This window comes from Cannabis sativa, chromosome X (assembly GCF_029168945.1).
Source record: "Cannabis sativa cultivar Pink pepper isolate KNU-18-1 chromosome X, ASM2916894v1, whole genome shotgun sequence".
Lineage (NCBI taxonomy): Eukaryota > Viridiplantae > Streptophyta > Magnoliopsida > Rosales > Cannabaceae > Cannabis > Cannabis sativa.
The window spans coordinates 17,520,438-17,592,526 of NC_083610.1; the positions used below are offsets into that span (position 1 = coordinate 17,520,438).

General features: G+C 34.4%; 4 protein-coding genes and 3 non-coding genes across 8 annotated transcripts in view; 6 read left to right on the top strand and 1 right to left on the bottom strand.

The window, feature by feature from the left end:
- The first annotated feature begins 16,350 nt into the window (after positions 1 to 16,350).
- On the top strand, positions 16,351 to 17,910 carry LOC115703311 (acetylserotonin O-methyltransferase). The gene is made up of 2 exons (XM_030630775.2): positions 16,351 to 17,304; positions 17,401 to 17,910. Exons 1-2 carry the CDS (start codon positions 16,495 to 16,497, stop codon positions 17,722 to 17,724), a joined length of 1,134 nt encoding a protein of 377 aa, XP_030486635.2. The 5' UTR covers positions 16,351 to 16,494; the 3' UTR covers positions 17,725 to 17,910.
- A 3,263-nt stretch (positions 17,911 to 21,173) lies between these two features.
- LOC115703361 (U4 spliceosomal RNA) lies at positions 21,174 to 21,324 on the top strand. Its single transcript, XR_004009133.2, has one exon. It is a non-coding gene; the product is annotated as a U4 spliceosomal RNA (small nuclear RNA).
- A 5,280-nt stretch (positions 21,325 to 26,604) lies between these two features.
- Positions 26,605 to 28,641, top strand: LOC115700239 (acetylserotonin O-methyltransferase). The gene is made up of 2 exons (XM_030627833.2): positions 26,605 to 27,576; positions 28,053 to 28,641. The coding sequence occupies exons 1-2, from the start codon at positions 26,767 to 26,769 to the stop codon at positions 28,374 to 28,376; spliced, it is 1,134 nt and encodes a 377-aa protein (XP_030483693.2). The 5' UTR covers positions 26,605 to 26,766; the 3' UTR covers positions 28,377 to 28,641.
- A 5,590-nt stretch (positions 28,642 to 34,231) lies between these two features.
- LOC115700182 (heterodimeric geranylgeranyl pyrophosphate synthase small subunit, chloroplastic) lies at positions 34,232 to 35,955 on the top strand. Its single transcript, XM_030627765.2, has 2 exons — positions 34,232 to 34,839; positions 35,149 to 35,955. The coding sequence occupies exons 1-2, from the start codon at positions 34,495 to 34,497 to the stop codon at positions 35,815 to 35,817; spliced, it is 1,014 nt and encodes a 337-aa protein (XP_030483625.2). The 5' UTR covers positions 34,232 to 34,494; the 3' UTR covers positions 35,818 to 35,955.
- Positions 35,956 to 56,714: 20,759 nt separating this feature from the next.
- Positions 56,715 to 56,821, top strand: LOC133032819 (small nucleolar RNA R71). The gene has a single exon (XR_009685406.1). It is a non-coding gene; the product is annotated as a small nucleolar RNA R71 (small nucleolar RNA).
- A 5,247-nt stretch (positions 56,822 to 62,068) lies between these two features.
- LOC133032848 (small nucleolar RNA R71) lies at positions 62,069 to 62,175 on the bottom strand. Its single transcript, XR_009685437.1, has one exon. It is a non-coding gene; the product is annotated as a small nucleolar RNA R71 (small nucleolar RNA).
- An 8,642-nt stretch (positions 62,176 to 70,817) lies between these two features.
- LOC115700096 (F-box/LRR-repeat protein 10) overlaps positions 70,818 to 72,089 on the top strand; it is a 3,052-nt gene continuing 1,780 nt past the window's right edge. The window contains exons 1-3 of one of the 2 annotated variants that reach the window (XM_030627671.2): positions 70,818 to 71,164; positions 71,293 to 71,498; positions 71,665 to 71,758. In XM_030627671.2, coding sequence (XP_030483531.2) covers positions 70,976 to 71,164; positions 71,293 to 71,498; positions 71,665 to 71,758 — 489 coding nt within the window. In that variant the 5' untranslated portion in view covers positions 70,818 to 70,975. Of the gene's footprint in view, positions 71,165 to 71,292; positions 71,499 to 71,664; positions 71,759 to 72,089 lie in introns of those variants that run through there. The other variant, XM_030627714.2, reaches the window with a different exon arrangement.

Consider the following 72,089-nt stretch of genomic DNA (forward strand, 5'->3'; position numbering starts at 1 on the left):
CAAGTAGTGGTTGTGATCGGGTGTTAGGTGGTCCTAAGGTGCAGTAGTAGTGGTTGAAGTGTACCCCTTATCGGGGTGTCGGGGTCAAGCGTGGCTCCTCCACTACTCGTACTCGGGTCATGCAGGCATCGTGGTTGTACCCTGACATGTACCTGCCCGCGTGCTTGCCTTGTGTTCTTGATTATTGTGGCCTAACGACTTTATCTTTAACACTAACGTGCTAAGCATTGATTGTTGAATGAGCATGCTTGATGCATACTGAGTGAAGAATCAAAACCGCTTCCTCATTCACACATACGTACCCTCTTTCTTGCTCACTTTCTTCCCGACCTTCTCTTTCTAAGTCGCCAACCTCTTCTCTTGGCCTTTCCATCCTGCCAACATCACCCACTAGGCTTCCCCATCTCGCCAACATCACCCTCATCTCCCTATCTCTCCAACAATACCACACTACAAAAAATTGTTACTTTTAGTGACAACTTTTTAGTCACAACAAAAAAAATTTGTGACTAAATGTGATTTTTAGTCACAATAAAATGTTACTTGTGACTAAAACATAGCATTTAGTTACAAGTTGTCACTAATTTAATTTTAATCACAACAAGTATTGTGACTAAAAACACATTTAGTCACAACAAATTATAATATTTGTGACTAATACCTTTAGCTATGGACTTTTTAGTCATAACATAAGAATGATAATAATTAATCACAATTTTTTTACTTTTAATCACAAATTTTGTTGTGACTAAAAGTAAGAATTTTTGTAGTGCCAACATCTCGCTAATTCCTCTTCTCGGCCTCCCCATCTCGCCTAACACTTCATTCGTGGGCAACCATGAGGCTGTTTTCCAATGTGCTTGGATAAGTTTCAAAAATTATAAGTGCTAATTTTTGGAGTTAACACTTGCCTCTCACTCTACAAGAATTCTTTTAAGTGTTTTTGTTGACGAATGGATTGGTTTTTTATCTTGTTGAAAAGCAAACCTTATCCCCTTCACGTTTTTTGAGAATGGGCTTATTATATAAAGAGAACCTCTTTATGTTTTCATTCACTTCATCAAATAACTTTTTCCTGGTTGTAAAGCTCATTCTACTTGCTTGAGAGGTCACGAGTTCGACTCTTCATAAGGTCATTTTTCACCTCTAATTTCTTTTCCCTTACTTTTATGACTTAAAAAGAGTTTTTTTTTTTTTTTTTGGAAAATGTGCGCCAACACTATCCCAATGTTCGGGGGAAACTTTGGGTGAGTAGTCTTAATGAGGGTCTTCTTTGGCAAGAAACTTCAATGAATGGCTACGTTTCCTAGAGAAGCTTGCCTCGGCATCTGTGATTGCATTTTGATACATGTCTTTTGATTTGTGTGGTAGGTGCCCTGCTCACTTTGGCGGAGTTCGTTATTTCTCAACAGCTTTTCTCAACATCTCAAGGTACTAAATTCCCCTCTTCTTTGCTTTTGGATTTCGCATTGTAGTGCTCCATGTGTTGTCTCCATTTCTCTCATTTTGTAAACTTCCATTTGTCATGCTTAGAAAATTTAGTACCTCTCTTTTACCTTTTAGGTCAGGGTGTCGAGACGTTGCGTCTCACTGACCTTGTCCACCTTAGTTTATTTTTTAGGGATATCTTGGAAAAATTCCATTTGTGGATTACATTATTGACATATTGTTTTTCTCTCTAAGGGTCCTTGAGAGAAATCCGATGAGATGCATGCTAGGCTAATGTTCGAGAGGAGAGGCCATCTAAGGGTCCAAGCGAAAATTTATTTAGTTTTGAGTGGGGAGCAGGATGGCATGACTGTCAATTCCAACTTGTACCTTTCTAGGCTTAGGACATCACTTGTTAAAATCCAAAGTCAACTGAGATACATTGAGAGCACCTTTCCATCAGATCCCACTCCCCCGCCTTCTCCCGAGGCTTATGCGCCCACCTTGGATGAGGAGCTTGAAGTCGCTTCCATTTTTCCCTCTCCTCTCTCGGGGTTGCCTAAGGTCAAGGCCCGGGCATGCAAGATTTCTTAGAAAAATATAAAATGTGAGGCTCGCTCTTACCATCAATTTTACATGTGTAATACCCCGATAAGCTTAATGGTAAATAATTAGAGTTTATATTTATGTTATGAGTTAATCAGATAATAAGTGGGATTATGATCCCACTGATCTACTCCAGTATAAAATTTAAATTGGCTATAAGTGAGTAAATAAGTGTAATTTATGAATTATGGAGATTGATATATAGCACGTGTGCATGTTATAGGAGCTATATGTTGAAAAAAAATATTTTCAGGTTCGACGACCCTGAAGACCCAATAAATGGATAAATAAGTGTAATTTGTTAATTACGGAGATTTATTTGAAATGCGTGGATATAATATGAGTTATTTGTGAAATAAAAATATTTTTAGGTTCGACAACCTTAGAGACCCGATTGGAGGCCAAAAATATCACAACGGTTTTAGTTAAAAATATTTATGAGATTATTAAGATAAATTAATTTTAGAAATACCGAGGTATTTTGAGATATTCAAAGTCGACCAAACACCCTAAAAATATAAATTTCTTAGTGGCTAAACAATAATAAGATAACTATTAATAATAAAGTTTTTATTAATATTATTAATATTAATATATTATTATTATAATATTATTTTATATATAAAATATTATTGTAAGTTACTATACATTATATAAGTTACGGTAAACATAAATGAAAATGAATGAACAAATCTTTGTTCTCTCTTTCGATAAAATCTTCTCCTTTTATACTTTTTTCTTTTTCGATTTTCAACCCGAAACCTAGCGATCTAAGCTCTGGTAGTAGCAGGATAGCAAATCCTTAAAGAGAGAAAGCTTAAGGTATGATTTAATTTTGTTTTAAGTTTAAAAACAATTAGTTTTGTATAGGAGTTTTGTGAATTAGAATAGTTATGAAGATTCTGACCTTATAGGATTGTCTCGGGTAGTCATGGGACTAGCTCCGATGTTTTCTTGCTGAAACTGAGGTGATTTTAGGTTAGAAATCGAGTTTGGAACTTTTTAAAGCTCAGTATGAACGTTAATGGCGTTTTTAATTTAAGAGCTCGATTTTAATTTCTGTTACGTAAGGATAGTAATACATTTATGGTATATATGTGCCCTGTGAAGTTGGAGTGATTTGGATAAGTTTTGGTAATGTTTCGGTGAGTGCGAAAATTGAGATTTTCGTTAGTTGTTAAAAATTCCTAAGAGATCAGAAATCGTATTTTTGTCATAATTTTTGACTCGGGTATCCGTTTTTAACGTTCTATATACCGTTTTAAAGCTTGCGATGAGCTCTATAATATGGTATATGTTTTAGAGCCAAAATATAAGTTTTATTTTACTGTATTTATACCACGGGATTTGATAAAAAATCTTAGACTGTCTTATGTGGATATTAAGCAGTGTTTTGAGATAAATACTTATTGGTTTACTGTTGTTGTGACATAGGGTCGAGATCATCGGGGATAGTTCCCCACTTGGGTTGGCAAACATGTATGAACCTGGATTAAAGGTAAGAAAAGTATATTGTACTACATAGTACGTTGTATGTAATACAATTAGCATTGATATGAATTGATTAATATTGAGATATAGTTAATATTGTTATATAATGAAAAGATTGATTGGTTGAGTATCGATAATGTGATGATATTATGCATGTGATATATCGGCTCACCTGATTAGGTGAGCCGATATACCTGGCGACGTACTGGGCGTAGGTACGAGAGATAGTAATGTATGATGAGTACTGAGCGTAGGTATGGGATCACCTGATTAGGTGACATGATTTTCCTGGCGACGTACCGGGCGTAGGTATGGGTGTCAGTGATATATGATGAGTACTGAGCGTAGGTACGGGTTCACCTGATTAGGTGATGCAATTTTCTTAGGGACGTATCGGGTGTAGGTACGGGTGTCAGTGGCATATGATAAGTACTAGGCGTAGGTACGATTTCGTTTGATTAGACAATGCGAACGGGTTCACCTAATTAGGTGATGCAATTATGTAATATATGAGTGCAGGTTTTTGGCACGGGCTCACCTGATTAGGTGATGCAGTTATGCAATATATGGGTGCCAGACTATGGCACAAGCTTGCCTATTTAGGCAATGCAATATAAGATTATCAAATTAAAGCATCGATTTGCCTGATTAGACAATGTGATGTAATGAAGATGGCTACTTTATGAGGTAACACATATATTCATAATTTATATGATTAAATGAATATGAATTCTGTTATTGGTATAACGGTTTTGTATTACCAAATATTTGCATATTGATGTTTATTCGTGGCAGATGCCAGTAGTGATTTGGATTTCATCTTATGAACAATGTGTGATGGTTTTTTTTCTGATTGTGTATAAATGATAGTATTCGAATAATAAACTATATGATTATTATTATTGCTTTTCTTGCTAAGTCCTTGTGACTCAGTCACGAGTGTTATGTGGTGCAAGTAAATAAAAGTTAGATCATCCATGAGGTGACAGTCTGTAATATCCAGATTAAAATAGTATTTAATTTTTTTTTTTTTTGGATATTAATTGAGCGAGGATAATTATCTTGTTTCTTTGTGTTGTTAGTGAGTTGATATTATTGCTTAGAGTAGTTGTACCAATTTTCTAGAGAGTTAAAGTTGTATTAACTACGAAAGTAAAATATTATGGTATTTTTACAGAGTAAGTAATCGTTTAATTAAAGCCCAATATGAAGGTCCATTAGGGTTTTATAATATATTTAGTGAGTTTAATTAATTAATGTTAAAAATTCGTAGGTTTGGATAAATTCGCAGGATTAAAAACTGTTTTACTAAAACGATCATATCTGGAGTTCTAGAGCTCGGATTGAGGTGATTTCAGTGGCGTTGGAAAGATAATTCAAAGATCTATCAATTATGTAGAAATAGATTTATCGTAATTTTAACTTTATTGGGGTCAAAATTAGGTTACAAAGTGACGACCTGTTAAGTTTAGTATAGAAACCCTAAGTTTTAAAATTTAAATTTAAAACTTATATCTAACAAATAAGATTTTTATTTAATTATTCTATTTAGAGTTAAATTAGCATCAGATTATAGGGGTTATTTTATTATTTTCTTTTATAGATTTAATTAGATTATAAAACCTAAATCTATCACATTCTTGATACGTAATATGCAGAGTCTCTAACCCTAAGAAAAATAAAACTCAATCTCAATCTCTTTCTTTCAGCCTGAATACAATTCTTAGAGAGGACACTCATAAAATCCTATATCCTACAAGTTATCCATCTCGCTACCTATCAAAGATTTATAATTTTCCTTCTTGTTTCATTCTCTTCGCCAAACAACACTCATGATTTTCATCAACATAACATTGAGATCATCATCACCATTCTAATAATTTGAGATTTCAAGATCTAGCACTGATTAAGAAGAGTCATCAAGAGGTAAGAGAGTTCTTCCACTTATTGTTGTGAACTTTTAGGTTAAACTATGAAATCTCGTTTTTATTTTTTTTCTGAAAATTATTGTCTTAGTAAAATGGTCATATCTCTCTCAATATTGATCCGTTTCCAGCGATTTTTATATCGTTAGAAAGCTTATTCGATGATCTAAAATTTTTATCAAGAAATTATTCACCAGTTCGGTGATATTCTATGTCGAAAATTATCATCTTTCTGATGTTGTTGTAAATCGTTTTTTTCATATTCCCAGAAAAAGTACTTTCACTTAAAATACCATAACTCTCTCAATTCTTGTCCATTTTTAATGATCTATATATGGTTTCAAAGCTTATTCAATTTTCCATAAGTTTCATGAAGAAACATTTCGTGAATTCGGAGTTATACTATGTCGAAAAGTCAGTTTCCTTCTGTATCATGTAATTCGTTTCTTGAATCTTGATCTTCCAAAACTGTTTTGGTAAAATTGTAATATCTCTTTGAATATAATTCCAATTTCAGAGATTTTGGTATCATTGAAAAGGGAATTTAATTTTCTAAAACTTTCATGAAGATGTTATCTTCTAGTTCTGAACCTTTCAATACAAAAGTTTGTATTTTTGCTAAGTCGTATAATTCGTTACTCCATATTCCTTCTCAGAAATAGTTTCAGTAAAACAATCATAGCTCTCTCAGTTTTAATTCATTTTTAATGATCTTTATATCGTTGGAAAGATAATGGAATTTCCTATAATTTTTATGAAGACAACTTTTACTGAATTAGTGTAGTTGTTGGTCAAAAATAGTAATCTTTCTGCTGTACTGTAAGAGTACGAATTTTAATATTAGGGCCTTGACCCATGTCTTATTATAGGTAGTAGTGACGAGATAACAACTCTTAAGCAGCGGGATTTGAGGTAAGGAAATTAGATAGTTTTGTATGTGTTTATTTGCATAAATTTAATCTTTATGTATTGAAATATGATTTATGATTTGTTATTATGAATATGTATATGGTACTGAGAATGTGTGGTATGGACACAATATGAGTTTGTGAATTGATACATAGATTATGGTTGTATGACTTGTATATGTTGTATGTTGTATTTGTATGTTTTAGGTTGTATGTTGTATGATGTATTTGTATCTTGCATGTTGTATGATGTATTTGTATCTTGCATGTTGTATGATGTATTTGTATCTTGCATGTTGTATGTTGTATGCTAACGTCTCAGGTAAAGTGGGGGACCATGGTGGGGTATGATACGGGATAAGGCCGTTGAATGTAGAGATACCCTACCCTGCATTTTACTGAGTCGTGTATGAGATTGTTATGGTGGGTATGATACAGTGATGTTACTGTTGAATATAGAGATACCCTATCCTATAACAATGGTAGGGCTGCATAGGCCCATGTTATTATATGGGCAGATTAGGCCCAGGATATTGTAGGGTCAGGCTAGGCCCGGGTTATGTAAGTAATGGCTATGATATGCCAATATTGTGATAATGTTATTATTATTTATAGTATTGATATGATTATGCTATGAGTATGATATTGGAGTTATGATCTCTGTATATGTGTACGGTGTGAACAAATAGTATAGACTTGTATGATAAAGGTTTCCATATGTACAGTTATTTGGTTATAGTTATAAAAGAGCATGTATGATATTGCTAAAACTTAATAAATACATTAATGGTATGTGTGATATTATATGGTATTGTTTGATAAGCATTTCCTTACTGAGCTTTTAGCTCACCCCCCTTACTTTCCCCCTACAGGTATTAGACAGGGAAGTATGTATAGTGAGCAGGGTCAGTTCTGGTACGTATACTGTGAGCGGCTACGGGCGGACAAACGATCTAGAACGCCGGTGGTGCCTTAGTTTTATTTTAAGCAGTTGATAAATCTAACACAGTGGAAATGCATTATTTAAAATTATTTACTTACTGTATCTTGTTTTACAAATGAAGGATCCTTCTCTGTTGCATTTTGATTTTTTTTTAAAATCCACTGTTGTATTTAAATTATTTTGTTTTTTTATCTTTTCAAATTATGCATGAAAATAGTATTTTTGTAAAATAAGGCAAAATACTGGGGCGTTACAGTTGGTATCAGAGCCAGGTTGTCCGTTAGCCCGAAGGATACTCACGGTATACATACAGAAGACTGAAAAAGATCCCTCTCACTATTATGTAAGTGTTAGTTTTAATTTTCTTGGTATTGCCATTAATAGTCTTATATGTGATACATATAATTAGAGCCTCATCTTAGGTGGTGCTTAGAGACATCAATAGTACCCTCTATCTCTTATGATTGATTACACTTTTTAGGAAGAAGATGTATAGGTTTATATTTCTTTATTGTCTTGAATTGAACTAGGAAGGACCGTGTTCCTTTCTTGAAAATTTAGAATAAATTATAATAGGAGTTCATAAGACTTTATTTGATAAGTAGAATATTACTAGTTAAGCTTGACAACATTAAGTTTAGATATGTACATAGAATCTTCTCTTCCAATAATTGAACTCTTTTGTTTCTTTTAAATCAACCTTTCTTGTAAACATGAAACTAGAAGATCAGTTAGAATCAATGTGAAAGGAACGACCAATAGAGGTGGGGGCTAAGGATGTGTGTTCCGCTGACCCACAAATGGTTGATGTTCCAGAGAACCCAATAATAGTTAAGGCTAACGATCTAATAGAGGTATTGGAAGGACTACGAGCATGACTAAGACAATTTGTTGAAGAGTTTTCACAGGCTCAGCAAAATATCACCAACACTAGTAGTGGAACTTGAAGCACATAATGAAATGTACCAATAGCCAACTAAGTACCGACGCATATATTTTCACCTATCTATGAATGGTTGAAGAAGCAGTCTCTACACCTAGCCATGAATGGAAGCCCAACATATAGGAAGTAGGGATGACTTAGAATAGTAGACGCTATACTGCATCGGGACAGTATAATTTACGAAACTTACTTATTAAGAAGGATGAAATAATAGATCTTTAAGGAGAAGGTATTATCTTGTTGGATATTCTATAAGTTACACACTCTTAAGTTAGATGGTAAGAAGTATGAGTACTGTATGCAAAGACATTGGAGATAAGTATGTTATAGAAATGAGTCAGGAGAGGACGATGCCATCATATAGAAAGGAGTGCGGTGTGCTGAATAGAATCCAAAATGAGAAGTTAGAAAGAGACATGATAAAATTACTAGAGGTAATAACTTATAAAGGTATCTTAAACACTAAGAGATAAGCAGAGCATCAACAAATATTAGATTACCGAAGGAAAGTTGTAAACTTTAAACTCAAGGTCATCTACTTGGTGGAGGAGATAACAGAGAAAAATGTGTATGGTTTCGATAGAGACATTTTCAAAGGAGAAAGACAAAAAAAAAGTCCAGGCACGACTAACAATTTGGGTACAACATGAATGAGAGACAACTAAGAGGGTGACTACTCGGAATTGATCACAACTACACAACTAAGAGATTGTGGATGCAGCTTTGTGGCGGGTGTACAACAAACAACTATAGAGAGTAGATCGCAAATTCAAAACTTGAGAAAGAGGAGGAATTAGCATTCAAGGGTGACATCCCTAGATTCCAAATACTCACTGATACAACAACAATGGTGTGGAGTATAGCTCAATGAGAAAATGTTAGGAAAGCCTCACTTAGAGACAGGAGAAAAGTGAGACACAATTAGGACCAAAGTAACATATATTGAAGAATGTCATGGCATGTCAAGGACTATACAAGTTTTTGATAAGTGTTGGGATTAGAAAATACACTCATGCAACATAAAGGAATTCAAGGCACAACGTAAGCAAAGGATACTACAATCCAATTACGACTTATATTATGGGCAATAGTATAAGTATGTTGGAGTGTCATCTAATGAGAAACTAAGAGGAAAACTCACAAAGTTCAGCCCTGCTGAAAAGAGATGGTGTTTCTAGGTCCTATAATGCCCGAGAAGAAAATGACTATGGATTTGTCAAAAGCTAAAATTGTTAAGAGCAAAAAAAAAAAAATATTAGATATTTTTCTCAATCTAAAAAGCCAGTAATAGAGATCTTTGGAAGGACTCTCTCAAGCTGACAATAACTAACTTATTGCACACTACTAAGTCTTGTCCAATTGAAAGTGCAAAAGTTAGAAGAAGAAAAAAAAACAAGATAGGTATTGATAATTTTGTGGCGTTTGGATGTAAAATGAGACGCTTGAACGAATTATTGACTTGTGCTTAAAGGTAGTATGGGAACTAAGAATAAAAAATTCCTGACTAAGGAATTATAAATAGTTAGTCTCCAGTAATAAATCAAATACAAGTAGGGGTATAGGAGGTATAATAGTGATGGACAGAGTAAGGTCTGTTCGGCATAGTTTGCAAATTATATATATATATAGTATCCTTACCCTGATAACTTGGATGATCAATACATTATGAGATTGGTATGGTTGACTTATTGTTAAAAGTCAACAAATAATAAATAGTTGGGCTACGATAAGCTATGGTAGGATTGAACTTATTTTAAAGGGGTTATTAGTGTGCTTTCTATGTTTTAATACATATATGTTATAGTCTTAAGTAAATAATCAGTACTGGAATGTATGTTTAAGAGATTTGGAAGATTTGGAGGTACAATTAAGAAGTTGAGATATATATATATATTTTTTTTTTTGGTGAATTAAAGAAGGCTACAATATACAGGGCATGAATATGGCTGGAATAATCAATGTTATGATAAGTATGAAATTATGTGATACCTTAGATGACTAGTATATTAGAAGAAGCAATCATTGAACATAACTATCAGAATCTATCGGCATTATAGATTCAAAGTTCACCACTATAGCAAGATAATACCAAAGTAGATAAAAGTTAGTATAGAAAACTAGCTAATCTCATAATCAAGTCAACTTGATTGAAGGGGATAATGGAGGACCAAGCACCATAGGAGAGATTAGCAAAGAAAATACAATATAGTGATACAAGAAAGAGACTACAAAAGGAACCGACAGTGGTTACCTAGGAAAATGGGAAGGCGTGACAAGTGCAATGAATACATGGATAAAGGATATCAAGAGGTGAATGTTAGACAAAAAGGTGGTCGAAATGGATCATTAAATATTTATATATAGAAGACCTTTTAAAGAGCTTAAATGTTTATTTCCAAGTGTCATGGAACAAGTGTCTATCGATGAGTGGGTGACACCTATGAAATTGAAAGAATGACATTGTAGCCTTATAGTAGAAAATCAAGTAGAGAAGTAAGATTTTTATAGGTAATAACATTCAACTAAAGAATGGGAATGATTAAAGACAAGTTTGCATAAGGTCTTCTACCCTACTCTTTGTGTTTGTTATTTTGTATTGTATAATGTGTTCTCAAGTGACATGTAAGGATGTTCATTTAGAGAATAATTAGTGTTACTTTAAATGGCATGTAAGGATGCTCATAGAAGAATAAATAGTTTCACTCTTAATGGCATGTAAGGATGATCATAAGAGAAAGAAAAACTTTTCATATATTACGAGCATGTGATTGCAAAACTTAATATTTAAAGCATGTATATCTAAGTTATTATGATGGAGTACATTTTGGTATTTAAGTAATGTATAGAGAAATAATAATACTTAATTAAGTTGTGTATATTTTATGTGTTATGGATTGACCGATAAGACATAGGTTAAATGCATGTTTATTGGGTCCATATATATGGTAGATAATGAGGTAATGCAGTAAGTGGTGAAAGACATGACGACTCAACACCCCGAGTGTTGATAAGTTAAATTTCGAGGACGAAATTTCTTTTAAGGAGGGTAGAATGTAATATCCAGATTAAAATAGTATTTAATTTTTTTTTTTTTTGGATATTAATTGAGCGAGGATAATTATCTTGTTTCTTTGTGTTGTTAGTGAGTTGATATTATTGCTTAGAGTAGTTGTACCAATTTTCTAGAGAGTTAAAGTTGTATTAACTACGAAAGTAAAATATTATGGTATTTTTACAGAGTAAGTAATCGTTTAATTAAAGCCCAATATGAAGGTCCATTAGGGTTTTATAATATATTTAGTGAGTTTAATTAATTAATGTTAAAAATTCGTAGGTTTGGATAAATTCGCAGGATTAAAAACTGTTTTACTAAAACGATCATATCTGGAGTTCTAGAGCTCGGATTGAGGTGATTTCAGTGGCGTTGGAAAGATAATTCAAAGATCTATCAATTATGTAGAAATAGATTTATCGTAATTTTAACTTTATTGGGGTCAAAATTAGGTTACAAAGTGACGACCTGTTAAGTTTAGTATAGAAACCCTAAGTTTTAAAATTTAAATTTAAAACTTATATCTAACAAATAAGATTTTTATTTAATTATTCTATTTAGAGTTAAATTAGCATCAGATTATAGGGGTTATTTTATTATTTTCTTTTATAGATTTAATTAGATTATAAAACCTAAATCTATCACATTCTTGATACGTAATATGCAGAGTCTCTAACCCTAAGAAAAATAAAACTCAATCTCAATCTCTTTCTTTCAGCCTGAATACAATTCTTAGAGAGGACACTCATAAAATCCTATATCCTACAAGTTATCCATCTCGCTACCTATCAAAGATTTATAATTTTCCTTCTTGTTTCATTCTCTTCGCCAAACAACACTCATGATTTTCATCAACATAACATTGAGATCATCATCACCATTCTAATAATTTGAGATTTCAAGATCTAGCACTGATTAAGAAGAGTCATCAAGAGGTAAGAGAGTTCTTCCACTTATTGTTGTGAACTTTTAGGTTAAACTATGAAATCTCGTTTTTATTTTTTTCTGAAAATTATTGTCTTAGTAAAATGGTCATATCTCTCTCAATATTGATCCGTTTCCAGCGATTTTTATATCGTTAGAAAGCTTATTCGATGATCTAAAATTTTTATCAAGAAATTATTCACCAGTTCGGTGATATTCTATGTCGAAAATTATCATCTTTCTGATGTTGTTGTAAATCGTTTTTTTCATATTCCCAGAAAAAGTACTTTCACTTAAAATACCATAACTCTCTCAATTCTTGTCCATTTTTAATGATCTATATATGGTTTCAAAGCTTATTCAATTTTCCATAAGTTTCATGAAGAAACATTTCGTGAATTCGGAGTTATACTATGTCGAAAAGTCAGTTTCCTTCTGTATCATGTAATTCGTTTCTTGAATCTTGTTCTTCCAAAACTGTTTTGGTAAAATTGTAATATCTCTTTGAATATAATTCCAATTTCAGAGATTTTGGTATCATTGAAAAGGGAATTTAATTTTCTAAAACTTTCATGAAGATGTTATCTTCTAGTTCTGAACCTTTCAATACAAAAGTTTGTATTTTTGCTAAGTCGTATAATTCGTTACTCCATATTCCTTCTCAGAAATAGTTTCAGTAAAACAATCATAGCTCTCTCAGTTTTAATTCATTTTTAATGATCTTTATATCGTTGGAAAGATAATGGAATTTCCTATAATTTTTATGAAGACAACTTTTACTGAATTAGTGTAGTTGTTGGTCAAAAATAGTAATCTTTCTGCTGTACTGTAAGAGTACGAATTTTAATATTAGGGCCTTGACCCATGTCTTATTATAGGTAGTAGTGACGAGATAACAACTCTTAAGCAGCGGGATTTGAGGTAAGGAAATTAGATAGTTTTGTATGTGTTTATTTGCATAAATTTAATCTTTATGTATTGAAATATGATTTATGATTTGTTATTATGAATATGTATATGGTACTGAGAATGTGTGGTATGGACACAATATGAGTTTGTGAATTGATACATAGATTATGGTTGTATGACTTGTATATGTTGTATGTTGTATTTGTATGTTTTAGGTTGTATGTTGTATGATGTATTTGTATCTTGCATGTTGTATGATGTATTTGTATCTTGCATGTTGTATGATGTATTTGTATCTTGCATGTTGTATGTTGTATGCTAACGTCTCAGGTAAAGTGGGGGGGGACCATGGTGGGGTATGATACGGGATAAGGCCGTTGAATGTAGAGATACCCTACCCTGCATTTTACTGAGTCGTGTATGAGATTGTTATGGTGGGTATGATACAGTGATGTTACTGTTGAATATAGAGATACCCTATCCTATAACAATGGTAGGGCTGCATAGGCCCATGTTATTATATGGGCAGATTAGGCCCAGGATATTGTAGGGTCAGGCTAGGCCCGGGTTATGTAAGTAATGGCTATGATATGCCAATATTGTGATAATGTTATTATTATTTATAGTATTGATATGATTATGCTATGAGTATGATATTGGAGTTATGATCTCTGTATATGTGTACGGTGTGAACAAATAGTATAGACTTGTATGATAAAGGTTTCCATATGTACAGTTATTTGGTTATAGTTATAAAAGAGCATGTATGATATTGCTAAAACTTAATAAATACATTAATGGTATGTGTGATATTATATGGTATTGTTTGATAAGCATTTCCTCGAGCTTTTAGCTCACCCCCTTACTTTCCCCTACGGGTATTAGACAGGGAAGTATGTATAGTGAGCGAGGTGGTCGGTTCTGGTACGTATACTGTGAGCGGCTACGGGCGGACAAACGATCTAGAACGCCGGTGGTGCCTTAGTTTTATTTTAAGCAGTTGATAAATCTAACACAGTGGAAATGCATTATTTAAAATTATTTACTTACTGTATCTTGTTTTACAAATGAAGGATCCTTCTCTGTTGCATTTTGATTTTTTTTTAAAATCCACTGTTGTATTTAAATTATTTTGTTTTTTTATCTTTTCAAATTATGCATGAAAATAGTATTTTTGTAAAATAAGGCAAAATACTGGGGCGTTACACAGTCTTCTCCAGCAATGTACATATTAACCTCGCTGGCCTGCGTGCTGGGTTGCCAAGAGTTGTTTTGGACTATATCTATTGTGTATTTTGGTTTTATATTCAAACCATAATTTCAATCCCAAAAACAGCTGACATAGTTTATAAGCATTACACATCCTACCTAGAGCTCAAACACAAAATATTTATTAATTATAACCTCAAATTATCAACATGCATGAACACTTACAAAACATCAAAAACACCTTAAGAAACATCACAAATACAGAAAATGTAAGATGAGAATGGATAAAGAGATTACCTCAAGCTCCAAATACAAAAACCCACAGAAAGACACACCACAATTCTAAGCTTTTCTTCAAGATTCAATGAAATTACAATCGAGGGGGTAGAGAAAGGGAGGGTCGGCCAAAGAGGGGTTCAAAACTTAGAAATTTAAATTTTCTCATTTAGCAAAAATCTGATTTTTCATTTTGTTGAAAATACAAAATATGGTCAAATGACCAAAATACCTTTATAGTCAAACATAATCATATACACATAACAAAGTTATCATGCATATTACACACATATATATATAGTTCAATAAATTTTAGATTTCTCATTTAATACATCAATACTACAAATAAATCCCGAAAATATATTTTGGACCCCGAACTCAATTTGGCTCAAAATATCTTGTTATGACTATATCGCATTGACTTGTCAGAAAATACTTGTAAAAAGACAGAGTATACATACTATATAATAATATAGTCCATAAGCACTATATATCATAAAAATTACAATTTTACTCTTCTCGAATCAAAATTACGAAAATGCCCCTAAGACACTAACATAGTCTTAACATGCAATTTATCGGTATAGTTTTACATATTAAATTATATAATAATATAATTCCAAATTAATACATAATTAAACTAGTTATGGTTGCTAATCCGGTATCATAAACCTTAGGATATTACATTATTATTTTTTATTTGGTAAGGAGAAAATATATATATAAAAAAAAAAAAAAAAAGGTTACCATTAGAAAAGAAAAAAATGATGGAATCTTATTTATCTTTTCTCTAAGTAAAAAAGAATAACCTGAATCTTATATAATTTTTTTAAAATATTAAAAATACTGTCAAAAAAAAAAAATAATACATAAAAAAAATTGAGAGGATATATATATGTCAACATGTACTAAACTCCACATTTATTATCATGCTCTTCCCCCTTAATTATCATTTAATCAAGATATAATAAAATGTTTCATAGGAGCAAAACAAGCTTCCCTACCATAAAAATATCCCAAATCATAAGTAGTGCTATTGGTCAAATAATTGAACACCATAGTGAGTGGAATATATGATCTAATTTACAACTTCTTTCGACCATGTGATGCATGTAATTTTTCATAATGGCTAAATGTCACTAACCCCGGCCAATAAAATAACATATCTGTTTATCCAATTTAATATCTATATTCACAATATTTAAGTTAATAATTAATATAAAAATGATCGATTATTGTTATTAGGTAGTATAGTGCTTTGGGTAATATTCTATAAATTATTAGCAGTTTTTTTTTAAAAAAAAATTATTATTAAAAAAAATGAACCTAATACTAAATTACTAATGCTACATTTTATAAAAGTGCTAAGTACTGTAGTACTCTTTTTTTTTTATATAATCCTATAAATGGTGCTCTTTATTTTTTGCACTAATTATGATGACAAATATGCTTGTATTCTTTCTCTACTATAAATATAGTAATAAATTCATCAAATATTAACTATAGGGCATTTGATATGAGATTTAAATTTGATAGAAATATGAATGTAAAAATTTAATTAAATTTTAATGATCAAAGAATTTAGCTTAATTTTTAAAATTAAAATAGTAGTAATATAAATCCCCTCCAATACATGTGTTTTCATATTACCTTTATATGAAAATACGATTAAAATAAGAATGATATTCCAATATTTTAAAATAAAAATAAATAAATAAATAGTATAAAAATTGTTTCACTGACCTAATAAACATTTATTTTCTTGTCTAAAAAAATATTATTTATTAAAAGCAACCACTTTCATTATGCCTGCAAGTTTTGTAATTTATAAAATAAGAATGTTGTTAGACTGGAAAACTACAATACCACAGAGATAGACCATGGCTGCAGAAACACACAAAGATGAGCTAATATGGATACCAAAAGAGGATGAAGAAGAGCGAGCAAGAGTTGATATCTACAAATACATATTCGGGTTTGTAGAAATGGCTGTAGTGAAATGTGCCATTGAGCTCGGAATAGCTGACGCCATAGAAAGCCATGGACGCCCCATGTCTCTCCTGGAATTATCATCAGCCTTAGGCTGTGCTGCTCCAGCCCTTCTTCGCATCATGAGGTTTTTAACAAACCGAAAACTATTCAAAGAGATCAGAATAAACGAAAATATTCAAGACTCTGAACAGCCTAGTTTATACGCGCAAACTGCTCTTTCTCGCCTTATCCTGAGGTCTGGCGAGAAAAGCATGGCGACGTTCGTGTTGATGGAGAGCAGCCCTCCCATGCTGGCTCCATGGCACGGCCTAAGTGCCCGCGTCAAGACTGAAGTTGATGATTCTTCGGCGCCTTCACCATTCGAAGTGGCCAACGGCAAAGATGTGTGGAGCTACGCGGCAGCGAATCCCGGCCACAGCCAGCTCATTAACGAAGCGATGGCATGCAATGCTAGGGTGACGGTGGCAGCAATATTGGACGGGTGTTTGGACGTGTTTGATGGGATTGGTACCATCGTCGACGTTGGCGGCGGTAATGGGACAGCTTTGCGAATGTTGGTTAGCGCTTGTCCTTGGATTCGAGGCATCAACTTTGATCTTCCTCATGTTGTGTCTGTTGCGCTAAAATCTGAGGGTGTTGAGCATGTTGGTGGTGACATGTTTAAGTTTGTTCCTAAAGCTGATGCTGCTTTCCTCATGGTATATAATAATTACTATAATAGAACTGGTAAATTATAAAGTCTTTAATTAGTTGGTCTTACTTTCTTTTTTTTTTTTTTGAACATAATATTACAGTCGGTTCTTCATGATTGGGAGGACGATGAGTGTATCCAAATACTGAAGAAGTGCAGGGAGGCTATTCCTGAGAATAAGGGGAAGGTGATAATGGTAGAATGTGTTATTGAAGAAAATAATAATAATGTAGAAGAAAAGCATGAAGAGCTGGAGCTTAAAGATGTGGGTTTGTTCCTTGACATGGTCATGATTGCTCATACTAACAAAGGCAAAGAGAGGACCTTAGAGGACTGGGCCTATGTTCTCGCCCAGGCTGGTTTTAATCGATACAATATTAGAGCCATCAACGCTATCTACTCTATAATTGAAGCTTTTCCAAATTAATTTGCAAGATCGTAAAAATTAGAATAAAAAAATGCGAACCCACCGTAACTTTATATATATGCATACAATAATGGTGGGATTGCATATATAGTTTGTGTTTTATTATATCAGTATTTTAATTTTCAATAATAATAACATCTGGTTCAATTCTTAATTTAAATTAAAGAAAAAAAATACTGTTTTAATAACTTTGAGAATTTAATGCTATATATGTAATTGAATAAATTTATATAAAATAAAAATAAATAAATATACATATTATTTTGGACTCTGTATTTTGTAAATATTTTATTGAGATACAAAATGACTCTAATTTTGAAAACTAAGTTAGTAAATATTTATTTTTTAAAAAAATTAAGAAAATGACCAAATATAACAAATTAGCTAATAAAAATTATAAAAATATGTTTGTTACATATATTTTTTTTAAAAACGTAATAATTAAATGAAGTTATTTAAATTTTTTTAGTATTGCATATTATTATATTGTAACAAAAACGAATAAATATATTAAATCATTAAATATATACAACAATATTTGATATATCAAAACACTGAAAATTAATATACTGTAGTAATAAAATTATATATCAAGTTATTGTCTACAACAATAGTTGCAACAAGAAAGACAGTGGTTAGATTGGCTATACGAGATCCTGCTCGAGGTGGCCAAGACAATGCTGCCATTGCCGATAAGGACAAATTCCCCCAAGCAACTACTCAGGTGGATGTCACGGGGGACGGGGAAACAGCTGAAGTGGGCACTCTTCATAATATAGAAAAAAAAAGCATCGTGGGGATCAACCCGTCGATGAGGTAGAGTTTTACGAACTAGATCCTGAAGTAGTACCCCAACAAAAAATAGAAGACAACTAGAGGAGACTAGCTAAAAAGGAGGAGGTTTCACGTCAAATGTAAGAGGTTGTCGCGTGCTTGCAAGCTCAAGCTAACCACTCTGATGAGAATTCCCCTGCTAAAAAGATCAACAACACTGCGATATTGGACTGTCCATTCTAGTAAACAATAAAGGAAAAAGTGTCATGGGTGAGCCCTGAAAAAATCTATGAACAATGTTCCACAGAACAACAGAACCACAACCGACCAACCTAGACAGAAAGAAAGGAACACTTATGTTGGGTTTTCTGTCCAAATAAAACTTATTTCAATATAATCAGATTTACTAATTAATAAAAGATCAGAAATCATTTTATGTTGCATGATTCACATGATTTATTTCATGATTATGTTTAATGTATAAATTTTATTAAGTCCAGAACATATATATTTATTCATGAATCATTTTATGTTGCATGATTCACATGATTTATTTCATGATTATGTTTTATGTATAAATTCTATTAAGTTTAGAACATATATATTTATTCATGATTATATTGTCGTCAGCATAGTGGAATATAATCATGATTATATGTTCAAAAGTTTAAGTCTTATGATTTTTCAGTTCACTGAATTTAGATTGACATGATAATCGGTGACAAGGCATACTTACACATTGCATAAGTGTTATGTACTTTCCAGGGTATTGGCAAAGTATACCAGTATCAGATATGTATGGATTATACATTAGATTGGATCGATATTGATCTTGGATAAGATATCATAAACTTACCGTTATATCTTTCTAAGTCGACATCACTGGTTGATCTTAGGTCTATGGATCTTAATTCTGATATGGTTAGGTTCAGCTCAACTGTATTATTTATGTTCTTTAAATTGTTTGTGAAAGCTAATTACTAATGGTTCTGGCAGATACTTACATTTTGGGAACATGGTAGTTCAATTGAGTGGGAGTGCTAATCATAGATATGGAATCTATAGTTTCTACAAGTATTTAGAAGTGAAACGATGATTTCCTTCGAGTTTGGCTTGATAGAGATAAATAATTGAGATCTCATTTCAGTAATTATATTAGTTTACTGAAATATCATTTATAGGTACGCTTCTGCTATTTGAGTTCATCTCTTTAAATCAACAAATGTATTCTTTAGATTAATAGTTATGCACTTATATTAAAATATAATATATTTGTTTATAAAATTAAATCTTGATATTACATATTTTATGAGTGATAGAGAACTCTAACATTGGTGTTTTTTTTTTGGCTCTACTTTTTTTTCGATCGACTTTTTTTTTGTATGGATCAGATAGTGGTTAGAAGTTTTTGTTTATGTTTTAGCTCTGATACAATGTTATAATTGTAAGATGCATGATGTTCTATCTCAAAACTAATTAGCTATAAAAGAAGTAAGTGCATATCTTATATATATATATGATATTATATTTGCACACATTAATTAGCAATGCGAGACTATTTCTAATGCAACCTTCTCAAGTTTGAGCTTGGAAAATGTAAGTATAATAAACGACATTTAAGAGACTACAAAATTGAACGTGATTTTTAAAAAATCTCATAAGTGAAAATTGAGAAATTTGTGAGTGTACGTGTCGAAAAATTTGTAGATTTTTTTAAACAAGTTACAGACTCAAAACACTTAAAAACGCTCACACATTGGTCAAAAGATCCCAAATAAAAGTCAAAGGCGAATAGAGCGGAAGCTATTTAATTACTATGATAGCATATTAGAATTTAAAATAAGTTGAATAAAATTCCAACTTAAAATTAATTGACTACGAGTAAAGTAGCTCATAAATCTTATACATTTTATTATCTTTATACAAATTAATAATTGTAGACTTTCTAACAATAGCCACTTTTGCTTTCCACTGTTCTTACCGACAAAAGATTATATATTTAACTAGTTTTTGCCTTATTTCTCAAGTAGTTGTTGAAGATTTAGATTTAAAAAGAATCTTCTTTTATCTCAAAATAAATAAACTTTTTGAGAATCCAAAAAAAAAAAAAAATTCACTGAAAATTCGAAATATTTTTTTTTTTTTAAAAAAAGCAAAGAAATACCGATGACATATGAGTGATAGAGTGATTATTGGAACCATTAATTATATTGATGTCACCATGATATTATCTCAATTCTTAGCTTTATTGCTTTATATTATTTCATAAACATGTTAACACTCCATTAGTGTCTTGTCTCACCAAATCCACACTTCAATGGAAGATCAATTATTTCTAATGGAATTAGGTCATATATATATTATAATATATTTTTTTTGATTTGTTTTAAAATATGGTAAAAGAAATGTATGTTGTGATTCATGTTTATTTCATTTCATTAGCTTTTAATGCGTACTACAGATACTATTGTCAGCAATAATTTTGTTTGAAATCTGGTGTGGTATTAAAATAATTAAGCCTTTTATTCTCGTGCGTAGTAGTTGATGATAAGGTTGGGACCTGGGATTAAATCAATAGATATTGGCGGTACTCTAATTTGTCCCACATCGGAAAGCGATATTATATCACTAATATTATTGCATGATAAAATGACAGCTAAAATGACGTATGGAGTATCTTTGCGCTTGGGGCAATGACGCAGCTAGTGAGGTTCTAACCGAGGCGCGTCTATTGCTGGTTGAAAACTATTTCCAAACCCCCTCTTAGGCCTGAGTTATGCTTAGGCCTTCGAGAATTTCTGGAAGGGCTCCCTTTGGGGTAAAGCCCTACAATTTTAGTTCAAAATTTTATAGGTTATAATTTTATTTCTTTTTTTTTTTTTTTTTTTTTTTTTTTTGCATTTAATAGATATAAGGTGGCGTTTAAAGTATTAGAATGATATTTCAATGAAATGCTCTTTCCATCATTTTGGTGGAATGGTTATTCCAATGGAATGCTCTTTCCACCATTTTGGTGGAATGACTATTCCATTTTAAAAAGAAAGGAATGACCATTCCAATGTAACAAGAAAAAAAAATTTAATTACTTTTTTATCAATTTTTTTTATGCATTTTAAATTTTTATTCCATTTCTATTCCCATTCCTATTCCTATATTTTCATTCCTCCCAACCAAACGCCTCTTAAATGTTCAGTTTCTGTTCATTTCGTGAAGAAATCTGACTTCTACGTTTACATATTTTGCGCCACCTCAACTTATGACTAAAGACCCAATTAAGTTGATTTTTCATATTGCGAATAGGTATGGCGAGATCATCATTCTCAGTTCAGTGGGTGATACTCGGGGTATATGCGATGCGAGAACCGTTACTACTTGTCACACCGTTTAACAAATTCATGCTTGTCTTAGTTGATAGTTGGCCAATAATAATCTTGACGGATTATTTTTTTAGATAAGCTTTGCCAACTTGTATGATCTCCAGAAAAACCTTCATGAATTTCTCTAATAATTTCGTTAGCTTTTGTTGGTAATACACATCGCAGTAGAGGTATAGAAGATCCTCTTCTGTATAATTTTTCATCGACTATTGTATATCGAGGAATTGTGTATAGAAGCTTTCGTGCCTCAGTTTTGTCTGTGGGAAGTTCTCCATCTAACAAATATTTGACAATAGGGGTCATCGATGTAGGACTCAGATCTATCATGTCAATTTTCTCTTTCTCACATATACTTGGCTCGTCCAGTACTTCCATAGGGACCAAGTTTAATTTATCGAGGTCAAATTAAGATGCCACTTTTGCTAAGGCATCTACATTAGAGTTTTGTTCTCTTAGAATTTGTTCTATTTTAAAGTAATCAAACTTTTTCAAGTTCTTCTGAGCTTTCGAGCTTAATTTTTGACAACTTTTTTTTTTCTTTCTAATATAATCAACTTGAAGACAATTCCTAACACGAACAGATACAGAAAATGTAAATAGTTTTGTCATAACACCTTTAGATTAGATTATTAATAAATTTTATTTTGACAAAAAATCAGTTCAAGGTCCTATTTGTACCATTTTGAAAAATATAGGATCTATTTTGTCATTTAACAACATAGAAGGTCCAATTGGTAACTTTTACAAAACACAAGGTCCAAAACGATATTTACCCTTTTTTATAATTTAGTATCTAATAAAGTAATATTAAAAAATGTATATAATAAAAGAATAATAGGTTAATTAGGATTTTTATCCTCAAATTTGACATGGATCAAATCGTGTCTCTCGGATTTTTTCAGTCCGTTAAAAGATTTCCTAGACTATATTGAGATTGTTGAATTTAAGAATTTGTGTCAAATTTTGTTAAATTTTACTAGCGTGATAATTGTCTATGTACCAAATTGTGCTCCTAAACTTTTATTAATTTTAAGTTTCTGTTAATAAAATTGGACGAAACTCTTTAAATTTAACAATCTAAATAATTGGAGAATTTTTAACAATCTAAAAAGTTTAGAGAAAAAAAAAATTATAATTTGGGTTATTGTTTAATTAAAAATAAAAAAGAATATGATAATATTTATTACCTTAAAATACATCGGCGGACCTACATGGGGCAAGGGCAGCTGACCCCCTGACATTTTTGTGTTATAATATATTACGTAAGTTGTTCTCACTCTATGCAATACTTCACAAGTTCAAAACTGAGCATATTCTATGCATATTGATCTATATATATATATATAGGGACATGATTTTGTCTCGTGATTGTACTTTCACGGAATGTATTCTGTAATGTACGACAGCCGTTAGATGAGAGAGTTATTTAATCTGAGGGCTGAGATTGATCTAGGGGTAATTAAGGTTAAAAAATAATAACGTACCCTGACACTCATTTAATGTACCCTGAGACCCATCTAATGTACCACGGAATACATTCCGTGAAAGTACATCACGAGAGAAAATCGTATCCCTATATATAATGATTTATATTTAATATAAAATATTGTATTTATTGAATTATCTTGTTTAAATGAAGATGCCAAAAAGTGAAAAAGCACTTATTGAATTTAATAACTATATATGACTATTAAATGTTACATTTTTATTGTAACTATTATGATTACATTTTTTTACCTGTAATAGCAAGTTACGAATATGTAAAGATTCTATTTTTAAAATTAATTAATTATAATTAACTATTTTTTAAATAATTAAATAAATATTTAAGAAGACATTTCTTAGCAATTACAATTTATAAATATTTTTTTATTTATATATAAATCCCTACTATAATTATTTTAACAATTAAGTCTTCTAATTATAATATTTATAATTATTTTAACAATTAAACTATTTAATTATAATTATTTAATACTAATCAATTGATTCAAGTTAATCCCACAAAATCAAGCATTTAATTAGAAAAGAGAATTTGACACCGAGAAAAGTTAATTAATAGTCGAGCAAAAGATTTATCAGTCACATAGGTTAGTAATGTAGAAAGAAGAAAAGAAACATTGAAAGAAACCAATACAGTTGAAAGTTCCAAATAGATTAAGCAAAAGTAAAAGAGAAAAAACAATTAAAGGTCCGAGTAATAAATAAACTATAATATTCGTGGAAGGCATGAAGGTATACTCAAATTTCAAATCATGGAAAAAAAAAAATAATGTACCCAATAAAGGGTTATCCAAAAATCAAGGCAAAACATATATTTAAGTCACCAAATCCCTCGTTCAACATTGACACATTTACAAAGAAAACTCTTGGAGGGAAGTAGGAATTAAAACACTTTCTCCATATTGTAGGCCTAATACAAATGCTGCATGACATTAAGTCTCTTTCTTCTTTTTCACCGCATTGGTTCTCACCGTATTTTATTTTATTTTTTACTTTTAAATTTTCAAATCAAAAAAATTTAATAATTAAGAGTAATAATTTTAAGTTAAAATTATAAATATAATAAAATTTTAATTATGAAATTATATGTGTATAATTTTAAATTATAAATATAAAAATTTAATAATTAAGAGTAATAATTTTAAGTTAAAATTATAAATATAATAAAATTTTAATTATGAAATTATATGTGTATAATTTTAAATTATAAAGAGTTTTGTTATAAAAATTTAAATACTTTAAGTGTAAAAAAAATATATTGCTAAAAGATCCTTATTTAATAATAAATTACAAAAAATTAATTAATAATTATACTTAATTCAATTTTAAAATATAATTAGTTTGAATTAAAGTTTTATAAGGAAATATATTAACATGTTAATATCAGTTTATTAATTTTTATTTAATTTTCAAATTAATCACAATTATTTAATAGTGATTCAATGACTAAAAAAATTGTAACCATCTTTACAATAAAAATATAACCATTAAAACTTTCTCCAAATATATCTTTATATATTAAAAGTGCCTATCTAACGGCAATTCTTGGTTTAACAGAATATACCTTCACAATAAAAAGAATATTCTGTTAAATTTAACGATGTTAATAGGTTTATCTCCCGTTAACAAATAAACCCAATAATTAAATCCAAAAAATTAAACAATCTTTTTTTTAAATTAAAAAAAATTATCTTAACCACAAATCTCTCTAACAAACCGTATATCTCCAAATTATCAAATTATCTTAACCCAATAATTCTCTCGCTCTAATTTATAACGATCAACAACCGCAATTATAGCTTTGCACTCCGGTATAGGTTTTTAGGGTATAAAAGATTCGAAGTTGGTGTTGGGAAACAGTAGAGAGGAATTCAACGCGTGGATGAGTGTTGATTGTGAAGCCAGAGCCAATATAAAGCCAATTGTAAAATATAAGATTACTCGTGGAAGATGATGGTGTGCTCCCAATACATAATTAATTACCCAATTTTTAATTTCTGTTTTTGTTTTTTGTTTTTATTCTTTTCGATCATTGAAATCATCCTTCTTTTGGCTACAAATATTTATTTTGAAATTATATTAATATATACATGTAACAATGTTATATATGTATAACTAAAAGAATATATGTAATATATGTTATATATGTATAACTAAAAGATTCACGGGTTCGTAATCGTTTATATAAAGATATATAATTATGTACATATATCGTTGTTAGTTGAATTACTTCACATTCCTTCACGTCAAATGCATCCTAACCTCCACCTCTCATCGTTGTTATCAATTCTCTCTTTTAATTTTCTTGTTATTATTCTTAATTTCAAATTTAGCTTTGTATGTTGTTAAATTATTGAAGCTTCCGTGTTTGTTAATCTACTTTATTCTTATTATTGTTGCTGTTATTTATTGTCGGTTTAGATTATTGTCGGTTTAAATTATTCGTGTCGTACTCTCCATTTGTATATATTTTTTTTTATGTATATATATTATATAATTATATTATATATATATATGTCTTTTTTTTTTAAATTATGAATTTGTGAGTGTGAGTTTCACATTAGCATATAAGATGAATTAGGTCGACAAATATATAGTTTCTGCGAAAATTTAAGCCACCATAGACTTGATAATTTTTTTAGTTTATTTATGTATTTATGTGATTTTTTTTTTTTTATGAATAACTCTTTTTAAAAATAAATATATTTATATAAATTTAAATTTAAACTCTATATAAAATTAATACTTTTTTTTTTCTAGAAACATAAAGCTACAGACTAATTTTATTAACAATCATCAATATAAAATTTAAACTCTATATTAAAAAATACTTTTTTTTTTTCTAGAAACATAAAGCTACAGACTAATTTCATTAACAATCATCAATATAAATATTCAAGTATGAATAAATCAGAACAATTCAAAATCAGAACAAATAAATATTCAAGTATTTCAATAAATTCATAAACAAATAAATCAGAACAATTCAAAATCTCAAATCAAAAAAATTAAAAGTTTAGATTTATAATCTTTACAAATATGAAAAACTTAAATAGATCTATCTACCATTGTTGTTGTTGTTGCTTAGATATTGAATTCTTAAACAAAAACTACTAGAACTTATATAAAACTAATATTTACGTGGCTCGCCACGTAACTCTGATCTAGTATATATATATATATATATTATTAATTTACTTTAATATATATATTTATATCCCACCATTCCACTATCATATTTTGTAACTCTATCACCTCTAGATCCACAATTAAGGTATAAAAAAATATGGGAACATGCCAATAATGTGCTATATATTACAAACATGTCCTATATATATAACTATACCTTGAATGCAAAACTCCACACAAGTCATACAAAGTACTTATCATGGATGGAATACAAGAAGGAGATCATCATGATGAACTGACATTGAGACTAAATGAGAAAGAAGAAGAAGAGCGAGCAAGAATAGATATCTATAAATATGTATTCGGGTTCGTAGAAATGGCTGTAGTGAAATGTGCCATTGAGTTGGGAATAGCTGACACCATCGAAAGCCATGGACGCCCCATCTCTCTCTTGGACTTATCATCAGCCTTAAGCTGCAATCCCCATAACCTTCACCGCATCATGAGATTTTTGGTCAACCGAAGAATATTCAAAGAGATCAAAAACGACACCGTTAATGACAAAGGATGTCTATACGTACAAACATCCCTCTCAAGACTCCTAATCAAGTCCGGAGAAAGAAGCATGGCTTCGTTTGTGTTGATGGAGAGCAGCAACCCTATGTTGGCGCCATGGCACGGCCTTAGCGCTCGTGTCAAGGCGGAAGCAACTGATGCTTTGACACCATTTGAGGCGGCGAATGGCGTGGATGTATGGAGCTACGCGGCAGCCAATCCTGACCACAGCCAGCTCATCAATGAAGCCATGGCCTGCAATGCTAGGGTCACTGTAGCTGCTATACTAAACGGTTGTTTGGATGTGTTTGATGGTGTCGGTAGCATAGTTGATGTTGGCGGTGGGAATGGAACCACTCTGCAGCTGTTGGTTAAGGGTTGTCCTTGGATTAATCAAGGAATTAACTTTGATCTTCCCCATGTTGTGTCTGTTGCGCTAAAATCTGACGGTGTTGTCCATGTTGGTGGTGACATGTTTGATTCTGTTCCTAAAGCCGATGCTGCTTTTCTTATGGTACGTATACGTGTTAGTGTAAGAATCATACACACACATACATATATATATATATAAGGTTATAATTAGAATTTGACATATACTAAATCATACTCCTGAACTTTTTTAGTCGTTAAAAATTCACTTTAAACTATTGAGATTGTTAGATTTAAAGACTTTTGTCTAATTTCATTCAATTTTATTATTTCAGTGATTATTTATGTATTAAACTATGCTCCTCAGACTTTGATATCTACCAAATCATGTCCCTCGAATTTTGACATGTACTAAACCATACCCCTAAAATTTCATCAATGTTAGATTTTTTTTATTAAAATTGGAAAAAATTCCTTAAATTCAACAATCTCAATAGTTCAGTGGCATTTTTAACGATCTTAAAAGTTCAGAGAACGTGATTTAGTACATATCAAAATTTAGGAGTTAAAAATCCTAATTAGCATATATATAAATAATTATTAACATATATTTTTATGCAGTGGGTTCTTCATGATTGGGGAGACCAAGAGTGTATTCAAATACTAAAGAAGTGTAAGGAAGCTATTCCGGAGAAAGGGAAGGTGATAATTGTGGAATCTGTGATTGAAAACAATAAATTAGAGGAAAATGTTATGAAAAAAGAGCTGGAGCTAAAAGATGTGGGTTTGTTTCTTGATATGACAATGATGGCTCATACGAACAAAGGGAAAGAGAGGAGCTTGGATGAATGGGTTTACGTTCTTCACCAAGCAGGTTTCACACGATACAACGTTAGATCTATTGATGGTGCTGTGTCTTCTGTTATTGAGGCTTTTCCAGCCTAATATGATTCCCTTCTTTAAATAATAAATTAAGAATAAGAGTATTCTGGACATTGTTCCAGTGGAATAAATGTAAAAGTATTAGTATTGAGTCATGAATAAGAACATGAGTTATCCACTCACCATCAATTGATTTTGAGAGGAAAATTCATGATTCTCAATAAAATTGGTGAGTAAAAAAACATGGAATACATGTAAAAGTATTATCACCAATTGGTAATTGTATTATCACCTAAAAGTATAATATTTTATTCTATCTTTTCTTTTATATTGTTTTGGCTTTTTTTTTTTTTTTAAATATTTTAATAGTAAACACCTCTAAAAATTTATTAAAATAATATTATATTATTATTTATTAAGCTAATTAGCAATTTTTCCCTCGAACTTTGACATGTACTAAATCATGTCCTCTGAACTTTTTTGGCCGTTAAAAATTCCCCCTGAACTATTAAGATTGTTAGATTTAAGGACTTTTTCTAATTTTAGTAAAAAAATTCTAACATGGATGAAAGTTCAGGGGACATGATTTAGTACATATCAAAGTTTGACGGACATGATTTGGTAGATATTAAAGTCTGGGGAGCATGGTTTAGTACATAAATAATCACTGAAACAGTAAAATTGAATGAAATTAACCAAAAGTCCTTAAATCTAACAATCTTAATAGTTTAGGGAGAATTTTTGACGGCCAAAAAAGTTCAGGAGGCATAATTTAGTACATGTCAAAGTTCATGGGAGGGAAATTACTAATTAGCCTATTTATTATTATTAAATAATTAATTTTTCTTATTTTATGTCAAAATAATAAAATATTGAGAAATTTAAGATATTAACCATGCCATCAACATTTTTTTTCATATTCTTTTTCTTTTTCACTCCAATAGTGTAAGGATTAGGGTTAGATATTCAATCCACTCTAATATTTTTCTTCTAATTCTATCCAATCTGGCTAATTATAGTAATTGGATATAAAAAATTATTATCCGATCCAATCAAATTAAACCTCAAAATCTAATCTAATCTCATCTAACTACTAAAGCAACAAGACATATATTTATCAAAAATAAAATTCAAAATATAATCAATTGCACTTACATTTAATTAGAATCTATACTACATTAATACATATATTTTTTTTTTTCTATTTTCTTAAGAAAATTTATTTAATACTTTAACGTTTATTTAATTTATATTTATGTTATGTTCAAATTTTTAGTATTAATTTAGACTAGGAAGACTATAATGCTTTTAATCTTAAAATATATATAGTATACTTTTATTTTTTTTTAATCTAATTATTTCAACACCAAACATTAACAACAATAATAATAAAGATTAGTATGGATTGGTTGTACCTGACCAAACTGAAAAAATTATTAGATAGGTTATTAGCTTTTATTATTTTTTAAGTGAACGTGTTATAATTGAATATTTGTAACTTAATATTTATATTATATTGGTAAAAATATATATACTACCACTGGTCGACTAAACCAACCAATGCATATATATATTCGTAAATAGCATTTTAATTAGCTTGGTATAAAAAAAAAAATATGAGTTTGTACTTGAGACAAGGAAAATATAAGTTTGAGTAAGACATGAAAATATGAGGTTAACTATTTTTTTTAATGGCACTCTTTTACTTTTTTTCTTACAAAATATATAACACAAAAATATAAATATAATAGCAGGAAAGTACACACAATCACATGTATAAAAAAATATTACTATTATATAATGCGTTGTATTGTAATTGATTAATTATTTTTTATATTATTTATTAAATTAAATTATGTGAGACTCGATATTAATTTATACTATTAATATATCATCTCTTGAATTACATAATATCATAGAGTGCCCCTCAGCATTTTTTGATATAAAATCACCAATCAAATCTACATAAATGTAAATATAATTCTAAAGATAAAATAATTAATTAATTAAGCCTCAACAATAACGTGAATGGAATATATATAATCGCCCCAATGGGACGTATTCAGTACTTTTGTATGATCCATACAAAGATATATTAATAAAATTCTTAATATAAAGTTTAGCTCCACTATATAAGTAAGAAGATTTCTTCTAGATACTCACTCAAAAAAATATTTATTTATATATTTCTTCTACATACTGCAACCACATGTATAATATGCCTATTTTGTGACAATTATGGGTGATGAATTTTAAATTGGAACTTTCTCTTTATGAAAAGATAGTATAAAATAAATAGATATAAAAATTAATTAGAATTAGGATAAAATATAGAATAATATAAATAATTATAGATAAAGACTTATTTATAGAAAATAAGTAATTATGAGGTTAGCAATTAATTATAGAAAATTTGTTATATGTGTGCAATATGAATGTGTTATAATATTAACAGTGATAAATATCCACAACAGTAGTAATTCGGCAGATTGACTAGAAAAATCATAGCAGTATAATTTTAGTGGTCTAACAGTACTGTTGAAAAAAGTTATACTTAAATCAACAAGATTACAACTCAATAACAAAAAATAAAGGACGATAACATTAATAAAATAACATTATAACTCTATAACATAGATAAACATAAATTAGAGAATAGTAGAAATAAAAAAAAATTACAAACTCAATGCAATAAGCAACAAGCAAATAGCATATATATATTCCATATATATATATATAAACAAAATGTGAAAACAATTTCAAGATCACAATCACAAGTGATAAGAAGGGAAATTACCAAAATTTGAACAATGTTTTATACCTTTGTTCAAAAGTTTATTTTTCCCTACCACAAGCACTTCTGGATGAAGAAATAAAAATAGTTTTTTGAATTTATCAAGCTTGTATTGTTTCTAGCAAGATGCTCTATTTGATAGAAACTCATTGGTCATCAAAGTGAACTCAAAGACCTACATTTATAGTGTAAGTGAAACACAGTCTTAAGATTCAAATTTCCAATACCCCATGGTTGTTATAATGTAATGACCGCATAGTTAAATCATAAGAGTTCGAAGATAATTAAGGATTTAATTATTAATTTATGGTTATCTGCTTCTTAGTAGGAAATTATAGATTATTGTCAGAAATAAGTCTTAAAAAAATAATTTCTCAATTATGGAGATATATTTGAATTCTAGGTGTATTATATGCATTGTATATGAATTTTTTTTAATTCTTCATATTTTAGGCCCGATAACAATAAAATGCAACGATTTGGTCATTAGAGTTACTTAGATACAGTTGAGTATCTTAGAATTAGCGGGGCAAGATAATTAGACATTTAGAATGTCGAGATTATTCAGAGCTATAGTTTTGGTCCATTTTACCCTTAAGTGGTTATATTTTTCAAATAACTAACGTCCAAGTCAAAATCCTTTGCTGCTATGAATTATTTCTTAAGCATTACCTGTAGATCCTTCCATTTACAAACAAGTAACGTTAAATGTACTTCTTAAGGCTTTTTCTAGGTTTTTGCTTGATATTTGTCAAACAACTAACGTCCAAGTCGAAATCCTTTGCTGCTATGAATTGTTTCTTAAGAATAACCTGTAGATCCTTCCATTTACAAACAGATTCAGGAGATAATCTTTCCCACTAGTCTTCTGCGGACTTGGACAAAGTTAAAGAGAAACAAAGGCACTTTGCATCATTACTTGCTTTTGCCACTTGCATCATTCTAGTATATTTTGATAGATGGTCCTTGGGGTCCATTCTTCCTTCATAAAACTCCATTTGTGGCATTTTAAAGTGTTCCGACAACTGTGCATCTATGATTCTCTTCACACATGGTTATGCGTCCTCGTCTTCCAAGTCAAAACAGTTCCATTTTACTTTCGGGAGATGCACACCGTGATCCAAGTTTATTCCTCAATCTTACGTTCTAGATGTTGAGTGGTTGCATATTGAGACTCTCTTCCTCATATTTGATCATTGATGTGAATTCTCAAGTCATTCTACGAGGTCTGGCTTTCTCATTTCTAGCCTTCTTCTTTTTGGCATTCAATTGTGCCCAATAATCATTTATTAAGAGACTTCACTTCTATCATCTGATACCGGATGAACTTCATTAACATCATCACTTCAACTCGTGGAATTCTCAATATCATTTTTATCTTTCTTAGTGGAAGACTTTCATGCTTATACATGAGAGTTTTCTTTTTGCGCAGATCTGCCTCTAGAATCAGTCTGGTGACCTTGCCTTGAAGTATTGGTTCCTTTCTTTTTCTTAGGAGGTTGTTTGGCAGGATTCACTCACTTTTGTCGATCACTGGGAGCAGCTTTTTTGGAGGTTTATCCTGTTTTCCCCTTCCCTCTATCCTTAGGAGGATTATGAGGGTCAGGATCTTTATGATTTGTTTTCTTAGAAGTGTTCCCCTGAGGATTAGTATCATTAGGTATATTTTTGTCATGACTCTGGTTTTCTCCTCCAAATATCTCTTCCAACATCGCAAATTTCTCCAACATCAGTCGAGAAAACTCTTCTTGTTCTGCTAATTTTTTTTCAGTTGCTTCTGTTTTTTTAGCCATCCTAACAACTTTAGGACTTAGTTCAGGGTGCTCATCTCCCTTATTGACATCATCGTCTTCTGGGCCTATGGGATCCAAATCTTAAGATACTTCTTCTTCTCCTTTATCGATGGGTTCATCATGAAGGTTGGTTTTATCACACTGATCTTTCCCTTTTTGGTGACTAGTCACCTCAGTGGGATCTTTGTCGACCCCGGTCTTTGGATCATCATCATCTTGGTAATGAAGACTAGATTTTGTTTGGGTGAGTACCATAATTATTGAACATAAACTTAGATGGTATCACTGCTTTCTTCAGCTCTTAAATGAAAGAACCAAATATTTACCGAGTTTTTCAGAAAATCAATTATTAAATATAAAAGCTAAAGAAAATATAATTCAAAGAGAAATATATGAAGAAGACACTCAGAGTTTTTACATGATTGGGGCGTTAGCAAGCCTTAGTCCACGAGTCAATATTATTAAGTATTTTGCTAGAAAAGCTTAAGAGATTACAATAAGTATAAGCATTCTATTCTTTGCTTGAGGAAGTATGCCAAGATTTTTTAACCCTTTGCATGAATGATTCAATTAGTGTTTATAGTGTGATAGAGGTCATACTAGTTACCCATTTTCCTCTAAGGGGGAGTTTACAAATAATGCATTGACTTTGAACTTATTTGGTAAGCCCAAAGCATGATGTGCCTTATGTATGCTGACGTGGTGGTGGCCTTATCACGAAGTTAGCTGTTTATACCACGTGTTGTATTCATGGATAATCATTGACATATTAATTACCAGATTTCGAGTTATTTAGTTTTCTTATTTAGTGAGATTTCATCTTCCAAAATTCTTTGAAAGTAATTTCTGATTTTTTGCGATTTAGATAAAACAAAAAACTAGTATTGGGCTTCTAGATACACGCTAAGGACCTCATTCACATACATAGAGATAGTCTTTCTAGATGCTAACTAACCTTGGCGAAACCTCGTTTGGGTGAGTTGTATTGGTATTCTTTCGAGAGACAAAATAGATCTTGGACTTGATCCAATTTATTGAAAGTATATAAGAACCATATAAAATATATAAAAAAATACAAAAAGTTATTAATTATATTAGTAAGGGGCACATGTGTAAATAAGAAAGAGATATTTATTATAATGTAAAATTTGATTATATTATATTTTGTGTTAAATTTGATATATTTTTTTAGCATGTGTCAAATTTAAACTACATTATACAATTTATACTATTACTGGAGTTTGATTTTATGAATATGAACTGAAAAATAAAAAAAAAAAAGTGTATATACATAATATTTATAACACTCAATTAGAAATAGTCTAAGAGGACACCTCAATAAAATAAGACATTTTTTCAGCTAACTTAATGGTATCTAGCTAATAAAAGTGGGAAAGGGGGATTAGTCTAGTGGTAACTGCTAAGGTTGACTACTGAGTGAATACCCGCATGTTACCAATCTACTCTGATCGCGAAACACCTAATCATATCTCATCTGCTTCTCTCCGAGGAGTAGCAGCAGCACCACTACCAGAGGAAGCGTGATCCAATTCCAATTTGCCATCTTCATTAACCTTAACCAAAACGCTCAGAAATGGCGTTTTCAGTACTATCATCCTCTTCCCTTCTTTACCTCCCATTGAAGCCCAGAAAGTTTATCTTACCAATTCGATGTTCTTCACCACAGTCGATTTCAACCCAATCAAAGTCGACCCAATTCGATTTGAAGACGTATTGGACGACCCTCATAGCCGAGATTGACCAAAAGCTCGACGAAGCGATTCCGGTTAAGTACCCTGAACAGATCTACCATGCCATGCGCTACTCCGTCCTCGCTAAGGGAGCCAAACGATCTCCGCCTGTCATGTGCGTCGCCTCCTGTGAACTCTTCGGCGCCGACCGCCTCGCCGCTTTCCCCACTGCTTGTGCCCTCGAAATGGTTCGTTCTTATCTTGATTAAAAAACCTTACTTTATTAATTTCAAGTTAGCATTGATTTTTCTCACTTTTCTTTGTTTGTTCATTTTTTTATTAATCGGTTTTGGTTCTTTCTTTTTTTTATTACTGACCAGAAGCAACTTCGAGAACATTAAATTCTGGGTTTTATCCTTTCAAAAAGGAGAATCTGTGTTTAATCTAAGAATCTGTTCCCCCAATCCAACACAAAAAATTGAACAAAACAATACTATATAATCTTTTTGTAAAGAAAAAGTACCCTCAAAATTGACAAAATTAGAGTTAATTCACAGGTACATGCAGCTTCATTGATACATGATGATCTTCCTTGTATGGATGATGACCCCTCACGCCGAGGCCAGCCCTCCAACCACACAATCTACGGCGTAGACATGGCGATTCTTGCTGGGGATGCTCTCTTCCCGTTGGGATTTCGCCACATTGTCTCTAACACACCTTCCAACCTGGTACCCGAGCCCCGGGTCCTCCGCGTGATCACTGAGATTGCGCGAGCTGTTGGGTCTACAGGCATGGCAGCTGGGCAGTTCCTTGACCTGGAGGGCGGGCCAAACTTCGTTGAATTCGCGCAAGAAAAGAAATTCGGTGAGATGGGTGAGTGCTCGGCTGTATGCGGGGCATTACTAGCTGGTGCAGAGGAGGATGAGATAGAGAGACTGAGGAGGTATGGTAGAGCTGTGGGGGTTTTGTATCAGTTGGTTGATGATATTCTGGAAGAGAAATTAAAATCCAAGAATGGTGGGGTAGTGGAGAAGAAGAAAGGTAAGAGCTATGTGGAAGTTTTTGGTGTTGAGAAGGCAATGGAAGTAGCCGAAGAGCTTAGAGCTAAGGCCAAACTAGAGTTGGATGGTTTTGAGAAATATGGTGAGTCTACTTTACCACTTTACAGCTTCGTGGATTATGCTGCTGATAGAGGTTTTAAGATTGGAGATTCAAGTTCATAGACACATAAATTTAATAATAATTATTATTATAATTAGTCTTACGAATCATTTGAGATTAAAGACTCAGTATAAGAAGCTAGCCAATATCTCATTTCTTCCTAAGAAAACAAATATACCGCTCGATGTGAATTTTCTTTAGTCGTGTTGGGTTTAAATACGTTGTTCCTAACTTAATACTTCTTAGCGCTAATGAAGATTGTAGAGAACAAATAATATTATATATATATATATAGGTTAATTAGTAATTTTTCCTTAAACTTTGACATGTAGTAAATTGTGACCCTGAACTTTTTTAGCCGTTAAAAATTCTCCCCGAACTATTGAAATAGTTAAATTTAAGGACTTTTGTCTAATTTCATTCAATTTTACTGATTCAATGATTGTTTATGTACTAAACCATGCTCCTCAGACTTTGATATCTACCAAATCATGCCCCTCAAACTTTGATATGTACTAAATCATGTCCCTTGAATTTTCATTCATGTTAGAATTTTTTACTAAAATTAGACAAAAGTCCTTAAATTTAACAATCTCAATAGTTTGGGGAATTTTTTACGGTTAAAAAAGTTCAGGGGCACGATTTAGTACATGTCAAAGTTAAGGGGGAAAAATTATTAATTAGCCTATATATTAAACCCCATTACTGCTAATGAAGATTGTAGAGCTTAGCAGCTCCTTTTGGCTGTTTTACTAGGTGTCTAAAGCTGAACAAAATCATCTTCGTAAATGGAATTTTAAGGTATAATTTCAGCTAGGGTCATCTGGTTCTTTAATGGCCAAAATGGCAAATACTTGCTGGATTTAAAGAAAGTTTTATCTTTTTTACTTTTAATGACCAAAAATAGAAGTCATAATGGCAGCAATTTGGGACTTTGGCCATTTTCTTACATTTAAAATCACTGCTGTAATTTTTTAGAACTATTAAATGTTTGGGATGTTTTTATTGTCACTCCTTTAAGCCTTTTTCTTTACCTTTTTCCTTTTTCTTACCCTTTCCTAAATAAATTTCTCAAAGTCAATTTCAGTCAAAACACAAAAAGATAATTGTTGGATTAAAAATCATTTGTGGGCACATATGTATAATGTATATGCTATTATAAAGTGTGATACAAAATTAAGTGACCAATTATGTTATGGGTATCAAAAGGGTATTAAAGTGTCATGGAATTAATGTGTAGATACCATAAGTTAATTTATAATTTGTTGAGGGGCCAAATTATAAATACCCAAGAGTTATTCTAAGATGACTCTATAAATAGGTAGTGGTCCCCAAGAAACACTAGGGTTCTGTATTCTCTCCTTCCCCATCAGAGAAAATACTCTAGAAAATAGTGTATTCTTGGAAGATCAAAACCTTCTCTACAATCTCCAACAATGGCTTCAGGTTAGTGCTTCCGCTCATATTTTATCATCTTCTTCTTCTTTAATTTAGCAAAGGCTTTATAGATTTATGATTTAGGGTTTTCTATATTAAAGCACTTTTAGGAATATGTTTGGATCTGTGATTTATATATTTCTTTGAGTGTTTTATAAATCCTATCAAGTGGTATCAGAGCCACCTTTGTTAAATTGATTGAAGATCTGATGATTTTGTTTATGAAATTTGAGATTTTTTAAATTAAGGTTTCTTGATCATAAATTTTCTATTCTTCCGTATGGTGTAAATATTTTGGGTGATTAATTTTGTGTTGGGTGGTGTTATATACAATTGAAAGTGAATATATATATTTTGTTGATTGTCGTTGACTGTTATGCTTTATCGGTTTCGGATCATTGAGTCATATTATATATATGTGTGTACTATTTTGGCTTGGATATATGTGTATGTAACTTCCCCATATATGTATGTTCGGCTACATGTATATCAGGTTTATATAATATATATTCAGTTTTTTGAATTGCATCTTCCTGATGTTATTTTATTTATTTATTATTTTTTTTTTCTTCCTGCGGTTAAATGGCTTCAGTAAGATATGTACATATATAATGTTAATGTGGCCTTTCTTGCAATTGAAAGCAAGATCATAAGTTTGTATATATAAATATATAATCTTTTTTTTAGCTTACCTATTTTATATACATATACAGTTTTATTTTTATTATTATATATTACAGTATATATGCTAAGGTACAATTTATTTTAATTAAGATATTTTGGAAACAATTAAATTTAAATTTTGGTGTTGGTTTAGGACTAATATTTTGAATAAATTAATTAAAACAATACGTCGCCAAAGTGACCTCTTTTGTGTAGATTAATTTATTTAAATATTAGGTTGGTTGTGTGTTTGTAATTGATGCTTATATTGACTAGCCCAAAGGTAAGTGAATATTTTGCTAGATTTCAAACATACCTGTGGCGATAAATGTGTGACAATTATAAGGTATTTTGTGTGAGCAATACGTTAGTCCAAAGATTAATCTATTGTTTGACACAGTTTTATTGTCAATATTTGATTGCTACACCGAGAGTACCGCTTACAGTTAATATTACTGTCCAAAGACTTGATATTAATGTGTGTTTGGTATCTTGAGATGGGATTAACCAAATTTTGAATTTATTGTTTAATTATGCATATTAATGTGAGCTTGTTTTATTTGTTCTATATTCAGCTAGTTCATCTTCTGCTGCTTCAATATCTGCTAACATTAATTCTATTCCTATGCTTAATGGGACCAATTTCAAGGATTGGAAAAGGAACCTACTTATAGTTCTGGGATGTATGGATTTAGACCATGCACTAAGGAATGAACAACCTGCACCTCTCACTAAGGAAAGTTCCCATGATGATAAAAGGGAATTTGAGAGGTGGGATCGTTCAAATCGCATGAGTCTAATGATTATGAAACACAGCATTCCAGAAGCCTTTTGGGGCACAGAATCCGAAGGGGTTACTATGGCTAAAAATTTCCTTGAACAAATTGAGGAACGTTTTGCTAAAAACGATAAGGTTGAAATGACAACACTTCTTGGTTCTTTAATGAACATGAAGTATAAGGGTCAAGGAAATGTAAGGGAGTACATTATGGAAATGCATCATATTGTCTCAAGATTAAGGACACTTAAGATTGAGCTTTCAGATGATGTACTTGTACTCATGGTTTTGTTAACGCTTCCTCCACAGTTTAACCAATTTAAAATTAGTTACAACTGTCAAAAGGAGAAATGGACTCTCAACGAGCTTATTTCTCATTGTGTGCAAGAGGAAGAAAGGTTGAAAAAGGACAAAACCGAAAGTGCTCATTTGGCCACTACTCCTAAGGATAAGGGCAAGAAAAGGAAATTTGAGAATGAAGCTGCTAAGGGTCCAGTTCAAAAGAAACAACAACAGGATTCTAAGGGTTGTTTCTTTTGTGACCAACCTGGACATGTGAAGAAAGATTGTGCCAAATATCACGCATGGCGTGTAAAGAAAGGTATTAATCTTGCTTTGGTCTGTTCTGAGGTTAATTTAGTTTCAGTACCTAGAAACACTTGGTGGATAGATTCTGGTGCTACTACTCACATAAGTGTTTCTATGCAGGGTTGCCTGAGCTACCGAAAGCCAAGTGATGGTGAAAGATACATCTTTGTGGGCGATGGTCAATCGGTGGAAGTGGAAGCAATTGGGCATTTCAGATTGTTATTAGGAACTGGTTTCTTATTTGGATTTGAAAGACACTTTTGTTGTGCCGTCTTTTAGGCGGAATTTAGTTTCTGTTTCTTTGTTGGACAAATTTGGATATTGTTGTTCATTTGGAAACAATCAGTTTACTTTGTCTTTAAATTCAAATATTATTGGAACTGGTTATTTGAATACTTATGACAATCTTTATTTGTTAGAAACAATTGCATCCTATAATGAAACCTTGCATGTGGAATCACGAGGTACTAAACGCAAATTAAATAAAGAAAATTCAGCGTCATTATGGCATAAACGCTTAGGTCATATCTCAAGAGGTAGAATTGAGCGTCTTGTGTCTGATGACATTTTAGAGTCTCTTGACTTCACAGATTTCAATGTCTGTGTAGATTGTATCAAGGGAAAACAGACCAAAACTAAGAGATTAGGTGCCAATAGAGCTTCAGAAGTCTTAGAATTGATTCACACAGATATTTGTGGGCCATTCCCTACGGCATCTTGGAATGGTCAACAATATTTTATATCATTCATAGACGATTACTCACGTTATGGGTACCTATATCTCATTCATGAAAAAACTCAGTCTGTGGACGTGTTCAAAGCTTACAAAGCTGAAGTTGAGAATCAACTCAACAAAAGGATTAAGAACGTCAAATCTGATCGTGGTGGTGAGTACTACGGTAGATATGATGGCTCAGGTGAACAACGTCCAGGACCATTTGCTAAATTCCTAGAGGAATGTGGTATTGTCCCACAGTACACCATGCCAGGATCACCTAGCATGAATGGTGTTGCTGAGAGACGAAATAGGACTCTTAAGGATATGGTAAGGAGCATGATCGCTCATTCTACCTTACCTGAGTCCCTCTGGGGAGAAGCATTAAAGACAGCAGCTTACATTCTGAATAGAGTACCAAGTAAAGCAGTTGCAAAAACACCTTATGAGCTTTGGACAGGTCGAAAGCCTAGTCTAAAGCATTTTCACATTTGGGGATGTCCAGCTGAGGCAAGGCCTTATAGGCCACATGAAAATAAATTGGACTCCAAAACAGTTAGCAGCTACTTTATTGGTTATTCTGAGCGATCTAGGGGCTATAAGTTTTATGATCCTATTGTCAGAAATATTTTTGAGAGGGGAACTGCAACATTTTTTGAGGATGTTGAATTTGGGGGAGAAATAAGGTTAGAGACATTGTTTTTGAGGAGGAATTGAATTCAAACTCAGTTCCTACTATCATTTTAGACAATGTTCAAAGCTTCCACACCTGTCATTGATCAAGAAATGAATCCGGAACCTCAACAAGATAATGTTGAACAACTCCCAAATCAAAATGAGGCTATTGTTCCAGAAGAACAAATTCAACACCCTCAAGAACAAGAGCCATTAAGGAGGTCCACAAGAGAGAGAAGAAATGCTATTTCAGATGACTATTTTGTATTTCTTCAAGAACATGAGGATGAAATTGGAATGATGGAAGATGATCCAATCAACTTGCATCAGGCCATGAAAAGTTCTAACTCTCAAAAGTGGATTGATGCCATGGATGAAGAGAATAAGTCTATGCAAGACAATAAAGTTTGGGAAGTTGTCCCATTACCAGAAGGTGTAAAACCAATTGGTTGTAAGTGGTTACTTAAAACCAAGAAGGATGAATATGGTAATGTGGTGAGATTTAAGGCACGTCTTGTAGCAAAAGGCTATACTCAGAAACAAGGCATTGATTATACAGAGACTTTCTCTCCGGTTTCATCGAAAGACTCTTTTAGGATAATATTGGCACTTGTTGCTCATTTTGACCTTGAGTTACATCAGATGGATGTTAAAACAGCGTTTCTCAATGGCGACATTGATGAGAAAATTTATATGGAGCAACCAGAAAATTTTGTGGTTGGTGACCCAAAGAATATGGTTTGCAAATTAAAGAAATCCATCTATGGACTCAAGCAAGCTTCTCGTCAGTGGTATCACAAGTTTCATCAAGTAATTATCTCATTTGGTTTTGAGATGAATATTATTGATGATTGTGTATATCACAAGTTCAGTGGGAGTAAATACATATTTCTGGTTCTATATGTCGATGACATATTGCTTGCTACTAATGATATAGGCTTATTGCACGAAACCAAGAGATTTTTATCTAAGCAATTTGAGATGAAAGATCTTGGTGACGCCTCTTTTGTATTAGGAATTCAAATACGTCGAGATCGTTCTCGGGGTATTCTTGGATTATCACAAAAGAGCTATATCGATAAAGTACTCAAAAGATTTGGCATGCAAGATTGTAGACCAGGTGATACCCCTGTTGCTAAAGGAGACAAATTCAGTCTTAGACAATGCCCTAAAAGCAGCCTTGAAATTCGAAATGAAAAGATTCCCTATGCATCGGTTGTAGGGAGTCTAATGTATCTTCGGTATGTACGCGTCCGTATATTGCGTACATTGTTGGGATGTTAGGCGGATATTTAAGCAACCTTGGTATGGACCATTGGATACAGCCCAAGAGGGTTATGAGGTATCTTCGAGAACAAAAGATTACATGCTCACATACGGAAATCGATCATTTGGAGGTCGTAGGGTATTCGATTCGATTTATTTGGATGCCAAGATAGCGAAGGTCTACATCGGGCTACATTTTCTTGTTAGTGGAGGAGCTATATCTGGAAAAGTGTCAAACGGACACTTGTAGCTTCTTCCACCATGGCGGCAGGGTCGTAGCGTGTTATGAGGCATCAAATCAGGGAATATGGCTGAGAAACTTTGTCACTAGGCTGCGTGTTTTGGAGAATATTGAAAGACCACTTAAGATATTCTGTGACAATAAATCAGCAGTGCTGTATTCCAATAACAATAGGAGCTCATCCAAGTCAAAGCATATTGACATAAAGTTCCTAGTTGTGAAAGAAAGAGTGCAGAGTGGACAGATTTCCATAGAGCATATTGGGACAAACTCCATGATAGCGGATCCGCTCACAAAAGGATTACCACCCAAGGTCTTTCATGAGCACACTGCTCATATGGGTGTCGTATTACTTGAGGATATCATGATTTAGTGGGAGTTTGTATTTTCTTTGCTTTATGTTTGTTTAAGACATTTATGTATTTGGTTATTTTCTGATCAGAAATAAAGTTTTCAGTTTATTCACTCTGTTTTGTTATGTTTAAGTTTGACCTCACTTTGGTTTAAGGAGGACCAGTTGGAAATAGGCATGTTCGGTTCACATTGCATGAAATTTCCATGCTACACATCCATGATTGATCTATATCATTTGGCTATATTTGTATATGTGACCATTGATGGGTTTAGTCATGATTGATATGACGAAAATCGCTTTGATCCTATATGGGTATAGTTGATGGACGAGATTGTTGTGAATACCTTTACATAATAGCAAATTTTGAGCTCATAAGGTTATACATTTATCAGGTAACATATGTTGCCCAAGTGGGAGATTGTTGGATTAAAAATCATTTGTGGGCACATATGTATAATGTATATGCTATTATAAAGTGTGATACAAAATTAAGTGACCAATTATGTTATGGGTATCAAAAGGGTATTAAAGTGTCATGGAATTAATGTGTAGATACCATAAGTTAATTTATAATTTGTTGAGGGGCCAAATTATAAATACCCAAGAGTTATTCTAAGATGACTCTATAAATAGGTAGTGGTCCCCAAGAAACACTAGGGTTCTGTATTCTCTCCTTCCCCATCAGAGAAAATACTCTAGAAAATAGTGTATTCTTGGAAGATCAAAACCTTCTCTACAATCTCCAACAATGGCTTCAGGTTAGTGCTTCCGCTCATATTTTATCATCTTCTTCTTCTTTAATTTAGCAAAGGCTTTATAGATTTATGATTTAGGGTTTTCTATATTAAAGCACTTTTAGGAATATGTTTGGATCTGTGATTTATATATTTCTTTGAGTGTTTTATAAATCCTATCAATAATTTGTACCATTCAAAAAGTAGATGAAAATGTTATCAAAAAACCAAAAAAAAAAATTACAAATTGCATAACTTTTTTTTTAAAAAAAAAACAGTCGCTAACGATTAATATTTTCTGTATGAACTTAACTAGTGATAATATGTGATAAAATGTGATGTGTTATATATTAATGTGTGACTAATTTGTATATTTATTATATGAGAAATAATACACAATTTGTAATACAAATCTAAATATATTTTTATAACTTATGGACCAAGCTTGATTGTATATAATTAAAAGAATAATTATATTTGGGAGTTATGAAATTATGTGAAGGTTATAAAATCATGTGAATGAGTCAGAAATTGATGAAATACTTATTAACAGTTTGTTTGGTACGACGTATTGTGTTGTATTTATATTATTTATACAATATTATGTTTGGTATTGACTTGTATTAATAGAATGTGTAAAGTTATAATATATTTTCAATACACTCAACCTTAACACCAACTACGGGTTGCGGGTCTCGAGTCCGGGTCCCTAGTTTGGGTTTAGGTCCAGATGCGGGCCCCGAGTCTGGGGTTTCAGGTTCGGAATCCTGAGTTTTGGTCCTAGTCCGAGTCCCGGGTCTGGGTCCGAGTCCAAGTGTCGGGTCGCGGGTCTCAGGTTCGGGTCACGGGTCCGAGTAGGGATGAGCATCAGTCGATTTAGTCGGTTTTGTTTCTATATAAAAATCCAGAATTCGGTTTTCTGTCTTGATTGGTGCAATCTAAAAACTGACCGACTAATCCAGAACCTATCTTAAAACCGACCGTTTTGAACCTCAGTTTGGTCGGTTTAAACCGCCCAAACTGAACTTCTTTTTTTTCTTTAAAATATGATCTAATTTATTCTATAAGCACATTTTTCTACATTCTACAACTACAACCATACAAGTTAATTGTCTTATTATTTTAACTTTAATACTAATAAAATAATAATATATTATGTGTAAATACAATACATAAAGAAAAAAAACTTAATAAATTAATATATATGTATAACGCTCAGTTTTAGTTTTTTCGATCGATTTATTACCCAAAAAAAATTGACTGCTCAATGACGGTTTTAACCGTTAGCAGTTTTTTCGGTTTTCTGTTCGGAAATTTCGGTTCTAATGGTGTTCAGTAGGTCTGTTTGAACGGTTTTTTCAATTTTTTGAATTTCGTGCTCAGTCCTAGGTCTGGGTCTGGATTCGGGTCCGTGTCTGGGTCCGGGTCCGGGTTAGAGATTGGTGTTGACCCTAAATCTTTTGTAAATATTATATTACAAGCTAATACGAACTATTTGTTATGTATTAAATAATACATCATACATTGTATTAAAAAATTCGATCGTAATAATTAATATAATACATTACTTTTTCCAAACATAGTATTATTTATTATTTAATACAATATAACTCTTATACGGCGTACCAAACGAGCCTTAAATGTGTATAGGACGTTGGGAAGTAAGACTAGACATAAAGCTCTAATTTAGAACTGAAAATTCGTTCGAAGTGACATGTTGCTTCTTACAGGGTGACATGTCACTTATAGTATGCATGTGAGTGTTTTTGAAGTTTTTCAACGTATTTCAATGGTTCAAAATATTTGCTCCAAGGGAGTCATTTTTGAGATAAACATTGTAAAACGTTGGGCATTCAATGGGGGACGTTCTTAGTTTCTTGCCAACATTTTTTACCTCCATTAATCCCTCTTACACACCTGGTAACAACCATAGAGAGTGTGAGATTTGAATTTTAAAGTTTGGTTCATCTACACTATAAATAGTGACATAAGGGATTCATATGCATACACTAGTGAATTTCTATAAAAAAGAGCATTTTGTTAAAAACTATACGCTTCATACATTCGAAAAACTATTTTTACTTTTTTTCTTTCCTAAGTGCTTGTGGTACGAGGAATTAAATTTTTGGATAAAGGTATAAAATCTTTTTTTTATTTAAGCGTTTATATATTACATTGCATAATGTTACGTGCAGTCTATGATGGCACGTTACAAGCTAAGTGATGCCCACAAGTTGGCCAAGTGGTGGCGCATGTTGTGGTGCATGCAGGTGGCATGCTGATGCTTAGTTTGTATGCAGTGGCATTTTCGTAAATATCTTCAATATTGTCCGGATCGGGACGGGACTTGGTATTCACCATTTATTTGGGTCTACAAATAGAATGGTGCAATCGGTTTGGCGAAACTAGGTGATTTGGTATATGGTGCTTCCCATATGTCTACAGAGCAAAAATCATCTATGTTCCTGGTAGAAGGCTAAAAGCTCAGAATGCTCTTTAAGGGGGTACTCTGGTGTCAGCTCTCCACCACCCCTTGCACCTTGGTGCTAAGTGAGCTACTACTAGCCAGTGGGGACTAGTAGGGCGGGCATATGAGGAACACGAGGGGACTCATATGTCTCCATGAGTTGGAGTACTCATGGACATTATCGGGCCGACCCGGTAGTGCGTCGAAGAATGCCGCCAGAGGTTCAATGGTACGTTTCCCTTGGCTTGCCGGTATGCCGCTTGCACGAGACGTGGCCTAGATCCTCCAAGAGACGTCGTGGTGCGCCTAGGCCACGAGTCTCAACACGAGATGACACGGGTAGTCATTCGTGGACTAGTTTGCATACGCGCATGGGACGGATGCACCATGTTGGAAAGGGGCAAAGGTCTAATGTATGCAACTGGTTTGGTGGCTTGTCTTGAGGGCCTGCCAACATGCGTGGAGGCATGGCGCCTTGAGGATTGGTCCATGGACGTATGGGAGTCCTTGGGCGACGAGGGAGACTATTCGGACAGTATCGAATGGGGCATGTTAGAGGCGTTGGCACGTTGGCTTGGTGTTGGCATCTCGCCACACATGCTACTGTTAGGTTATTTTTAGTATTAATTTTAGATTAAAATTAGTATATTTTTAATTAAGTTTTAATCGTGTTTGGGCATTTTTACGCTTGTTATCTTTTATTTTTACAGATTTAAAATAGAAGAAGATTAGAAAAATATCAGAGAAAAAGATGGGAAAAAGATAAAAAATATCATGATATTTAAAATAGAGAAAATTGTGGAAGCCGAAACTTCAAGCCTTAATTCGACGACGTTCTGTTCAGATTTTGGAAAAAGTCAAAACATGAAAGTTCTAGATCTCTCTTTTATCTTTCCAGAACATCTTGAATCGTCCAATTCCGAGCAATATTGAGAGAGTTATGGCCAAAATACTATCAGCCAACGCAGCAGAAAAAAAAAATATCTCGTTTGAGGTTTCCCAAAAATTTAAATCCGAATGGGAATTTAAATATTGCATTTTTTTCCATATTTTTAGGTCTTCAATGCCTATATAAAGGGAAGAATAGAGTTGATTTCAGCAAGCAATTTCAGAGAGAAAAAAAGAGAGAATTCAGATACAAAGTGGAGAGATCAACTGCAATATTAGAGGCATTCTTCAGAGGGTTTTCAGCATTCTTCTCTTCTTCTCTTCTCTATTTTCATCTCTTTTCTTAAAGTTAATATGTGTAATTGTGCTTCAATGAACATGTGTAGCTAAACACTTTATTAGGGTTAGATGGATATTGTTTAACATTGTTTATGGTTTTAATATGATTTATTTTCCCCCTAATTTCTATGTATTGTATTTTATTTGTGCTTAATTACTTTTAATTGCCTGATCACCAATTATCTGTCTATGGTTTTGATGCGAGATCTGAGAAGTGAGTGTCAAATATGCTATAGTAAAATAGAACTGAATTTCGACATAGGACGAGAGTACCTATATGGTTTAGATAGCTTATAGGGTTTTTATGCTTAATGCCTGTTGCATGTTAAATTTATCACGAGAGTAGAAAGTTTGCATGTAATTGAGATTTATATATCTGAGAAGACTATAAATTACCTTAGTAAGCCTGCTATTGCATAGAGATTAATATTAGGAAAATAATCATATTAGGCCATATTCAATAGAAACAATTGAAATCGAAGCCCTAGTTTTTATTAACTTTCAATTCTCTTGAATAATTGTTTCTTACTAGTTTCTTATTTTTAATTCTTTCTTTATATTTATTTAACCAAATAGAAGTAAAAGTTTAATTTTAACGTACTTAACTACACTCCCTGTGGGATCGACCTCACTCCTGGTGAGTTTACTACTTATAACGATACGTATACTTGCGTGTATACAGTAAAATGCAGAGAGAAGAAACTTACCTGAAACCCTTTCAGAAAGGGTTGGGTGGTGGCGGCTGGTCATAGGGATAGAACCGAGGAGGTTGTGCCAAGTAGTTCGGGTCATCAATCCCAATGTTCATTCTGTTGATGAGAGAGTTGAGTTGTTGAACTTGTCCCTCATCATAGATACTCCTCTGCACCATGTATTGTTGCATGTGGTTGTTCTGCTGAATTATGTAACTCAGCTGTGCATGAGTGTATTGTGTTGTGGGATCGATGGGCCCAGGCAATTGAAGTGTTTGCTCCTCTTCTTCTTCTTCAACACTAGGCTCACGTTGCCGCCTACGCCCTTGCGGTGCATCAGGTGGTGAAAAAAAAAAATTTATTTTTTTCGACCTGAAGCCCAGAAGTCGCGACTAGCATTAAGCCTAGTCGCGACCTATTTCTCAAGTCGCGACCTCAGTCGCGACTTGCTGATTTTCCAGAAACACCTAAATTTTCCTCGTGAGCAAGTCGCGACTAGCCTTTGGCCAGGTCGCGACGTGCTGACCAAAAATTCTATAAATTCACACTTTCCCCCTCATTCAACCCTACACAAACCAAATTCAAATTTCAAATCCTCTCAGCCGACCCTACCCTATTTTCCTCTCAAAAATTCAATTTTTCATCTTCAAACTTCAATCTTTTCATCTTTTCTCAAATTTCTTAAACCCAATCCAATCAAAAACCCAATTTCACTCAATAATCTACACATATCATCAAAACCCACACCAAAGAATACCCAAAACAAAAAAATCACCATTGTTGTCACCCTCAAACTCAAGCTTTCAAGAACATTCAACAATGGAGGTGGAGTAAAGCGTTTTCGGGTTGTAAGTATCACTTTCTTCATTCTTTCAAGAATTTGATTAATTATTTTAAATTTTGAGTGATATAATTGTGTGTGGTGTAAAAATTGATGATATTGGGGTTTATTATTATTGTATTGTGGTATTAAGTGGTTAGGAACATTGATTGAGTAAATTTTGTATTTTTGGGATAGAGGAAATTTAAGGGGAGGTGCTGCCCAATTTTTCTTAAAAAAAAAAAAAAAAAAAAAAGTTTCAGAAAAAAAAAAAGAAAAAAAAGTAATTTCGAAAAAAAAAAGAAAGAAAAAAATGGCACCAAAGAGGACAAGGAATGTTGAAGAAGGTTCGTCTTCGAACCCACCACCAACGGGTTTTGATAGAACCCGCTTTGGTAGTATCGAGGCTCACAATCGCTTCGTAAGGTTGAAGAATAGAGCCTATATTGAAGATAGGGGTATTGAATTCCCTGAAAATCCATTGAGGCGCCAACCTCGGTTTGAGACAATTAGAGCGCAAATTGAAAGAATGAAGTGGGGAAGTTTTGTGGATACTCGGGGTCGGGCTAATGTTACTATGGCCTGTGAATTCCTTGCAAATTGGCCCGACCGTCGAAATGGGGAAGTAAAGGTTCCTGGAAAGAAGGTTCCCGCCACTGCTGACGCATTCAATGTGATGTTCTCTGTCCCAGATTACACTAGGGAGGAGCAACGCCTCCGAATTATTGAGGAGGAAGAGCAATTTGATATGGTGGATGTTGCGGAGACAGTGGGATTTCCTGGGTTGAGGTTCCATGACAATGATGGTACCGAGGGGTCGCCCAATATTCTGTACCGGTGTGAGATTAACCCGGTGGCAAAAACATGGCTGTACTTTGTGAGTGCTCGGTTAAGGCTTCCTAACAAGCATTTTTCCGATGTCCAAATGGATCGCCTTAAATATGTGTATGCCATAATGAAAGGGTACAACATTAACATTGGACAAGTCATACGGCAGAGCATTGACCAAATCGTGCAAGGAGCCACGGGAGGTGGTTTCGGTTTGGCAGGGGTTATCACAGAACTCTGCGGGGCATATGAAGTCCCCCAGTTAGAGTTTGACAACACGGTGTTGCCACTTCGTAAGATGGACATCGCCTTTGTCAACAGGCTGAAAGAGCCACACCCCTATGGGCAGCCACCACCTGATGCACCGCAAGGGCGTAGGCGGCAACGTGAGCCTAGTGTTGAAGAAGAAGAAGAGGAGCAAACACTTCAATTGCCTGGGCCCATCGATCCCACAACACAATACACTCATGCACAGCTGAGTTACATAATTCAGCAGAACAACCACATGCAACAATACATGGTGCAAAGGAGTATCTATGATGAGGGACAAGTTCAGCAACTCAACTCTCTCATCAACAGAATGAACATTGGGATTGATGACCCGAACTACTTGGCACAACCTCCTCGGTTCTATCCCTATGACCAGCCGCCACCACCCAACCCTTTCTGAAAGGGTTTCAGGTAAGTTTCTTCTCTCTGCATTTTACTGTATACATTGGGGACAATGTAATATTTAGTTGGGGGGAGAGGCTTAAGAAAAAAAAAAATTAATTCTGCACTTTAATTTCTGCATGTTAATTTTCTGTTTTAGTTTTTGTTTTAGTTAAGGAATGGCAATAAGCTTGATGATAGTTGTATACTGCTGATGAGTGTGATGTGATCTGAAACTGCAAAATAACTGTGTGTTTGATTTTGTTAACTCTTTGGATTAGTTTGGATGCTTAGAAACCTGTGTCTTTCTACAAATACTCAAGTTGTGAAAATTGTTATAACTGTTTTACTTGGTTTGTGGTAAGATTGACAGGATAGCTTAGAACTTGCATGTTTATTCTTTTGAGGCGAAATCCTTGATAGTGTTCAATTGGAATATGACTTAGGCATTTGTTGGATAGTTTGAGCCTTTCAAGCCTACCATAATGTGTATCCCTAGTTACCCTTTTGAGCCTTAACCTGTTGAGTTTTCACCCACTGATTTGAAATTTTGCAACCACACTATTACTCTTTGTTTTCACCATGATTATCCATGATATCATAAGCTATATGATTAGTTTGGGGGAAAAGAAACATTTAGTGTGACGAAATAGTGAGAGGGAGAAAATTTTTTGTAAGATTGAGAAGAAAGAAAAAAAATTGTGTAATTCAATGTCACTGAAAAAAAAATATACTTGAAAAAAAAAGAAAAAAAAGAGAAAAATAAACAAATAAAGTATATGATTTCAGTGATGTTGGAAAATAGTAAATATATCCTCTCTCAATCTTGGTAGATGTGGGAACGCTATGGGGTATTGAAAAAAAGTAAGAAGCTTGTGGGTTCTGTTTGTGTGCTTATGATATCTTGAGCCAAAATTATCTTTTGCCTATCCCTGAATATCTGAGCCATATCACCTAAACCTTGAAAAGACCTAATGATTCCAAAGAATACTGTCAACATTAGTGGAGAAAGGTAAACATGCAAGCTTATGAGCTATCGGGTTGTGGAACTAATGGAAAGAGTAAAACTTTTATAACAAAGTTTCATATTTGAGTAGATTGTTGCAGTTGTACATAGTGTTATTAATTGAGCATCCGAGTTAATTGTTAGAGTTAGTAAGATCAAAATTCTAGTTTATGCAAGGAAGGAAACAGAGCATGAGTCAGCAGTGTAGTGATTATCTGATAGAGTAGTTAGTTTTTTTTATCTTACTCGGGGGCGAGTAAGAATCTAGTTTGGGGGAATTTGTTAGGTTATAATTAACCTATATTTCGGGTCTTTAAAGTTAGCGTTATCTCGTCTATTGGTGTTTTTTGGAGCAGTTTTACGCTTGATTTTCATTATTTCAGGTTCCCGGGGTGTTAAAGTTCGAATTCAGTCAAATGGCGAAAAACTGGGACAAACTTGGAAAAAATTGGAAAATTCGGTTCCTGAAGCATCAGTAGTCGCGACCTCCAGAGAGCCAGGTCGCGACCCTTTTTCCTGGTCGCGACCCTGGTCGCGACTTCGTAAGTTAGGCAGAAACTCGGTTTTTCGAGTTTTGCCTGTAGTCGCGACCAGCTTAAATGCTAGTCGCGACTATGTACGGAAATCGCAGATTTGACCTAATTTTGATTTTTCACTCAATTGGAGGCTCACCACTTATCCCTATATAAGGAATACGACATTGAAGGTCAAAGGCAAGCAAAAACAGACCTAATAGTGGAGGCAAAGTGGAGAGGAAGCTATCTTGAAGACCCGGAGCGATACCACCTTCTAGTTTCTTTCTTTTACCCTTTTTATTCTTCTTTATGTTTGTTTTTATTTCTGAATTAATCATGGATGTTTTTAGAGTTATTATGAACTAAATTTCCCAATAAGGGAGGATGATGAATGTTGTTTAAGTTTATGCCTAGTTAATAAATAATTGCCATTCCTTCATCTTATGTGTGAATACTATCTTTATTTGTGTTTAATTTCATGTGCAAGCTTGATCACCTTTTACATGCTCTATGATCCTAATTCGAAATCTGAAAAGTGAGAATTAGGAATGCTAAAATTTGGATAGTCTAGGTTTTGATGTAAAACGAAAGTATTTACATAGCCTAGTGACTAATAGATTATTGCTTAATGCTGATTTTGTGTTGATCTAATTAAGAAGTTAATTAGAGAACATATTATTTAGAACCTAAAAGATCTGAAAAGAGTTAGGTTAATTTATAATCTGTCTTTCACATTGAGATAAGGATAGCAATTAGGCATTAACATAGGTAACTTATCAACAGGATTCACCTCCCTAATCTCTCATCTTGATTAATCTTCGTTTATTTTCTCTTTAATTTCTGAGTTATTTACTTTTAAAATTGCAACTTATTATTTACCAAATAGAATCATAATTATAATTTAGTAGTACTTAATCCAATTCCCTGTGGTTCGACCTCACTTGTGTGAGATACTACTTGATACGTACACTTGCGTAATAAACAGAATTTTCGTAACAAGTCAAAAACTTGTTGCGATATTTTGCACACGCAAGTATACGTATCGTTATAAGTAGTAAACTCACCAGGAGTGAGGTCGATCCCACAGGGAGTGTAGTTAAGTACGTTAAAATTAAACTTTTACTTCTATTTGGTTAAATAAAAATAAAGAAAGAATTAAAAATAAGAAACTAGTAAGAAACAATTATTCAAGAGAATTGAAAGTTAATAAAAACTAGGGCTTCGATTTCAATTGTTTCTATTGAATATGACCTAATATGATTATTTTCCTAATATTAATCTCTATGCAATAGCAGGCTTACTAAGGTAATTTATAGTCTTCTCAGATATATAAATCTCAATTACATGCAAACTTTCTACTCTCGTGATAAATTTAACATGCAACAGGCATTAAGCATAAAAACCCTATAAGCTATCTAAACCATATAGGTACTCTCGTCCTATGTCGAAATTCAGTTCTATTTTACTATAGCATATTTGACACTCACTTCTCAGATCTCGCATCAAAACCATAGACAGATAATTGGTGATCAGGCAATTAAAAGTAATTAAGCACAAATAAAATAGAATACATAGAAATTAGGGGGAAAATAAATCATATTAAAACCATAAACAATGTTAAACAATATCCATCTAACCCTAATAAAGTGTTTAGCTACACATGTTCATTGAAGCACAATTACACATATTAACTTTAAGAAAAGAGATGAAAATAGAGAAGAGAAGAAGAGAAGAATGCTGAAAACCCTCTGAAGAATGCCTCTAATATTGCAGTTGATCTCTCCACTTTGTATCTGAATTCTCTCTTTTTTTCTCTCTGAAATTGCTTGCTGAAATAAACTCTATTCTTCCCTTTATATAGGCATTGAAGGCCTAAAAATATGAAAAAAAATGCAATATTTAAATTCCCATTCGGATTTAAATTTTTGGGAAACCTCAAACGAGATATTTTTTTTTCTGCTGCGTTGGCTGATAGTATTTTGGCCATAACTCTCTCAATATTGCTCGGAATTGGACGATTCAAGATGTTCTGGAAAGATAAAAGAGAGATCTATCATGTTTTGACTTTTTCCAAAATCTGAACAGAACATCGTCGAATTAAGGCTTGAAGTTTCGGCTTCCACAATTTTCTCTATTTTAAATATCATGATATTTTTTATCTTTTTCCCATCTTTTTCTCTGATATTTTTCTAATCTTCTTCTATTTTAAATCTGTAAAAATAAAAGATAACAAGCGTAAAAATGCTCCAAACACGATTAAAACTTAATTAAAAATATACTAAACTTAATCTAAAATTAATACTAAAAATAACCTAACAAATTCCCCCAAACTAAGCTTTTACTCGTCCTCGAGTAAAACACTAAATAAACATTAAACAAGTCAATCTCCAAAACATGAGTAATTTTCAAGTAGCTTCAATAATATGATTATGAAAAAATTCACTTATGCATATAATCCAGAATTTTAGTTCAATTACACCCTTGACAGATTTCAATTTATTTTCATTTAGCTCATGAAACCATAGAATGCAATTAACTAACAATTAAATCACTTTATGCATGCCAATTACAATCATCAATCCACTAACCCAAAATTCCATATGCTTGCAATACTTACTATTCTCCACTAATATAGATTAATGCACAACCAAAAATCAGAAGGTCTTTCTAGGCTTGTATTGTTAGGCTTAGGTAAGGGTAGATGAGATGGTCATTTACGCTTGTCTATACCATAAGCTTCTCCAATCATGTCACCCACAATATTGTTCACACAATCCCAATACCTCTTTTTTCTAATTGCATGAGAGATATATTTTTTTCTTTTTTCAATAAGAAAGCAACAACTTTGTATATCTTTTCTGAATTTGACACTGGTTGTCAGATTTTTCTATCTTTTTTTTTTCTAAAGGATTCTTTGTCAATCTAAATGTTTTTCACATTCTCTCAATTTTCACTTATTCCCACACATACAACAACTTCCCATCCAAATTCCCCCAAACTAAAGATCTACTTATGGTATGATTAGGTTTGAAATTTTGGATATTCATGGGGTTTATCTTTTTAGGCTTAATATGTGTAGAACAAAGAATAGATTAAGGCTCAAAAAAGGGTAACTAAGATAAAAATTACAAGGATGGCTTGAAAGGCACAATCGATCCAAAAATTGCCTAAATCACTTTCCTAGTCATGCATAATTTATTATTTCGCCTCAAATAGCAAGCAAGCAAGTTCTATAATTTATTTCAAACAATTTTCCACATTCCACAATCAGCATACATAAAATAATTCAATTAGTAGCAAATTACCTAATATGATTCCATGCTCAAAATTGAAATTAGTCAAGAATGTATTATAACCAAGCACACGGATTTTTCGAAAAATAAATGAACTTTTCAAATTAGGCTATCTACCTACTTTCAAATTGACTCACATTAATCAAATTGACTCAAAACAATAAAAACTAAAAACTAAAAATTAAAAGACATAAAACTCTAAGAAAAAAATTGAAGTCACCCCCCCAAACTAAAGTGACACATTGTCCCCAATGTGACATTAAAGAAAAAGGAAAGGAAACTTACCTGAGCGCCACATCAGTATGGCGGTGGAGGTGGTGGCGGGTAGAATCCACCTCTCGCATCCATGAGGGCCTTTGTGCCAAACGAAGAAAACTGACCTCCAATGTTGCAAATTTTAAAGCTTTCCTTAGATTGAGAGTCACCTTCATATTTCCCACACAACAGTCTTTTCATACGTCGTCGAACAGTTCGAACTCGTTCTTTAGACTTCCCTTTCGTCTTGTCGGTAGTGACTTCTCGACCATCCTTTACAACTTCCAGTCGACAACAAGTAGGAATTTCAGTTGCAGCAAATACTTTGAAAGTCTCTTCTTCTTTTTGAACACGCAACTTTAACTCCCCCTTCTGTACATCAATTAATGCTCTTCCCGTTGCTAGGAATGGTCTTCCCAAGATGATAGGAATATTCTCATCTTCTTCCATGTCAAGTATTAAGAAATCAGCAGGGAAGATGAACTTACCAACCTTTACCAAGACATCTTCAATTATACCCCGAGGATGAGTCAAAGACCGATCTGCCATTTGTAAAGTAACTGTTGTGGGTTTGGCTTCCCCTAATTTTAATCTTTTGAACATTGATAGGGGCATTAAGTTGATACTGGCTCCCAGATCACATAAAGCTTTTGTTTGTATAGAACCCCCTATTGAGCATGGGATGTTGAAACTACCCGGATCTTTTAGCTTGGGTGGTAGTTTCTTTTGCAGGACCGCACTGCACTCTTCAGTAAGTGCCACCATCTCAAATTCTTCCAACTTTCTTTTCTTAGATAGGATATCTTTCATGAACTTTAGATAAGTTGGCATCTGTTCCAAAGCCTCTATGAATGGGATGTTGATATGCAGTTTCTTGAATATTTCAAGGAATTTTGAAAACTGCTTATCTATCTTATTCTTCTGAAGTCTTTGAGGATAAGGAATTTTGATGTGATGGTCAATGCTGATGGGTGGTGGAGTTTCTTCTTGTTGAAGACTGTCAGTAGTCTTCTTCTTTGTTGTTGTTGGTGCTGGATGTTCATCTTCTTCAATCTCTGGCTTTGCTTGGCTCGGGCCATCATAACTCTTTCCACTCCTCAAGGAGATTGCTTTACATTGCTCTTGTCCTTTTACCTCACTAGTGCTAGGTGAATTTTCTTGAGCTTGTTTTGCCACTTGAGTAGCCAATTGTTCCATCTGAGTTTCTAGAGTTTTAATAGAGGATCTAGTCTCCATCATGAATTGGAGCAATAAATCAGCTTGGATATTGGATCCTCCACTAGGACTTTGTTGTTGCAGCTGTTGTTGGTTTTGTTGGGGCTGATTTCTCTGCTGGTAGAACGCCTGCTGGTTGCGCCCATAATTATTATTTTGGGCATAGTTTCCAATGGCTTTTGCTTGATCCATTGGTAAACTATTCACATCCACCGGACATTCCTCATAGGGGTGAGGACCTCCACATAGCTCACAAACCACCTGAGCTTGTTTTACTTGAACAGTTATCAGTTTTGTTAGGGCCTCTACCTGAGCTGTCAACTTGGTAATAGCATCCACTTCATACATACCTGCAACTTTTTTAGATGGACCTCTTTCTGTTGACCATTGTTGGTTAGTCATGGCCATCTCTTCAAGTAATTCAAAGGCCTCATTAGCACTTTTCCTCATGAAAACTCCACCAGCAGCGGCATCTATGAGTGTTCGGGTTTCATTCATCAACCCATTGTAAAAGTTGTGCACTTGCAGCCACTTCTCAATCCCATGATTAGGGCACTTTCTCAGTAAGTCCTTGAACCTCTCCCATGCTTCATAAAGAGATTCACTGTCCTGTTGGGTGAAGTTATTGATATCAGCTCTCAGCTTGGCAATCTTTGCAGGAGGAAAGAACTTGGATAGGAATTTCAGGGCCAATTCCTCCCAAGTGTTGATAGAATGAGTTGGTAAAGAAATAAACCAACTTTTGGCTCGTTCCCTTAGTGAGAATGGGAACAGCCTTAGTCTGATGGCGTCATCGCTAACTCCGTTCATCTTGAATGTCTGGCACAATTCTTCGAAGTTGGCGAGGTGCATGTTTGGGTCTTCTGACGGCAGTCCCCCAAACTGGACTGAAGATTGGACCATCTGCAGTATGGCTGGCTTGATTTCAAAATTGTTTGCGTCAACAGCAGGTGGCCTTATGCAGGATCGGGCCCCTGTTAAGTTAGGAAGTAAGTAGTCCCTCAGGCTACGGTCATTATTGTTATGTCCATTAGCCTGGTCTTCTACACCTCCTCCGTTGTGTCCATTGTTGCCATTATTGGCGTTGTCAGCCATGACTTCTTCTTGTTCAATCTCTAGTGCCGCTCTTTCCAATTTCCTCCTCCTTCTGTTTCTTCTACAGGTCTTTTCTATCTCAGGATCAACAGGTAATCTGGCAATTGGACCTTGACTTCTCATAAACTATTGAACCTGAAAGCAGAATAAGATCTTGAGACAACAGAGTTAGTACTTAAATTAGAAAGAAAAATCAAATTAGAACAAAATTTAATTTTTAATAATATTAACTATCACTCCCCGGCAACGGCGCCAAAAACTTGTTACGAAAATTCTGTTTATTACGCAAGTGTACGTATCAAGTAGTATCTCACGCAAGTGAGATCGAACCACAGGGAATTGGATTAAGTACTACTAAATTATAATTATGATTCTATTTGGTAAATAATAAGTTGCAATTTTAAAAGTAAATAACTCAGAAATTAAAGAGAAAATAAACGAAGATTAATCAAGATGAGAGATTAGGGAGGTGAATCCTGTTGATAAGTTACCTATGTTAATGCCTAATTGCTATCCTTATCTCAATGTGAAAGACAGATTATAAATTAACCTAACTCTTTTCAGATCTTTTAGGTTCTAAATAATATGTTCTCTAATTAACTTCTTAATTAGATCAACACAAAATCAGCATTAAGCAATAATCTATTAGTCACTAGGCTATGTAAATACTTTCGTTTTACATCAAAACCTAGACTATCCAAATTTTAGCATTCCTAATTCTCACTTTTCAGATTTCGAATTAGGATCATAGAGCATGTAAAAGGTGATCAAGCTTGCACATGAAATTAAACACAAATAAAGCTAGTATTCACACATAAGATGAAGGAATGGCAATTATTTATTAACTAGGCATAAACTTAAACAACATTCATCATCCTCCCTTATTGGGAAATTTAGTTCATAATAACTCTAAAAACATCCATGATTAATTCAGAAATAAAAACAAACATAAAGAAGAATAAAAAGGGTAAAAGAAAGAAACTAGAAGGTGGTATCGCTCCGGGTCTTCAAGATAGCTTCCTCTCCACTTTGCCTCCACTATTAGGTCTGTTTTTGCTTGCCTTTGACCTTCAATGTCGTATTCCTTATATAGGGATAAGTGGTGAGCCTCCAATTGAGTGAAAAATCAAAATTAGGTCAAATCTGCGATTTCGTACATAGTCGCGACTAGCATTTAAGGCTGAGTCGCGACTACGAGCAAAACTCGAAAACCGAGTTTCGCACAACTTACGAAGTCGCGACCGGGGTCGCGACCGGGAAAAAGGGTCGCGACACGGCTCTCTGGAGGTCGCGACTACGATGCTTCGAGGCAACCGAATTTTCCAATTTTTTCCAAGTTTGTCCCAGTTTTTCGCCATTTGACTGAATTCGAACTTTAACACCCCGGGAACCTGAAATAATGAAAATCAAGCGTAAAACTGCTCCAAAAAACACCAATAGACGAGATAACGCTAACTTTAAAGACCCGAAATATAGGTTAATTATAACCTAACAAATTCCCCCAAACTAGATTCTTACTCGCCCCCGAGTAAGATAAAAAAAACTAACTACTCTATCAGATAATCCTTTACACTTTCTTGACTCGTACTCTTTGTTTCCTTCCTTGCATAAACTAGAATTTTGATCTTACTAACTCTAACAATTAACTCGGATGCTCAATTAATAATACTATGTACAACTGCAACAATCTACTCAAATATGAAACTTTGTTATAAAAGTTTTACTCTTTCCATTAGTTCCACAACCCGATAGCTCATAAGCTTGCATGTTTACCTTTCTCCACTAATGTTGACAGTATTCTTTGGAATCATTAGGTCTTTTCAAGGTTTAGGCGAGTATCTTGGCTAGAGAGTCTCGGTACATGAATGCACTCATGGATGCTTGCGAGCATGACTCGGCGGGAGTTGTTCGAGAGACGGGAGTGTGCCCGAGGCACACGGTCGCGTGGAAAATGAGCCCATTGTTACTCGGATGGTTGGAAGGCTGACCTTGGCTTAGAGAAGTCAAGGTGCCGCACGGGTGTTCCGCTGCCTGAAAAGGTGAGCCTGTGACAGTTGGTATCAGAGCCAGGTTCATCTCAGTGGGAGGTGAACCTGGTTGGCCTATCCTAGAGAGGATATAGGCGTGTGGACGGATCGAGATGGTCCGAATGTTGGAACAAGACGTCGTTGAGCCAATTAGTCTTTTAAAGAGGATCAGTAGGCTAAGATGGAGTTAAGACTTGGTTGCTTCTCTTCATGGGAATACTGGACATCCTAAAGAGGAGACATGGATGGTTGCTTCGAGTCAAGTTCAGGGATGCTAGAAAGACAACTACCACATGCAACTGTAGAGGGGCGCAACAAAATGTTTGAAACTCGTTGGCATAGGACAAGGTTGAGGGGATAGTCCATGTTGTATGCTTGGTACACTAGGCCAAGTTTGCCTGAGTGACATTGTAAGCCGCAGGAGGCGCTTTTGTTAAAAAGGAAGCTTGCTGGCAGGAGTGTCGAAGTAGTGCAGGGACCGTCAGATTCTTGTTAGTCACGACAGAGGTCGAGAGTTGATAACCGAGATGGTTCAGATGGGGACAGACATGGAATGCTTCAGTTGCTACATTGTGTGTCGAGAGGGACGCACATGGAGACCAAGGCAGGCAGAGGCCGCAATCGTCAGAGGATGGTTGTACTTGGAGGTGTTCGCATGTGAGTTTTATTTGATCCATATGGAAGCGCCGAGGCAGTTGAGTGGAATGTGTTGGCTTGTTAAATCGCCATAGGGCGTAAGCCACACAAAGACATCGATAGAGTTGCGGAGTTGTGGAATAAAGGCATCAAGGAAGCCAACTGTTAGGCTATTTTTAGCCTATGTTTTGGATCTAATTTATGTGCGTTTTTAGCTGTGTTGGGACGGAATTACGCTTGTTTTCTATGTTTTCAGGTTCTTTGGAATAAAAGAGGTCTCGGGTGCAGAAATTCGTTAAAAGATGTGCTGAGCCGAAGAAAACACAATTTCTGAGTAATTGTGCACATCTGGCCGCGGCTAAACACAACCTGGCCGCGGCTAGATTTCGAGAATCTAGAGGCTTCAGTCGTCGCGGCGATGAAGAGGCTCGCCGCGGCCATTTAAAAGATACAGAGAGACCCCTTATTTTCAATTATCTCGCCGCGGCGAGAGGAAGCTTGGCCGCGGCGAGATCCCGTACGGACCAGGGGCATTTTCGTCCATCGAACCCTAAATTTCAGTTTTAAATAGAAAACTGCGATTGGAAGTCTGGGAGAGCGATTAGAAACCCTAAAATACAGCTGAGAGCGGCAGGAAGAGCACAGAGATTGAAGTGAAGATCCAGAATTCATCCACCAACAGTTCTTTTCTTTATTCCTCTTTAATTTATTTATGTTGAATATTGCTATAGGAATGGTTATGGATTTGTTTCTGAACTAAATTTCCCATTTAGGGAGGATGATGATTGTTGTTTAATGTTTTGCCTAGTTAATGTTTAATTGCCATTCCTCCATTCTTGTTTGTGAAATTATCTTAATTTGTTCTTAATTTCATGTTTAAGATTGATCACCTTGTGCATGCTCTATGATCTCAATTCGAAATCTGAAAAGTGAGAATTGAGAATGCTAAAATTAAGATAATCAATGTTCTATGTGAAACGAAAGTATTTGCATGACTTATGTGACGAGTAGATTATTGCTTAATGCTGATTTCATGTTAGTTTAATTAAGGAATTAATTAGATAACATGTGATTTAGAATCTAGAAGATCTGAAAGGAGCTAGGTTATTTCATAATCTGTCATTCACTCCAAGAATAGGATAGTAATTAAGCATTAACGATTTGGGTAAACAACAACAGGATTCTCCTCCCTATTGTCTCATCTTGCTCAACTTTAAATTGTGTTATTAAGTTTTCTGAATTTCTTTCATATTTTACTGTTTTTAAATCATAATTGCTTTCAATTTACCGAATAGAATCATAAGTATAATTTAGTGGTACTTAATCCAATTCCCTGTGGGATCGACCTCACCTGTGTGAGATTTACTACTTGATTGCGTATACTTGCGTAGTGTTTAAAATTATAGCAACAAGTTTTTGGCGCCGTTGCCGGGGAATTGTTAAAGATTAATATTACATAAAATTATACTAACTTCTACTTTGGTATATTTTCTCTTGCTGATTTTTCTAACCTTTTTCTTGCAATATTTTCTTGATCTATTTCAGGAATCCTAAGTGCATGCGCCGTCAAGGACAAACAGTCATATTACCAGTTGATCCTGAAATCGAGAAAACTTGCAGGAGGAATCGAAAGAACAAGAGGCAAGAAAGAGTTTCAGCAACTGCTGAAACATCAGAGATCATGGCTGCGAATGTGAACAATAATGCTGGAAACAATGGGGGTAATAACGGTAATAATGGAGGTGCCGTGGAAGATCAAGCTAATGGCCGTAGCTTGAGAGAATACATTCTCCCTACTCTGACGGGAATGCAGTCATGTATCAGGCCACCGGCAGTGGATGCAAACAATTTCGAGATTAAGCCTGCCATCCTTCAAATGGTGCAGTCTTCAGTTCAGTTTGGTGGTCTCCCTTCTGAAGATCCTAATTTGCATCTCTCTAACTTCATGGAGCTTTGTGAAACTTTTAAGGTTAATGGAGTTAGCGATGATGCCATTCGACTGAGATTGTTCCCATTCTCGCTCAGAGAACGAGCCAAGAGTTGGTTGAATTCCTTGCCACCTAATTCTATAGCAACATGGACAGACTTAGCAACAAAATTTTTGTCAAAGTTCTTTCCTCCAGCTAAGTCTGCAAAGCTGCGAGGAGAAATAAACAACTTCTGTCAGCAAGATAATGAATCTCTCCATGAGGCTTGGGAGAGGTTTAAAGATCTAATCAGGAGGTGTCCTCATCATGGTATAGAGAAGTGGATGCTGGTTCACAACTTTTATAACGGGCTGGTTGGTAATACTAGAACCTTAATAGATGCAGCAGCGGGCGGAGCTTTTATGAGAAAGAGTGCTAATGAGGCGTATGATCTATTGGAGGAGATGGCTCTAAACAATCAGCAGTGGCCAACTGAAAGGAGTCAATCTAAGAAGGTAGCTGGTGTGTTAGAAGTTGATGCCATCACAAAGTTGACAGCTCAAGTTGAGGCCTTGACAAAGCTGATTGCAGGGCAAGCTAAACAAGCCCAAGTTATTTGTGAGATATGTGGAGGCAACCATCACTTTTCAGAGTGTCAGGCAGATGTGGATAATTTGCCAATGGATCAAGCAAAAGCCATTGGGAACTACTCCCAAAATAATAATTATGGGCACAACCAACAGGGGTTCTACCAGCAGAGAAATCAGCCCCAACAAAACCAACAACAAAGTCCTAGTGGCTCCAACATCCAAGCTGATTTATTGCTCCAATTCATGATGGAAACTAGAGCCTCTATTAAAACTCTAGAAACTCAAATGGAACAATTGGCTACTCAAGTGGCAAACCAAGCTCAAGGAAATTCAGCTAGCACTAGTGAGGCAAAAGGAAAAGAGCAATGTAAAGCAATTTCCTTGAGGAGTGGAAAGAATTATGATGGGCCTGATGTGGTACAACCATTCAATGAAGAAGTTAAAGATCAATCAGCACCAACTCCAACATCAATAGAAAAGAAAACTACTGATAGCCCTGCACCACCACAACAGTCTCCACCAATCAGTATTGATCATCATGTGAAGATACCTTATCCTCAGAGACTCCGAAAGACCAATCTAGACAAGCAGTTTACAAAATTTCTAGAGGTCTTCAAAAGACTACACATCAACATTCCTTTTGCTGAAGCCTTGGAACAAATGCCCCGTTATGTGAAGTTCATGAAGGAGATATTGTCTAAGAAGAGAAAAATGGAGGACTATGAAACGGTGGCATTAGCGAGGAGTGTAGCGCCATTTTGCAAAAGAAACTACCGCCCAAGACTTAAAGATCCGGGTAGTTTCAATATTCCATGCTCTATAGGGGGTTCGGTGGAAACTAAAGCTCTATGTGATGCGGGAGCAAGCATTAATCTAATGCCGTTGTACGTCTTCAAAAGGCTAGGATTGGGAAAAGCAAAGCCCACAACCGTGACTCTACAACTAGCGGATCGTTCTCTAACTCATCCTCGTGGCATAATTGAAGATGTACTGGTGAAGGTTGGTAAGTTTATCTTCCCTGCTGATTTCTTAATTCTTGATATGGAGGAAGATTCAACTATTCCCATTATTTTGGGAAGACCATTCTTGGCCACGGGTCGAGCATTAATAGATGTTCAAAAGGGGGAGTTAAAGTTGCGAGTCCAAGATGAAGAGGTCAATTTTAATGTTTTTGCCCCAACTGACATTCCTACCTGTTGCAAGATTGAGGTGGTGAAGGGTTCTTTTGTTAAAACTGATAAGAAGAAAGCAAAGCCTAAAGAGCGACTTCGAACGATTCAGCGTCGTTGGAAAAGATTGATGTGTGGTAGTTCTGAAGGTGAGCTTACTCTTGTGCAAAACACTGAAATCAACACTATTGGTGGTAAATTTTCTTCATTCAGTGCGAGGGCTCTTTTGAATGCAAAGGGTGGACTTGATCCCTTCTGATGGGGCTCAGGTAAGTTTCTCTCACCCTGGTTTATTTTCATACATTGGGGACAATGTGCATTTTAGTTTGGGGGGGGGGGGAGACTTATATTTTTTTTCTCGTGTTTAGTTTGTTTTAGTTTTTTTTTAGTCTTGTGTGATAGCTAAATTGAAGGATTGATTGAATTGTTGTTATTCACTTGTGCAATGGATTAAAACATAACTGTGTGCTTGACTTGCAACTGTTTGAATTAAGATGGATGTGTGCTAGGAAGTAATTCATGTAGATTTAAAACATTTGCTATTATCACATATCACCTTTGTTCTATTTGGTTTGTGGAATGATTGATTGTACATGAAATAGAATTTGTTTGACATACTCTCTTGAAGCGAAATCCTTGATGATTTCTGTTTGGAAAGTGATTTAGGCAAGTTTTCTTTGGAACGATTGAGCCTTTCAAGCCTACCTAGAAATATTTACCATAGTATACCCAAAGTTGAGCCTTAGCCTGTTTTAAAAATTTTTCACCACTTAACTGAGCTGAATTTGTATCTTAAACTCTTTTCACCCTGAACATACCTTATTATGCCATGAGCCTTGAAGCAAGTTTGGGGGGATAAGTGATGTAAGTGGAAAAATAAAGTGTAGGAATGAGAGATTGAAAAAAAAAAAGGAATAATATTGTGTGTTGTGCCTATGAAAAAGAAGAAAGAAAAAAAACAAAAAATGTCTTCTTGAAGAAGAAAAAGTTAAGAAAATTATGAGGTACACACATAAGAAAAATTGCAATCTCTTATTTCTGTTTTTGGGATATATGGAAAGAAAGCAAAATAAATGTCTAGGCTTGCTTGGTTAATAGTGCTTATGGTATAGTGTAGCCTAAATGACTTCTCACCTACCCATGTACCTAAGCCATGCAATGTTAACCGAAAAAGACCTATTGATTCCAAATAGAAATTTGTCAACATTAGTGGAGAGAGGTATGTCATTCAAACTTATTGATCATGTGTTAGTGGGATGTTGGAAAGTTTAGAATAGTTGTGATATTGATGGCAATTGCGATGCTTTACGTTTGTATGAATTACTTACTTGTAAATTGCACATTCAACTTAGTTCTTAGAGTTGGCAAGTTGAAATTCTGGTTATTGATGGATTGAAGTTGTGCAGGTGGTGGTAACAATTAAATTGTTGGAAAGTTTAGCTATCATTGTCAGTTTGTTTTTAGTTTAGTCTTAGTTTACTCGGGGACGAGTAAAGAGTCAGTTTGAGGGAGTTTGTTAGGCTATTTTTAGCCTATGTTTTGGATCTAATTTATGTGCGTTTTTAGCTGTGTTGGGACGGAATTACGCTTGTTTTCTATGTTTTCAGGTTCTTTGGAATAAAAGAGGTCTCGGGTGCAGAAATTCGTTAAAAGATGTGCTGAGCCGAAGAAAACACAATTTCTGAGTAATTGTGCACATCTGGCCGCGGCTAGATTTCGAGAATCTAGAGGCTTCAGTCGCCGCGGCGATGAAGAGGCTCGCCGCGGCCATTTAAAAGATACAGAGAGACCCCTTATTTTCAATTATCTCGCCGCGGCGAGAGGAAGCTTGGCCGCGGCGAGATCCCGTACGGACCAGGGGCATTTTCGTCCATCGAACCCTAAATTTCAGTTATAAATAGAAAACTGCGATTGGAAGTCTGGGAGAGCGATTAGAAACCTTAAAATACAGCTGAGAGCGGCAGGAAGAGCACAGAGATTGAAGTGAAGATCCAGAATTCATCCACCAACAGTTCTTTTCTTTATTCCTCTTTAATTTATTTATGTTGAATATTGCTATAGGAATGGTTATGGATTTGTTTCTGAACTAAATTTCCCATTTAGGGAGGATGATGATTGTTGTTTAATGTTTTGCCTAGTTAATGTTTAATTGCCATTCCTCCATTCTTGTTTGTGAAATTATCTTAATTTGTTCTTAATTTCATGTTTAAGATTGATCACCTTGTGCATGCTCTATGATCTCAATTCGAAATCTGAAAAGTGAGAATTGAGAATGCTAAAATTAAGATAATCAATGTTCTATGTGAAACGAAAGTATTTGCATGACTTATGTGACGAGTAGATTATTGCTTAATGCTGATTTCATGTTAGTTTAATTAAGGAATTAATTAGATAACATGTGATTTAGAATCTAGAAGATCTGAAAGGAGCTAGGTTATTTCATAATCTGTCATTCACTCCAAGAATAGGATAGTAATTAAGCATTAACGATTTGGGTAAACAACAACAGGATTCTCCTCCCTATTGTCTCATCTTGCTCAACTTTAAATTGTGTTATTAAGTTTTCTGAATTTCTTTCATATTTTACTGTTTTTAAATCAAAATTTTCTTTCGATTTACCGAATAGAATCATAAGTATAATTTAGTGGTACTTAATCCAATTCCCTGTGGGATCGACCTCACCTGTGTGAGATTTACTACTTGATTGCGTATACTTGCGTAGTGTTTAAAATTATAGCAACACCAACAGGGCTAAGAAGACCGAGCGCAAGCATTGAGATGGCGCTAGAGTTTGTGTGGAGGCCAGAGGGCCGTGCCAGTGAGACTTAGTAGTCATGTTGGCCTGCGAAGGTCGAGAAGGGTGCTACAGTTTGCATGAAGGCCAGAGGGCTGCGTCATTGGAACTTAGTACACCGTGGGAGCCAGAAGGACGTGATGCAAGTGTGAATCAGTTGGATGGTTGAGTGGGAAGTTAGTGCATGCATGTGGAAATCGACATGGGTGCTAATGAGATAGTTGACTCGAGAGTCACATCCTGCGGGATGCACTTTTAGATGACATGGTGTGCATGAAGAGTTGGGGCGGTCAGGCATTTGCGTGTGGGCATGTTGTCGAGGACGCCAACAGATGAAGTGGGGGAGAGACCTTCACGGTTCACTCAACAAGACTAGTTATTCATTACAAGCATCGAGATGAGTATCATGGAGATTGATTGTTGTTCAGGATGTAAAGTCAAGAAGACTCAGGACACAGGCAGAGCCAGTTATCTAGGGTGAAAGTCCGCAGGACTCAGGTACTAAGATAACACCATGGAAATGTTGGCTGAAGGCAAAAGTCAGTAGGACTAGGGTACTAAGGCAACAATGAAATGTCGAGGGGCGAAGAGTCAGAATGATCGAGGCATTAGTTCAACATCTTCATCAAAGTGAAATGTGGAGTGGAGGAACCGTATGCGAGTATGCGGTTAGCTTGCGAGCTATGTCTTGAGGGATATTCCTCTAAGAGAGAAGTTGTTTCCCAAGTTGAAGTGGGGGAGCCCACTAATTCATGTGTTTGAAGAATCAGGGTACTTGTTCAGTTTTGGTGTGTGAATCCAAAGGGAAACACTGCAACAAATTGGTTGTTCAGGGTGAAGACTTGCATGATTGCTGCAAGCTGCAGATAGACAATATGCAAGGGCGTAGACTGAGATCAAGACTGAGCTAGTTTGCGGCATGTTATGGGCATGTTTTGTGTTTATGGGAACACTGGTGTTGTATGGGACACTGTAAGCCGAATGGTTCAGAGAACATATGTCGATGGGAGATAGCGGATTGGGATGACTTCGAGTCTTAAGAGTAAGACTGGGTGTCATCAAGTTCATCAAAAATTAGCGAGTCATCAGAGGATGCAGGGTTGATTTTGGGAGATAAACTTGTGACACAATTTTAGGAGCCGACACAAGCAGGAGCTCAGAGGAGCAAGTATGCAGTGGGTCAGTGGGACCTTTGCTTGAAGCCGTGGGTATGCGGTTGGGCCGGAGGGCCAATGTTGTCAACTTCGCGAAGAAATTGGGTGCAAGAGTGCATTTGGTGCTGCATTGGGTGCAGTTGGCTTGCGAGCCTCGTCCAGGTGGGACGCACCAAACTTTATCCTGCGATGAGAGTGTCTTGCTCGATTTCCATCAGGAGGATGGTGCGCCATAGAGTTGGCGTGTGTAGTTTCCGAAGGGACTTGTCCAGAGGGACTTGGCTTCAGTGAAAGCGTGTTTTGTAGGTGCCGTTGGGAACGGTTGGTTTGCGAACCTCACCCCGAGGGGTGCACCATACTTTGTCCTTGTCAAAAGGAGTATGCATTGGACGATTGGCGAGTGAGCTGCAATCAGAGGATGTGGTAGCTTCAGGGTCAGTGTTGCAAGGGCTACTTGGTTGACTGGAGGGACGCTGTGATGGACTCGGAGGAGTTCATGTAGGGGGAAGTATTCTAGTGCAGAGGCACTACTCCATGGGTGGATCTGAATAGCGACAGTGGCACAGGGTCTTTGATCAAGTCCAAGAGTGGGCGTGCGAGATCATCACCAAGAGGGTGGTTCTACGGAGGTAGGGGGACAAGTGCAGACTTAGGATTCGGGAGAAGCTTGGGGTAAGCTTAGGAGTCGAGATCAGGGAGATTTGCCTGCGGTCCGTCGATGAGGGCATCGACATGTTGAAGTGGGGGAGAATGTTACGTGCAGTCTATGATGGCACGTTACAAGCTAAGTGATGCCCACAAGTTGGCCAAGTGGTGGCGCATGTTGTGGTGCATGCAGGTGGCATGCTGATGCTTAGTTTGTATGCAGTGGCATTTTCGTAAATATCTTCAATATTGTCCGGATCGGGACGGGACTTGGTATTCACCATTTATTTGGGTCTACAAATAGAATGGTGCAATCGGTTTGGCGAAACTAGGTGATTTGGTATATGGTGTTTCCCATATGTCTACAGAGCAAAAATCATCTATGTTCCTGGTAGAAGGCTAAAAGCTCAGAATGCTCTTTAAGGGGGTACTCTGGTGTCAGCTCTCCACCACCCCTTGCACCTTGGTGCTAAGTGAGCTACTACTAGCCAGTGGGGACTAGTAGGGCGGGCATATGAGGACCACGAGGGGACTCATATGTCTCCATGAGTTGGAGTACTCATGGACATTATCGGGCCGACCCGGTAGTGCGTCGAAGAATGCCGCCAGAGGTTCAATGGTACGTTTCCCTTGGCTTGCCGGTATGCCGCTTGCACGAGACGTGGCCTAGATCCTCCAAGAGACGTCGTGGTGCGCCTAGGCCACGAGTCTCAACACGAGATGACACGGGTAGTCATTCGTGGACTAGTTTGCATACGCGCATGGGACGGATGCACCATGTTGGAAAGGGGCAAAGGTCTAATGTATGCAACTGGTTTGGTGGCTTGTCTTGAGGGCCTGCCAACATGCGTGGAGGCATGGCGCCTTGAGGATTGGTCCATGGACGTATGGGAGTCCTTGGGCGACGAGGGAGACTATTCGGACAGTATCGAATGGGGCATGTTAGAGGCGTTGGCACGTTGGCTTGGTGTTGGCATCTCGCCACACATGCTACCTTGGTCACGAGTGACAAGGTGAGCGTCGGTGTTGGGATTTGTCTGACCATGGTGGGAACCTATGGACAGTGCGAGTATCTTGGCTAGAGAGTCTCGGTACATGAATGCACTCATGGATGCTTGCGAGCATGACTCGGCGGGAGTTGTTCGAGAGACGGGAGTGTGCCCGAGGCACACGGTCGCGTGGAAAATGAGCCCATTGTTACTCGGATGGTTGGAAGGCTGACCTTGGCTTAGAGAAGTCAAGGTGCCGCACGGGTGTTCCGCTGCCTGAAAAGGTGAGCCTGTGACACATAACCTGGGACTCGAACCTAAGACCTCCAACACACACACACCCTCCTATGGTCACTTAAGCTAGCCTCAAATGGTTGTATAAAATCTTATTCAAATTTAGTGATTCTCCAACTTTTCACTTTGTGTTAGTAGCATAGGTAATTGTCACTTAGCTATATATAATTTATTAAATTATTTTTATTATATATTTCAATTATTATAAAATTTGATTTATATATATTAAATGAATGATGTTATATTAAAAATAAATATATTTAATTTGACATGAATGCTCATTTCAAACCAAAAATATGAAATGAATTCGTAACATGGATTCCATGGATTCATTTATTAATATTAAAAATTATAATTCTAAACATGTAGTTCTATTTTAGAATTTGATTCTTTATATGATGATGGAAGTATTATAATAATCAACTAAATGCTACTTGAAAAAACTATTCCAATTCAATCCATATCTTATGAATTATACAAAAGTTTTACCCATTAAGTGTTCAGTAATCTTAATTAAGTGATTTTTTTTTTATATGTGTATATATAGATAGATAGATTCTTATATTATATTGAAGTTAGAAGATGACAAAAAAAAAAAAAACTCACATTTAATAGAAGATATAATGATATATGGTGAGGTTTTGGACATTTACCATAAGTATTCAATATATATAAATAAAGTGATCAAAGACATTAAAGATTGTTCCATATATGTAGAACTCATCATCACAAAAAATAATATTTGATTTTCTAGAACACCTTTCACTAACTTTTCAATTATCATATAATTAAAACCAAAAACATTTCAATTGAATTAATTAAATAAATATCATTACCTCTAGGAACCATTAATATAGCAGCAAGAGCTTTGAAAACTTTCAATTGTTTCAAACAATTTTTTTATTTTTCAGAATCGTTCATTAATCGATAATAGTTAATTTTTGGTTTGATACTTTTCTTCTTCACAGATTGATTCGTCAGAAATAATAGTATTCTTTGTTTACTGGTGTTGCTTATTCATTGTCTAGCTCCTTCTATCTCGGTTAGCTTTATTTTTTAGAGACAATTTTAATACAGTTTGAATTGTACGAGGTATTTTTATTATTTTTTTTTCTTGGACTGTATAAATATTTAATTGGCTGGTACACAATATATGTAATATTATTTTTTTTTTTTTTGGCAATAATCGAATAATAATACAACTTTTTAAAGAAAAGAAAAAGAAATAGGATTTTTTTGTGACAAATTTGACTAAAATTGAGTATAAAGTTCATTTTAGGAATATTTTGTAAAACAAAAAACTTGATAGGTCAAACTTTTAATTTAACTAATTAACAAGGAGTTCTTTTGTAAAAAAAAAAAAAAGAAACCAAAGGCAACTTCGTACTCTACAACCTCCGATGCGGTGCTAGTGATAACTAACGAAGGTCAAAACTGTAACTGGAAACCCAATCAGTCATCCCTTCAAGATTCTAACTTTGCACGCAAAACAGGGAACAATGGCGATGGAGCAGGAAATCATTGGTGGGTCTGAGAATGAGAGTCTGGATCTGCTTCCATCGGCTCTACTGGCCACCATCTTCACCAAGCTTGATGTCTCCTCCATCTGCTCCTGCGCCACCACTTGCAAGACCTTCAATTCCTGCATTTCTCACATCCTTTCTTTCCTACCCACTTTTCACCTTCTCGTATGTCTATCTCGATCTCAAATACATATCTTTATCCTCTCAATCCGTTCAAAATCATTACGGATTTCATTTCTGGAGTATTGAAAAAAAATAATTGTCCAATCACTGTTTTTGTCTTTTGAATTTAGGATGTTGCGCCTTCGCTTGATTTGCTGAGACCTCTAATGCCGCCGAACCCGTGCGTGAGGAGCCTGAAGGTTGATTGCAATCGTCTTGATGATTCGGCGATCCAGACTTTGGTGAGACCTTCTTTGCAGGAGCTTTCTCTGATTAATTGCGCTGATTTTAGTGGGAAATTGCTTTCTGAGATTGGAACCATGTGCAAAGACCTAAGGTTAGCTACTCCCTGCTACCAAATTCATCACACTTGTATGGTTGTTCGAGTATGTGTAATGATTGTCCGTGGAAGTTTTTCATTTTAGTATTGAGTTCGTCTAAAGTATGAATTTTTTGGTTTCATTTCCTATTTCATATAATGGGTCTCCATTACTCCCCTCCAGATCTCTCTTCTTGGGGTCCGTGGCTGAAAAACGAGGACGGGCTATACATATTTCTGATTTGGAAGAGTTACTCGGTGGTTGCCCTCAATTAGAAGTAAGGAAATAACAATAATAATAAGCCAAAACAATGCAATAAAGATTAGTAAGATGGATTGAGAAAGTGGTTGTCAGTTATTTTGGCGCTTGGTTGGTCTTGCATTAACGGTTATACCATCTTATGGCTTTAACAAACCGGCTTATGGGTTGATATTAATATCAGTTTTAACACTTCGAGTCCAGGGATTTAGGCAGGTTTACCATCTAATACTGCCTTTTTTGACCCAATTCTTAAATGTATATATTGCTAAAAGGTCTCTACTGCCTTTGATATGAAAATAGATCATGTTTCAACTTCATTCATATTTAAAATTATACTTTGTTTAAGT

Coding starts and splice junctions, on each gene's coding strand:
- LOC115700182 (XM_030627765.2), top strand. CDS start 34,495: ATGGCGTTTTCAGTACTATCATCCTCTTCCCTTCTTTACCTCCCATTG. Junction 34,840..35,148: donor CTGCTTGTGCCCTCGAAATG/GTTCGTTCTTAT, acceptor GTTAATTCACAG/GTACATGCAGCTTCATTGAT.
- LOC115700239 (XM_030627833.2), top strand. CDS start 26,767: ATGGATGGAATACAAGAAGGAGATCATCATGATGAACTGACATTGAGA. Junction 27,577..28,052: donor CCGATGCTGCTTTTCTTATG/GTACGTATACGT, acceptor ATTTTTATGCAG/TGGGTTCTTCATGATTGGGG.
- LOC115703311 (XM_030630775.2), top strand. CDS start 16,495: ATGGCTGCAGAAACACACAAAGATGAGCTAATATGGATACCAAAAGAG. Junction 17,305..17,400: donor CTGATGCTGCTTTCCTCATG/GTATATAATAAT, acceptor ATAATATTACAG/TCGGTTCTTCATGATTGGGA.